Source organism: Hippopotamus amphibius, chromosome 6, assembly GCF_030028045.1.
Source record: "Hippopotamus amphibius kiboko isolate mHipAmp2 chromosome 6, mHipAmp2.hap2, whole genome shotgun sequence".
NCBI classification, from domain to species: domain Eukaryota; kingdom Metazoa; phylum Chordata; class Mammalia; order Artiodactyla; family Hippopotamidae; genus Hippopotamus; species Hippopotamus amphibius.
Window position 1 is genome coordinate 126,841,187 of NC_080191.1, and position 71,106 is coordinate 126,912,292.

At 45.6% G+C, this 71,106-nt stretch overlaps 3 protein-coding genes and 1 non-coding gene across 4 annotated transcripts; 1 reads left to right on the plus strand and 3 right to left on the minus strand.

Annotated features, from left to right (window-relative positions):
• Window positions 1-6,467: 6,467 nt before the first annotated feature.
• On the minus strand, window positions 6,468-25,336 carry LOC130854963 (zinc finger protein GLIS2-like). The gene is given in 9 exon segments (XM_057737794.1): window positions 6,468-6,858; window positions 7,381-7,597; window positions 10,273-10,395; window positions 10,586-10,668; window positions 12,334-12,784; window positions 17,356-17,973; window positions 23,931-24,015; window positions 25,201-25,221; window positions 25,223-25,336. Coding segments are annotated over 9 exon segments (2,103 nt in total).
• A 6,135-nt stretch (window positions 25,337-31,471) lies between these two features.
• On the plus strand, window positions 31,472-35,350 carry ZIC1 (Zic family member 1). The gene is made up of 3 exons (XM_057739504.1): window positions 31,472-32,453; window positions 33,904-34,067; window positions 34,734-35,350. The coding sequence occupies exons 1-3, from the start codon at window positions 31,472-31,474 to the stop codon at window positions 34,929-34,931; spliced, it is 1,344 nt and encodes a 447-aa protein (XP_057595487.1). The 3' UTR covers window positions 34,932-35,350.
• A 24,813-nt stretch (window positions 35,351-60,163) lies between these two features.
• On the minus strand, window positions 60,164-60,622 carry LOC130855748 (60S ribosomal protein L23a-like). Its single transcript, XM_057739710.1, has one exon. It carries the CDS (start codon window positions 60,620-60,622, stop codon window positions 60,164-60,166), a length of 459 nt encoding a protein of 152 aa, XP_057595693.1.
• A 1,424-nt stretch (window positions 60,623-62,046) lies between these two features.
• Window positions 62,047-62,153, minus strand: LOC130856163 (U6 spliceosomal RNA). Its single transcript, XR_009054459.1, has one exon. It is a non-coding gene; the product is annotated as a U6 spliceosomal RNA (small nuclear RNA).
• Between the last annotated feature and the right edge of the window lie 8,953 nt (window positions 62,154-71,106).

The window sequence follows — 71,106 nt, forward strand, 5'->3', positions numbered from 1 at the left end:
GGAAATATAATGAGGGAGGGGATCAATAAAGAGAGGGGGCCAGAGGGGGGAAAAATAATACCTGCTGATGTGTCAACTTCAGTGGGCCATCTTCTAATAACAAATGAAACAATGAAAGGGCTTCATTGTTTCCTATTAAGCGCTCCATCCATGACCCCGTTTATATCTGCACAGCCATGTTTTGAGGACTTGGAATATATGCAAAAACAAACTTTCCCGTGGTGTTATTTTTCATTCTCTCCTTCCCTGCTTGTCAAGCTCTTCTTTTCAAACAGTCAGATGATTTTAAAAAGAAGGCAAAGGAGAAGGGGGGAAAAAAGCCCTGCACCACCATCGCTATCCAAGAAATGATAAATAGCGTCGAATAGCTAATCGCTGGAGGGCGCGTTTACCAATTCATAATCATTTATTCTTGGTGATGTATGGCTCTTACTCTTAAATCTGAAAAGCTTCTATTTGAAGGTGTAAATAGCTTTTTTTCTTTCCTGCAGTAAACCTTCCTGCATTAGCAGTGATTGATCTCATGTACAATTCGTCCCAGAGTGCTATTTTACAGGGGGAACACTAGCTTTTGGAGATTAACTGGGGAGTCTGTTACATATTAATGAAGCCGGGAGATATTCTAACGTTTTGGTAATTTAGTTATTTGTGTCTATAGCTATCGTCGTTATTTTCTTTTAGACCCCTGCGGTTGTTATCCATCGAATTAAAAAGTGGTCCTTAGAATTATTTTTTTTTCCACTGGCAACTAAATGCCATTTAATGTGAAAAACAAATGTTGACTTCTCTCTTGAAGGAAGTGTGTTTCTTGGCAAGACATCAAAGTGTTTTAAACTGTATTAGAGGGTGATGTTAGTTTTCTTACTCGGCAGAGCCTGCGCTGAAGTAAAAACCAACGGGAGGAAAAAGAAGAAAAGAGTCTTGGCTTGCCTCTATCTTAGAAAAAGTATTTGATCTTCTAGAAGAGGGGCAGAAAGTTAAAACTTTAGGGTAAAAGTGTTCCTGGCAAGCGGTTCCCCAAAACATTTGGAAATATAAACTTAATCAATGTTGGGAGTGCAGGTGGGGGAGGAGGAGCAGAGGTCGCTCATTGATTTGCAACTTGATAATTAATATCCCAGCAAATAAGACATCAAAGTCAATAATGCCTGTGTATTCCCGAAGAGAAACTTTTAGTGAATTGCTATTCCAAAGTAAAGCCACGTTAAGCAAAGAAGTTGCTTCACGGCCCCGGATAAAATGGCACTAATTATCTGTTTTCTTGTAGGATTTTTGTGGGGAGGACGGTTTCCTAAAATGCTCTGGCTTCCCTTCCCACAGAAGATCTGGGGGACTGTCTGCGGGTAGGAAGTCTCTCCTGTCAGCCCCCAATTACCCGAGTTCTGTGGAGGACGCAGGACCACCGCCGATTGCGGAAGCAGGGTTGGAGAGCAGAAAAGCGGTCGCGAAATGCTTTGGTTAGTGGAGAGAGCGATCGAATCTGCCTTGTGTAGGAAAATGTGGATCACCCATTTCCACTTCCGGGAACTGCCTGCTGAGTTCAGGAGAGGCCAGGAAGTAGCATAACATCTCTGAGGGGCACGTATGCCCCTGGGTCCTGACCATGTAAATCTTAAAGCCTTGGCCCTTTGGATCGCCTGCCCTGGCCAGGTGCGTCTCCGCTTCCCTCAAAGGGAGTCCCCTCTACATTCCCCTCCCACAGCCCGTTACCACCCTCCTCCCAGAAGCCCTGATCTGAAGCTCTAGATGATTGGGGCCTTCTAGCCCAGCGTTTGCTGTGAGGACAGCTTCAAGACGCAACAACCTTTCCAGAGCCGCGAAACACTGAAGCGTGATGGCGCCAGTTTGCCGGGGCGCGCCCCTTTTGTTTTCGGGGGGCGATTTATGTTCTTTATAAAAATGTGGTTTGGAAAAATAGAAAGGGCCTTGAAAACGTTGTTACAATGAAAAAGGGACAAATTAGAAGACATTTTCCGTGATCAAAGGCGGGAGGGAGAGTGCGCATGGGCATTCACAAAGCTTGACTTATTCACTCCCCTCCTTTGCAAGCCGGGGCAACAAGCGTGTCACCCATTGACAAGGCGCCCTATTCAGACTGCAGGTGCGAAGTGGGCCGGCGCGCCCGGCCACATTATGTCAAGGTTGTTGGAGATTAGTGTTCGGCCTTAATAACTAAAGCGCTTGATTTACATTGGAAAAAAGCCTCCTCAGCCGTGAAAACAAAATCGTTGAACGCGTGATCATTGCGAGGGCGGCTGATATCCTAATACTCGCATTGTTCTCGGCTAGGCCCAGGCGCGTCCTGGCCTCCTCTGGACGGGCAAAGCCTGGGTTGCTGGCCTTGGACCAGGTCTCCAATCGCACACCCTGTCTGGGTCCTGGAAGAAAACGTGATGGGTAGGAGTTTTACAAAGGCCTGAGGAAGACAGAGGGGGAGTGTCCCTAGGCATTCAGATCAGAGCCCCCAATTTTGGCAAAGCCTGGGATCGGAGAATGATGGGGCTTCAGGGCCTCAGGCCCAATGGTCCAGTGTCTTAAGGCCGAAGGGCCTCCAGCATTACTTTGGTGAGACAGCTGAGAGACTTGTCTTGAAGTGTCACAGGCAAGAACAATTTTACTCAAAGGTGATGAGCCTTTGGTAGTGACTGGAGAGCTGAATGACCTTGGAAAGGATTAAGACACACCCACTAATTTGGGCCGACTCCAAGAAGGCCAGAGTGTTCCGGCCAAATCTCTTCCTCAAAGGAAAGCCCATTTCAGAGACATCCAGAACTACTTGCAGCCCCTACCTCGCTTTCTCTGCACTTTCCCTGTTTTATTTTCCAAGAGATGGGGGCTGTGGGGAGGGTCCACTTTGGCCTTGGTCGCCGACTTCCTCCTCTCTCACCCATGAAAAGGGATGCAGAGAACAAGAGATCTGTGGTTGGACCTAAGAACAGCCATTTCAATGTGGATATGTATCTATTCTAACTGCAATATCTTTTGTAAATGTCAAGCTACTTAAGGCAATTTCCATAAGATCTGTACTAGAAGAAAAGGTTGGGTGGGGACAAGGTGAGAAAGCTGTTAACTATTGTCTGGCCCTGAAAAGGTCGTAAGTCAGCGCCTTGGTAGCTGACCTGTCAGGGGAAGGTATAAAGGCTTTATTCATGCAGTCGCTGCAATGTTCTCAGCTCTCACAAAAGTGTTTTTATGATTCAATTCTCTTACCTCTTTTCTTAATTAAAAAGCTGAACCATTAGAATAGCACCTGCATCATGTCCTGACAGTGCCTGCATACTAATTCCAGAGCCTTTACAACCAGTAATTATAACATAAAATCAGAGATTGAATAAAACAGAAGGATTTTGCTCCCAAAGCCCTGCTAATCCCCTTTTAAAGGAGGCTGCTGAAATAATTCAGAACAGTATCCGGAAGTTGGATTACCACTCCTTTTTTTTTTACTTTCTACAATGAAATGATATTTCACACTTAAAGGAAGCTCTGTTTTTTTACAACAGTTTTTTTTTTTTTTTTTGTAAGAAAGTTGGCAGGTTTTCGGAACGATACAAAGCGTTTGACTAAGGATTCCTTGCTTATTAAAGGCAGTGCCAGAAAATGTAGGGGAATTTGTATGGTAAGTTTGAAACACATTTTCTCAGGTGAAAGTGGCTGTAGTGTGACTGAGAACTGTACATGTACATCAGGCAATTCTCCTCACTTCTCTCAAAGGAATAAATAAGCAAATATTTTGGGTCAGATGCCTATATTTCATGACTTAGAAATATGCACATTTCAGGCAAAACAGTTTTCAATGGGTGGGGCTTCCTAGGTGGTGCAGTGGTTAAGAATCCACCTGCCAATGCAGGAGACATGGGTTCTATCCCTGCTCCAGGAAGATCCCACATGCCACACAGCAACTAAGCCCATGTGCCACAACTATTGAGCCCATGTGCTGCAACTACTGAAGCCCATGTGCCTAGAGCCCGTGCTCCACAACAAGAGAAGCCACAGCAGAGGAGCCCGAGCACCACAACGAAGAGTAGCCTCCACTCACCGCAGCTAAAGAAAGCCTGCGCACAGCAAAAAAGACCCAACACAGCCAATAAAATTAATTAATTAATCAATCAATTTTTTAAAAAAGTTAAAAAAAAGATGCTGGGTGTATTTTTTAACACAGTAAATACATTAGTGAGTTCAAAAGCTAGATGCCTCCATTAAACTCTGAGCAAGAACTTGCTGTGGCACAAGCCAAGGACCTTCAGCTGTCTGCAGCTTCTCCCCAGTTCTGGCAAAGAACATTATCCTCATCTGGCTAATCTGATCTTGCATGGGCCAGCCGCCAGTCACAGACAAGAGAAAACTGGGTCATCTTTCTGGTTTTCTGTATGAATCATCTGATAATATTGTAGGTGGGTTTTCCCCCCTTTTTTCACCATTATTCTACAACAGCATGGCACAGCCAAAACCACAGAAATTTATCCAATTTTGGTTTCTTTTCTCTGCAGACATTTCTCAAGGTTGCCCATTTATTACTGAGCTTCAGAACCATGCACAGCCTAGCTTGACTTGTTTTGAATTGATGAATATTCTTGCCCTGTAGTTTGGCTCACACAGAGTCTAAATTGGATCTAAAGAAGCCAAAAATGCAAGACAAGTTTCAAGTTCATCTCCCTGGTCCTACTTACATTTCATCAACTTGCACCCTGAAGTATTTATTTTTCCTTCTCTTTGTTTTTTCTACACAGCTGTTTTGGATGTTTGAAAAGCCACTGGAAGATTCAGAAGGGAACACCAAGACCTCTCTTAGTTGTCTAATGAGTTTCTCTTTTTCTTAAATGATTTTGGGGTCTGCACTTTATAGTGTTCCTAGAAAACTCTCAGGCATTTTCTTCATTGAAGATATATGGCTAAAAAGGCAATGCGGTCCTGATGCCCAAACAGAAGCTGGTGACAAGTAGAACATGTTATTGTGGGATTCTCAGTCACTTGGTGACTAAGATGTTATTAATTTTCCCAGAACAGGGATTCAGTATGAAAAAAACTATGATTATTTTTTAGGAAAAGGTTCTGGTGCCTTCCTAGCAAGAACGTGTTTTTGTGTGACTTTTGCCCTAAACCACTCGTCCTGGGTCACCCACTTTTGCCTCCCACTTTCATATTCCCACCCTTCACACCTGGGTCTTGAAAAGCCCAACACGGGGCTCAGAGAAACCACAGAGACTTAGGGTAAAAATAAATCAACATCTGGACTGGCTGCAGTGTCAGTGTCTTAACCAGTCATGGGGGGGTGACATTAAGACCATCGCATTGCTCCTGCTTCGTTGCGCAGCAAAGTAAACTCGATTCCCTCTCCTTTTTCTCGGGCCTTTTAAAAATAAATGGCATCTCTGCCTCAGTGCCCCACTGCACTGGCATCTGGAACTCTCAGAGAACATACATGTATGCAGTTCCAGGACCCTCCCTCAGCTAGCCCAGGTGCTGCCTGGAGAGGCACACCCTGCCCTGGAGCTTGAGGCCCCTGGCAGTGCCAGACTTTCTAGGAGAGTCTGGAGATCTGAATCAGGGAGGAGCTAGGGGAGGGGTCTGAAAGATGGAGTCTTGTAAGTAATAACAACAACATTAACAAGAAGAACTTAACATGTAAATTCTAAATGGACTATCCTATTTCCTGCTTAAGACAAATTTGTGAAGAGGATGCTTTGATGCAGATGAGGAAACTGAAGAACAGGGAGGTTTCATCCGTCATCCAGGGGCACAGGGCCACAGGTGGACAAGGCTAGCCAGTCTTCCCATCACACCCAAACTTTCCACTTGGTGCTAGTATTCGAAGTAGCGAGATGGAGAGGCCCAGTGGAAATCATTAGCAGCCTAAGGCGCCCCCAAACTGCCTTCGGGATAGGAGGTGGGTAACTTCCACAAAGGACACGAGGTTTCCTCTAGGGTTTGCTAGCCATGAGCCCCAGTGACTTCACCCCTAGGCCAAAGGTCACACCGTTAAACTTTCTGACAAAAATAACTTTTCGAAGGACGCCCGAGCACTCTTAGGGGCAGCGGCGCGCAGGTGCCCCAGCGCTCTTCCCCTGTCCTCTCCTCCTCCCTCGATTCCTCGGCTCCCAACTCAGATTTGGAAGGTTCAAACGCAGGCCTTTCCTTTGAGACCCGCGTCGGGTCCCAAGGGCAGCGGCCATCACGCTTTGCTCTCGGCTCCCGGGGATGGCTGGGCTGCGACTCCCTGGTGCCCCCGCGGCACAGCGCGGTCCGGGACAGGATGGGGAGGCACAGCTGGAGGGGCCGACGTCTCCTCCGGCGGCCGTGCGGAAGCATGGGAGCAAGCGACGAGCCTGGAAGAGCCCTGGCCCGGGATACCCGGGGCCCTGCTCATCCCCACTTGCTACCAGCACAAGGATTGCCGTCGGTGAAAGGGCTTTACTGAGTGTGCTCTCCCACAGAGGCCGGGCTGGGAGACCCAAACATCAGGAGAGGCTCTAACTGGTTCCGGAGCCGGAGGGGACCCTTCCGCGACAGGGACGGGAGGGGGCGCTCATCCCAGGACTAACGGCCAGGGACCTCCTCCCTCGCGGCGCCCACCTACTTGGATGTGTCGCGGCGGTTCCAGTGGTCGTCCCCTCAGGGCCGCTCTTTTCACACCCGCGCGTAGCCCTGGCACATTTGCGCGCCGGGGTTCCTCCCGCTACCTTCTCTGCAGGCCTGCCGCCTGTGCCCCAAGAGCTGGTTCTCCAAGGTATTCTCCAAGGGAACCTAGCATCCAGACCCCAGTAGCCGTCGTCATCCCACTCAGCGCATCCCAAGCCCCAGCCAGGCCCTCGGGACCCAACCTTCTCGCTCTTCAGGAAGGGGCCAAGGCGGATGCGGCGCCTGCGCAGTAGGAGCGAGGGAGTAGGGCAAGCGAGTGCCCGGAGGCTCAGTGACCTCAGGGGAGGGAGGAGGAAGGCTCTGGTGGTTCAGGTGGTTCTGATCCATGTGAAATAATTTCTCCAGTGGCCGGGCCGGATAAGAGAGCTTCTGCATGAAATGCTAAAACTCACCGAAGATCTCAGTCTCCCAATCGGGGCTCAGAGAAGAGTCCTGTGGGCTGTAGCCACACAGTCTTAGGGCTTGGCTCTTCGCAGTTCTCTAAGGAAGTCGAGAGGCCTGAGCATCCACTACTCCCAGAGGTCCAGCTGGGAAGACTCCTGCGGGCAACTGTGCCCGAGGTATTCCATCAGTGCTTAGGGAAGGCTTAGAGCTAGCCCGCTCTCTCTTTTTCTTTATTCCCGCCAGCTACCAGGCATTTCTCTGGGAAGTCAGAGGTGGTTTGTGAGAGAGTCCGCGGTGCCGCGGAAGGCAGACTTTTCCGGAAGACAGGCTTTCCGGAAGACACTGAGAGCATGGTTTTACCTTTTTCCCTTCCGCCATGGAAATCGGTTAATGAGTGTCAGTGTCACTAGGGTGAAATTGGGGCGAGGGGAGTCTTCTCTACGAAGGCTGCTTTGGTGGGTCCCTGTGTTTTCGCTGCCCCGAACAACTATGCTTAGAGTTGTTTCTGTGAAGCCATGAGGGAAGTCAGGGAAGAGGACAGGATGCTGCGGGAGGGCCACGCATCTCTCCCAAGATGCTGAAGCAATAACAGGACACTCGGATTCAGAAGGGGAAGGGGAACATCACATTGTTTATTTCCAAAGAAAATAGCAAAACAGAGCTCCATGTACACAAAAGTCTTCGGAGGGAAAAGGAATCACAGATTTTAATTCATTTTTACATATTTACAGCAAGATTAAACCACAGCTTTCAACTATGTTTTCATTCAACAATCACTTTCAGTCAAATACTTAACAACTTTTTTTTTCTTTCGAGTTAGTTCATAATTTAAGGATGCTAAGGGGACAGATGATAAATCACAAACAGTGTGGGCAGAGAGGGTACCAAATAGTCTACGATTTCAGTCAGGCTTTCTTGCGTGTGTGAATTATGATTACAAAACATTTGCCTGTCTGTATAATTCACATTCATTGCAATCATTACATTTTCCCATAAATTAGCAATATAAACAAACATATGGGGACCTCCAGTAAACAAATAAAAATCAATATAAGAGACAACATTTTGTAGCAACTATAATAACAGCATGGGTTACAGCTTGGGGAAACTTCTTTACAAATCATTTAGTCAGCACACAAGGGGTGGGGAGGCTGAAACATCCTTGTGTATGTAAACCACCTTTAAAACCACATCGGAAGGTTTGGGGAAACCAGGACAGGGTGAAAGTTTCTTTCTTGGGCACAATATGAAATGAAGAACTGCACATGTGGTTGGGGGGAGGGTGTTTGCATGCACTTTGGGGTCATGGACCTTCTGAACTCCAATTGCCAAAATTCTGAAGAAAACAGGAAATTATAAAAATGTCTCTCTTCCTCAAACCACTGTCCTTTCTATTAATGGCAGAAAGGGCTTGCTGATCACTGCTAGTGGGCAGAAACACACAATGGGTCTATTTTTAGCAGAGATTGTCTTTGAAGGAGCAGGAAATATTAACAATTGTTTGGCTGCAGTCTTGGTTCCAAAGATCCGGAGCAAGAATATTGGGAGCTTGAGGGGTCCCCAGGTGACCTGACTTGGACTGATTGAGTGCAGGCCAGTGAACAGAGAAGCAGACACACAGTGTGGCCTTAGGGTATACACCCTCTGCCTGCACTGTCTCTGCATTCTTTCCCTTATGTCCCAGAGCCTGGGTAAAAAGCCCCTCAACATCTGCACACCTCCACAGGCTCTGGACCCAATGTCTCTGCATTACTTTTGTTTCTCCCTTAGCAGGACTTAGCCATAAGTTATCAGTTAGTGTAGTGTGCATGTATTTTAAAAAAAAGTTAGATTTTATCTCTTTAGAAACGGTTTGAAACTAACGGGGCAGAGGGAGTTTGACAGAGAGGAGAACAAATCGCTGACAAAGAACCTTTTACGTTTCATCAGCGTTGTTAGGACGACAAGCAGGAATGTCTCAGATAATAACTCCCACTTCAAAGATTTCTCAGCTCAATGGAAAGCGGACCATCCTTTTTATTCAACCACAAGGACTGGCACTAAAGAAGACTCCACTGTTTGATTTTTTTCCACCGTGTTTATTTTTCCCCTATTCACTGGGGTACTTGGATAAAATAAACAACAAGACAATTAAGGGAACATGGACTTCTAACTTTCCTGCCATCTTCCCTATCCCCTTGGCCTTGGGCTCTTGAGTCTGTGCCCAGGGCCAGCCCAGGCCTGAGGGGTACCATACACCCCATCCTGGGGAGAAACAAGTTTGGAGGTCTGTGAGAAACTTCTGGGATAGAGGCGCAAGATGGGCTGTGCTGGGGGCCACGAAGGCACAGTCTGAGCTCACCAAACTCATCCGGGGTGGCTCCTTTCCTTCCCCCAAATCCCATTCAAATTCAGGCCTCCAACATGCTCAAGATGCAGAGAGGCACTTGGCACAAAACCGAGCTGGGGATGCTCATTTGTTAAACTTCTGAGCTTGCCCTAAAGTTATTTACTTCTGACCCTGGAGCCTCTTTGGGCCGCAGTCAAGATGCACGGAGTCCGGCTCCTCCCTTTCCTGAAAGCGTCCCTGGTGCCAAAGCGCCTCTCCCCCCAACAGTGAGCAAGGTGAACCCCTAAACGCTGGCGAGGCAGGTCCTAAGGAGGAAGTATATACTGTAGAGCATAGTGACAGTATTAAATGGCGTGAAAGCAAAGGTCAGCGCAAATGTATCTTAATAGAGTGTCTGCAGTGAAGTGTGCCGCCTTTGAAGCGGCCGCTCCCCGCGCGCATTTCCATGGCGAGCCTAACGTGGCATGCTGATGCACCGTCAAACTCACACTTTCAACCCCAAAACCCGACTCTTTGAACAACCCGAGCTTGATTAGACCTTTCTCCTTTTCTTTCCCCTCTTACAAACCATTTCCTCGCCTTTAGAAACTCGCCATCAAACCCAAATGCGCCCTCTGATCACCGCAGAAAGCAGAAACAAAGGGGGCTGAGCGGCGATTCAAGCGGCCCTTTTCTTCCCTCACATTATTATCCATTTTTATTATGATCGGGAACAAGTGCCCATTCGCGTGGGTTTTGTTTACCGGAAATTAAATGAAAATGATTTAGTCCGCGTCAAACAAAAATATATACTTGTATACACAAGAAAAAAGGCCTGTTAGACGTAAATATTATGTCCTTAATGAAAAGCCTGGACGGGCTCCAGGCTCGGCCTTTCAGGATTTCAGTGCGACTTGCCCATTGCCATAGAAATCCTAACTTACCATGAAGATGCACCGTGGCGAAGAAACATTGCTTTGTGCGCGGGCCCTTTGATGTTGCAGGCGCGAGATGCGGGCGCTCAGCTGCGCCGGGCGAGATTACCTTGCGAGCAACGCGGTGGACATCTGTAACAAGCAAATGAAAAATTAAAGGCGATTAGTGACCGACTACGCATTTTTATTTTATTTCATTATTTTGGATGGGGGTGGAAGGCAAAATGAGGCCTAGAAATAGAAGAGAAAAAAGGAGCCCTCTTTGGAGAGGGGGAATTTTTTTTAACATCTTCAGAAGAAGGTCCCCAGATGCCCTCTGCACCTTGGCGCTGGGGCGGGTGTTTCTCGATGGGAACGAGTTGTTTGCTGCCGGCCGCCGGCCCAGGGTTAGGAGGCCTCCGGGCCCTATTGTCGTGGGGGCAGGGCAGGAAGGGAATTGCAGATCTCCTTCCACAAGGACGGATTCACTAAGGATGTATTTGGAAGATTCTGGTTTTTATTAGGAGTAATGCAAACAGTCCCTCTCCAGTTAGGGCGTTATGTATCTGATGGAAGTGTGCGGCCACGGGGCAGGAGTGAGAATCTTCTAATGCTGTCTGAAGAGGAAAGAACAGAAGAAAATCCAGCAGTGTGGCACAATCAGGGCTTGTTTGCTGGACTCAGCTTTTTAAATTGAGCTCTTTGGGGGCTACCCTAGGTAGGCGTACCACACCTCTGCTTATCTCCAAATTCTTAGGGGACTGGCATGGGTCTAACCAAAACTTTTTCCCCTTCTTTTTACTCATGACGCCGCCGCCCCCCCCCCCCCAATCTTAGCAAGAATTTTGGAGAAGCACCATCCTTCTTTCAGAGGGTGACAGACTGGGAACCAGGCCTCGATTTTTTTCCCCCTTGGCAACAATTGCATAGACTTTTCCTCTTCCCTGCCCCCAACATCTGGTTCTTCTTCAGGGTATTTGGTACCTAGCATATCAAATACACATTCAATCTAGACCCATTGGGTGTTTGCCTTTAAAACATTTATTACTGCAGTTCATCTCTTGTCCCCCCCCTTTTTAAAAATAAGACCAACATCATGTGATTTTTGACAAAGAGCATCACAGAATTGACTCGATTCATCCAGACACTGTAGCCTAGGCTGGATTCCTTTGCTGTGGAGGCCTGGCCTCAGTGACGTCATTGGCCCACTCTGCACCCCCAATGGCCAAACACCCAAAAGATTCCACAGGCGGCTTCTCAACAAGGGTGGGGTGTAAGGACAGGGTGATTGGTCCGAGGAGGCCTCAGAGCACTGAATCCTAAAGCCACTTTTGTCTGGATTTCCCGTTGTTTGGACTCCTGATCTACCCCCAGTATATAATGCATACAGAGCAGACAGGCAGGCAGACAGACATCTTGGGCCAGTCTATGGGGGAGGGGCATATAATCCCTAGGGAAAATGCTGAACCTCTCCCCCCCCTTCCCTATCATCTCCTTTATAGAAGTGATTGGAAATTTTGGATCTGGGACTTGAATAGCTGGGGGAGGAGGAGTGTAGGGAGGCAAAAGAGGAAGGAAATTGGAGGGAAGATAATGGTTCTTGAATTCCCTGGGCCACCTTCATGCCATAGGAACTTCTGAGGAGTCTCAGACTGGGAGCTGGGAAGGGAGTAGTGGTGGCAATTGGGTCGACCCAGGCCTGGAAGAAAATGATTCCCATTCTGTGAACCACACAAGTACTCTGTGGTCTTACTTTTGCTGCCTGCAGTTGCCAAGACTGCACAGAAACTGTCCTAATATATTTTCTTGTTTACCTTCTGCCTGTCTCTCTCTATTTTCTTTACTCTAACCCTGGTTTCACGCTACCCAGTCATAAGGGCGTCTGTGTGGGTGGGTGGGGGTGCTGGATGTGATTTTAGAATACATATGGGTACCATATTGATATTTTAAGACAATGGACATTATATCAGCATATTCAGTGAGCTCTAACAACTATTAGAGGTGACTCTCCTCCCTTCCTGCCTTCCCCGCTTCCTCCCTCACTTCTCTTCAAGCCTCAATAACCCCGCCTAGACCTGGCAGTGAGTGTACGCGGAAGCAGCAATCACAGCAGCAACCCTGGCACCGAAGGCAGCGGCGGCGGCGGCGGGGCCAGGTGGTGGCGCGGGGCTCGGGGGCGCTGCGGGGGCAGCGGTGACGGGACCCGCGCCCTGACACACGTACCATTCGCTCAGGTCGGCGCCACGCGCCGCCACCGCCGCCGAGGAGGCCCCCGGGGGCTCGCGGCCGAAGTCCGACGAGGGCGACACGAGGGCTGACGGCGTGGCCGAGTCGTAGCCAGAGCTGGGCGGCGGCGGCGAGCGCCCGTGCACCTTCATGTGCTTACGCAGTGAGCTGGGGTGCGTATAGCACTTGTCGCAGCCGCGCACTTTGCACGTGTAGGGCTTGTCACTTGTGTGCACGTGCGAGTGCTTCTTGCGGTCGCTGCTGTTGGCGAAGCGCCGCTCGCAGCCCTCGAACTCGCACCTGAAGGGCTTCTCCCCTGGTGGAGGCAACGCAGAGACATTAGTGCGCGTGGTCTGTGGCCCCGGCTCGGCCTCACTACCTTCCCCCAATTTCTCTGCCATTTCGGGGAAGAGAGAGACACACACAGACACAATCAGAAACCTCTTTCCCCGGCGCCGCAGGCCCGTCACCCCCTTCCCTCGCTCAGAGCGCGCCCCCTGCGCTCCCTCCTGCACGCCTCCACTCCTCCCCATCTCCTGCCTGGGCCTGGGGGGAGGGGACGGAGGAGGAGCGACAAAGACTCCATCTTAGTTGAGTTTCCTTCCTGGAAAATTCTGATCCACTCCGGTTGCTTTCCTCCAAATTTTCTCTACCCGGAGCCAGAAGCACCTTTGCCCGGAGAATAGAGTTGACTGAGGAGCTCGCATCTGCTCAATTTAAAGTTTGCTGTTCCAGCCAAACGTCTCTGCTTTCCACCTCCCCGCCCAGCGGTCTACCCCGCACACATCCCATCCTGTCCCAATTGTTTCCTAAAGTAGGTTTTGTGCAAACGCCAAGGCAATGGAACAGTTTAAGGATGAGCAGCCGATGCACACGGCATGTGCATAACGTGGATTCGTGCTGCAGGGAAAGGTATTCTGAGCAATGATTCACTTCAGACGCGATTTTTACGGGAAATGGAGCCCCCTCCCTCTTCCCCTCCACCCCCTGAGGGCAAACATTTAGCAGCATTCTTCAAATCTTGCCTAAACCGTTCGGGATCCCTCCAGATACGCGCGCCGGCAATAATGTTTTATTACGCTGCTCCAGCGGCCTCCCGGAGACTCTGCCGCGGGCAGCCTGCTCTCCCAGTCCGAGCTGACTGTGAGAGGTCGAGCGGCCTCTCCAGACCACCCACGGCCCACGCTCCGGCCGGCCCAGCCTGAGCCGAGAAACCAGCACAGCAGGTTCTGCCCGGGCCAAGTGGGAACCGAGGCCTCTTCCCCGATCGCACCCTTGGTCGCGGTGGCTTCAGGATGAGCGCAGCTGTTGTAGTCAGGTCAGGCTTGGCTCCGCGGACCGGAGGGCAAGCGGGCAGCCGGGATAGACCCAGGAGGTACTCGGATCCGTGGTGCGATGCCCTATAGAGCCGCGGGAAGGCGCGAGAGCGCGGCAGGGTGGAAATATCGGCCGAGGACCGAGCCCCAATCCGGGAGCTCACCGCCGGCTGGATTCGCGAGCGTGTGGGGGAGGAAAGGACCTCAAGAACCCGGAAGCCCAGGTTCCTCTGGAGCTGCAGATGCTGCGGGAAGGAGAGAAAGAAATGTCCCGGCGCTGTAAACAAATGGATGCTGCCGGGCGCCTTGGGTTGAGGGAGAGGCTACCAAGCGTCTGGCTAAGGAGGAAGAGATGCACGGCTGGAGGACAGTTGCCTTTGTGGTCGCTTCTCCCACTGCTTCCAGGAAAGATGGGTGCTGTAGGGCGGGTTTGAATAAACAAAGCCTCTGCTCCCGAGCCCTGTAGAGGCTTAGGCTGAGCCAGAGGTTTTGCGCACAACCTTCGCCTCCGCGCGGCAGCGGGTTAGAAGCCCAGGGGTGCTGCACTGGGCGGCTGCTGCGTCCTCCCGCTGCAGCAGTGTTGTTAGCACAGTGTAACACTGGACAGTGCTGGCATCTGCCATTTCTCGGCACACCGGTACAATTTTATTTAAAAAACAAAATAGGAGAAAGATGCAGAATAAACTAATGTCCCTATGTGCCCCTCCTTTTTACCCTCCCTGGTCCCTGTTAGCATCTGCAAAACTAAAACTTTTCTTCCTCCCTACCGTCTGTCCTTTCTTTCTAAAATCACTTAAAAGAACCATGTAATTCAGGGCCTGCAAAAGAAAGCAAGATTTGCTAAGACAACAGAGGAGAAATAGAATTTAGGGTTGATTGCCACTCCCAAGTATTCCCCCCACCCCCCACCCCCATGCACACACACTTATCCCATCTTCTACGGGGCCTTGTTGGACATTCACATAAAACAGAAACAATGATTTCGTCCCAGACGAGGTACTGAGGCGAAAAAAGCAGGACACTTTAGGTGATGTGGGCCGCCTGGAAGTTCCAAGGCCCCTGGGAAGCCAGGTGAAGCCGCGCCCCCGCGCCTTCACGGCCTCTCCCCAGCAGCAGGAGGAGCCCCGGACTCCTCGTCTAACTCTGCACACCGCTACCCACCCCACCCCACCCTAAGCAGTCTCCCGCCCTCTCCCTCCCACCAGATCTGGGCGCTGCGCCCTGGGTGGGTGGGTGGGTGGATGGATGTGGAGAAGCAGGGTTGGGCCGGGGCCCCGCAGTCCGCCCCGAGCAGCCTGGGCCTGAGGCTGAGTCCTGAAAGGCCGGGAGTCTCCTCCCAGAGGCTCAGCAGCCGGGAGAGGCCTCCTCCCCTGCCTGGCGCCAGGCCCGCCCGACAAAGTTAGGCAGCGGAGGGGTAGTTCGGCTCACGCCATTTTCTCGCACTTGTGGCTGGGCCGGGCTGTCCGAGCATCTCCGCCCCGGCGTGGTCTTCTCCTCTGCCTCGGATCCCAGCCCTACCTCCCTCTACCGACTGCCTGAGAGAGTGGGGCGAGCCCACAACCCAGGGGGTCCTAGGAAGGGCGGCGGGCGGTGGGCCCGCGTCTCCCTCGCGGCGGCACCATTGTTTCGAGATCGTTTTGACCGCGGCAAAGCGAAAGCTTTCGGAGTGGACTCGGAGCAGCTGCCTGCGAAGCCAGGCCCGGGATTCAGATCCCGGAAAATCGCAACTCCTGAGAAAGATCTCCTATTCGCCGCTTCCGCGACTCGAAATGAAACCCCATTAATATTTGAAAAGGCAATTATTTTCCTGTTGAATCGAGAACTGTCTTCATGAATAATTTGTAGTGAGGTCTATTGCCATTTGAGAAACATTTTGTTGGGTTCCCCCCCCTCTTTTCATTACTTAGGAGGAGGGTTTGAGGGAAATGCCGGAGCAGGAGAGGCTCTGTAGATTTTTTGTTTAAACTCCAGTGATAATGAATCAGGACTGCCAGTGGAAAGGGAAAGGATGCACTTAGAATTCTGTTCTGGATAGAAGCGAACCTGAGCCAGCTCCGACGCACTGAACTTGCTTCTCTGCTGTAGGTCGATTGCACTGAGAATTTAACCATTTTCTGCTTCACGGACTTCAAACAGTAGGCCGGCAAAGAGCAGTAAAAGTTTGTTTGTTTAAAACCCCCCTGTCATTAAAAATGAGTTCCTACTCTGGCTCAGGACTCCGTGTCTACCTTCGTGGTGCGGGCCGCCAGCTCAATGAATAGCGAGTCTGAGGGCGGCGATCTGGGTCTCACATCTCTCCTTCCCCTGGATAAAAATCGGAGGGCGGGAGGGGTTAGGGGACAAATTCTTGCAAGAGGTTGGGGGGGGGGTGATCCTGGAAACAGCTCCGAAAAACCGTACATTTCCTGAAATAAAGTAGGAGACTTAAAGTAGACTTTGATCTGGCCTCCGAGTGTGCCAATGTCCTGGCCAGGGAACTTCCCCAAGATTGCAGGGTTTGAGGGGAGAAGGTGGGATTTAGCAAGCTTCTTTCCTGGGTAGTAGGAGCCTGGGGGAGTTCTTTGACTCATAATTGCTGAAGTTTCCACCAAGAATAGAGGTGAGTAAGGCACAGTGCCAGGGAGTAGAAGTGGGGCACCAAGCTGGAACTTATTTCATCGTGTCTCCTATATCTGTCCCCTTCTCCCACCCCCAAAATGGAGGAGGGGAGATGTTGACTTCTTAAACTTTGAGGAATCCAGGGCAAGAAAACCCTAGCTGAGGAGAGTTCAGACATCGGGCTGCTAAACTAATTAATGTAACTTCACAGGCTGTTCTGGGAAGTGTGAAAACTTTCTCCTTGCAATTGCATTAATTAGAGATGCTTCTGGCCAGAGGAGTTCAACTTTGCAGGCTCTTGAGTGGGCTTCTTTTCTTTCTGTTAACTAGAACTAACAGATGTGGTTGACACATGTCCCCATTTCACTTAACAGCTCAGTAAATGACATTTAAGGCGGATGGGTCTCCTTGGGTCTTTGCTAAAGCAAAAGCAAGGGTTTGTGAAACGTCCCAAGTGTGGGTAACCAAGGCTCCAAAACAGGGGCAAAGTTAGCCCATGAGACCCTCAAATCCTAAAGAAGGCACCAATGGCTTGGTGAGCTCTCAGTTCAGGTGGCAGTCAGGTTGTCAGGCTGACCATTGAAAGAGTGCTCCCCACACAATTCCAAAGGGACTGGGGAAAAATTAAGTTGTTCCTAGGTCTTTACAACTTTGGGGAACAGTGCCCCTTAAAATACCTTAAAATCAAACTCGTTAAGCAGGGACCGCACATTTGCACACACAGAAACCCAAGCACCCCCACCCCACTCCAGAACAGAAATCTCACACTATCCTTCCCACACACAGCCTCAGGAAAGTGCTGTGATTCTAATAGAAAGGCATAATTAATATTTTATGAACTTGGCTCATGGAAACACCAAAATATCCCCCCTCTCTCCCAGGTGGAACTTGAGGAGATTCAGCTCCGAGGGCCAGAAGAGGCCCCCTGCTTCCCCAGAGGGTCCGCACAAGACAGACAGTGCCGAATACTGACCTGTGTGAGTTCTTTTGTGTATTTTGAGATTTTCTGATCTAGCAAAGACTTTCCCACACCCCGGGAAAGGACAGGGGAAGGGCTTCTCGCCCGTGTGCACGCGGATGTGATTTACAAGTTTGTATTTGGCTTTAAAGGGCTTGCCCTGTCGCGGACACTCCTCCCAGAAGCAGATGTGGTTGGCCTGCTCAGGGCCTCCGACGTGCTCCACGGTGACGTGCGTGACCAGCTCGTGCATGGTGCTGAAAGTTTTGGAGCAGAGGCGCGGGGGTGCGGAGCCGTCGGCCGCCAGCCACTTGCAGATGAGCTCCTGTTTGATGGGCTGGCGCATGTAGCGGAAAAAGGCGCCGGGACCATGGGGTGCGGCGAGGTTCATGGTCAGGTTCATGCCCCCGTAGCTGTGCAGGGCTGCGGCAGCTGCCAGAGCGTCGCTGCGGGCCACAGGTCCCGGCGGGAAGGGTTCGGGCCGCGCGTACATGTCTCCGGGGAGCCCCAGACGCAGGAGTCCATTCAAAGTGCCGCTAGGGGAGGCCTGGGGAGGCTGCTCGTGAAGGCCCGGGAACGCCGAGGGGCTGGAGGCGGCAGCGAGCTGGGGGCCATGGTGTCCGGAGCTGCTACCTGTTGTTGAGACAAATAGCGCGAGTGAGAACGGGCGGCGTGGGCTGAGCGTTCTACCCGGCCCCAGGGGGCAGGCCCAGCCCAGCTACACCACGGCCTCTGCGGTCAACGCCGGGACCCAGAGCTAGACTGCGGCGGCAGCGACCCGGGTGGACAACGCGAGGTCAAGCGCCTCCACCGCTGTCCGGCTGGGCGGCTGTTCGGTAGAGCCCCCTGTCGCTTCGTGAGCAGGAGAGTGATGGTGGCGGCGGGATAGGTGGAAGGGGCAGTGGGGTGAGAAATGCTGAATTTGCGGGCTGCTGGGGGCCCCTGGGCTCTGCTCCAAAGGGGTCCGACCGGCGCACTGAGCGCGCTTTGGCAGCCAACTCCTCGGGGTGCTCGGGGCCTCGGCGCCCTGCAGGGGAGTGGAGGTGGGGGAAGTGGCGATGTTGTAGGTGGTGGTGGTGGTGCCCAAGCGCCCCGGCCATATATACGAATTTCAGCGCCCAGCTCGACTGGGAGAGGGAGGCCTGCTGCATCCCGGCCGGGGCTCCCGGGAGCTCCTTAGGTCGGGGCGCTCACGCCACCGTCACCTGACAGCGGGGAGGGGAAAGAACAACCACAGACAACTTCTGCGAAGTTCCCCCTCCCCCCCCCCCAAGTTTTGGGTTGTGACTTTTTTTCTCTCCCTCTCTATCAGTCTTTAATGCCTACTTGAAATCCCGTACACTACAGAGGCAGCAGCGGGGCGCGTGAGGAAGTGAATAGAGATTCGGGGCCGTGGCCCGGGCCCGCCGAGAGGAACAATCGCCTAGGTCGCCCATTGGCCCGCGTCCCGGTCCGACGTCAGCGATGACAGGTCCCTCAGCACGGGGATACACACACACACACACACACACACACACACACACACACACACACACACACGAGTCACAACTGCTCCCGCTCCCCTCCCCACCCCCCAGCTCGCGCTTCTACTGCTCATGCGCTCTGACCCGGGCACGGATTCTTTTCTCTACGCGGGAGCCCCCTCCCCCTTCTTTCCCGAAAGCTGGGCAGATCTGCTCTGCCTCGCTGCTCTTGGAAGTGAGCGGGGCTGGGTTATGCCTCCCCTTTGGGGAGGGGGCGTTGCGCTGCACGTAACGTCCTCCGGGCAGACCCCAGCCCTGCGGTGGCCGATGGGCAGCACCTGGCGCGCGGGGACAGCGGCCTGCTTCGGCAGTTTGTCCCTGGAGTCGGGAGGAGGCGAGGGCCGGGATCCAGGGAGGAAAGGCGGCTGCAGACTAGGAGGCCGGGAGCCAGGGAGCTCCTAGGCTAACAGCCCTTGCGCCTAATTTTGTGTTCTCGCTTTCTCCGAATTTTCTCGTGTCGCTCAGCTCTCTCGCTCTTGCTTTCTCTAGCTCTCGCTCTCGGTTCCACGAAACCCCTGACCACACTTCGCCTAAGATTCTTACTTGGATCCTTTCTTCTCCCCTCGCCCCCTCTTCTCCCCACTCCATTCTTCCCACTTAGCCTTGCCGGCTCGTCCTCCCGGGTGCCTGGAGCGCTCAGAGACGGACGGACCCAAGAATCTGGCCCTGAACCGAGGCCCAGGAGTGGGCCGGAGACGGTGATGACCTGGGAGAGGCTGGTTTCGAACGCACACCGCCCTCCCGAGAGGATTCCTCCTCTCCGCTGCAAATCTCACTGACCCGCGTGCCCATAAGCCCAAGAAATAAAGGCGAGGGGAGCGCAGCGAGGAGGAGTGGGTCCTCACCCCCAGGTCTCTATCGCATTGTCAGTTTGCGGTCCTGAGCTCTGCACCTTGCCGCCAGACGGAGCCTTTGGGAAAGGGGACTTAAGAATCACTTCCACTTTGAACACCCTTCGGCCACTTGTTGCCTGCGGCCGGAGTCTGTCTCTCTACTCGCTTGCTAGAGCCGAGGCCACGTTTCCCCGCCCAGGCTGTGAGAACGACCGCGGGCCACGGCCTCCTCTCGCTGGACGCCCTCCCTGGCTGCGGGTTCCGCCGTCTTGGGGTGGGGGTCGGCCGGGGGAAGAAACCTTCAGTTCTGGCCCAGCGGAGTGTGGCATAAACAGGGGGGAGTGCCCTTTGTTTGTGCCGACCGGCTAGGGCCGGCTGCACCGCCCGGCGATTTAAAGGGCTGCTGGCCCTCAAGCCTACGTTGCACTCTGTAGCCGAAAATGCCAGCCTAAGTTCTCTCGGGTCTCCCCGGCGGCCATAGAAAGCGCCCTCAAAGCAGTGAAAGACTTGGGTTTTTAAGAGAAGTTTTAAGGACTGAGTAAAATACCCTGATCCCCCAGCAGAGGTGAGAAGTTTGGAGAGATTACAAGGAAATCTGATGGAGTTGATTGAGCAGCCCCAGCCATCCCCAGCACCAAGGACTATTCTTAAACATTTCCTGGTCAGTAAATAAGGGTTTCTTTTAAATTTTTAAAAATAATTAACTTATTTATAATGGTTGGCAGCTTCTTTAAGACTTTCCTCATTTAATGCATTGTTCCTGGCTCAGGGCTGCAATTTAGTGAGGGATTAACTTCCACAAAAATCTCCCTGAGCTTTGACAAGTCCAGGTCATTCTGCTCCTCTGGCCGGAAGAGCTTAAGCAAGCTGCCAATAGATGCTGCGTTAGCATAAAAAAAAAAAAAAAAAGTTGAAGGAGAGCATTTGACAACCAAACCCCTTCTGCTCTGGAAACCAAGAGCTTCCACAGCAGTATTGAGACTAGACTTGGAGAATGTGTCTCCTTTCCCAGCTTTCACCCTCTCCCACACTCTTGCTTTCTGGGATTTATCCCCTCTGCCCACAGGTGCCTCCTCTCTTTTCCTGCCCTGTTTTCCCTTCCTCAAAGTGCTGGTTTCAAGGCTTCCCACCATGCAGGTGTCTTTTGGATGATACAGTTGTCTAGGCAAACCCACGAAAGATTCTGAAAACAACAAAAACCAAAACCAAAAACCAAACCAGTGTGTTCCTCTTTGGGACCCCTTGCCCAGCATTTTCTCTTAACCATTCATCAACACAGAAATTAGTCAGCTCCTCCTGTAGCATGCAGGTCTAAGTGCAGGGGCACTGCTTCAGTAGTCCAGCAATTAAAATATTTTCTTTCCCATCCGAAAGTAGGCAATCTCCAACCACTGTTCTGGATGTTTGTCAAACTAACCATCTACTTTGGCTTCCATTAAAACTCTAATATGTACAAAAACAAATCACTTAATATATACACTGTGACCACACCTGCATCAAAAGCTTTGAATAACAGTATAGAACAGAAGTATTCAAGATGTTTTAGGTTGTGGACCCTTTTGCAAACCTGGTGAAGCTAGTGAACTTTAATAATCCTGTGCTTGTTTGCCCACATTCATAATAGAAGAAAGCTATGACATTCCATTAGAAGGTGGTGAAAATAAAGATGCATTTTCCCATCCAAATTTGTGGGACCCCTCCCCTCCTGAATTCTAACCACTGACTTCATAGACTCCAAGGATAAGAAGTAGAGGTTTTATATACACGTAGACTGTTACCATACTATGCAGTCTCTCTTGATAAGTTTACCCTTGAAAAACTTTGAACATGTGTATGGCTCTTTGTGCCAACAGTGAAAGAGCAGATACATCTGATTCAGCCAAATTCACCGATAGTAACCCAGCCCCATGGAGCTTCTTCCCAGATGCAGCCTTCTCTTGAAGCACTGAAAACATCTGGACCCATCCTGGGTAGATGCTTCTTGAATAGTCAGGGGTCAGTCGACCTAAGGTCGCTAAGGTTGCCTAATCTTTGCAAGTGCCTTGGAGCCATGTGGTTCACACCTTGGTTGGCTAAACACAGCAATGGGACCACACATTCTTCCAGAGAGACATTTCTCCAGGGACAGAGATAGGGAGGAAAAAAGTCATTTTACTCACTAATATTTATTAACAGGGAACTTTGGGTGATTATATAAGGGTCTTCAAGGAGTATCTCTGAAATAACCCCCAAAGCAGTTTCCAGCTAATCACAGATGATAGGTGAGGCACTGATGCCAGGGAGGCATATTTTAGTTTTCAGGGCCGTTCCTTGGAGTCTTCCAGTGCCCAGGTAGCAAGGATTCCAGGTTTCATTGGGCAGGCTGAGTAGTGGTGTCCCTCAGTGATGCTCAGAATTTTTCTTTCAGAAAGTTAGCTCACTACACTTACCCCCAATAGCAAATGCTTGGCTGAAGCATTCTATTCCTCACCATGCTGGGAGTTATAACATTATTGAGCCCACATTTCTGCTTGACTTCAGGGAAAAGAAAAAAGACATTCTGCAGCTCAGAGATCTTCAGCAGAGTTTCAAGAAGCACTGGGGGTTTTGGAGCTAGTTCCACCACCAGACTCCAAACATCCCTCCAGACCTCACAATCATGCCCTAAGCAACTTTGTTTACCCCAGCTATGACAAAGTAACATCACAAACTAAAGTGATTTTCTAGTTCTGCTGTACAGAAATGTGATATTTGGTGGCCCTACCATCTGCCATAGCTCCTCACATCACTGACTTAAGTGGGGGAATGTCTAACTTCTCTTCCCTGGAAAGAAAAAAATGGGGGAGATTTCAGATAAAGAGCTGGGATATTTTTCTATTTTGATCTTTCCAACAATGCTAAATGATGATTATCTGTTGCAGCTTATGCCCAGAGCCAGGATCCCAGAAGCAGAGGGCCACTGCACAGACCCTGGCCAAGAACAAACCTTGTTGCCTGCATATTCTGCATCTAGGTCTGCAGTCACTTGTTCAATCCTTTCTTCCCTGTTTCTGGCCAGAGTACCACCCAAAACAAGGGGGCAAATCCCTTCCTAGGCTATTCATAGACAGAATTCAAGATTCCTACAGTGAGAGTTTGTCTCTTGCCTTACTGAGGGAAAAATAACAACTTAAGCCCCGGGAGCCTTCTGTAGGTCCATGTCCACCTCAGACAGAGGAGACGGGAATCTATCAGGATTTTGAAGATAAAGGAAGATATTCTTCCCCTCTTCTGTGGAAGTAAGAGCTTTCATCATCATTAATGGAAGTACATATGAAAGAAAATATGCTTGGATAACATGCTTGGATACAATTTAATTTCCAAGCAAGCCGTTTTTTGACAAATGATTAGGAAACATGGTTAAAGGATCTTCCAGAACAGCACTGAGGAATTAAAACAATGGAATTTACATAATAACCACATGTCTCTAGAGACTTTGCCATCAAATCATCACAAAATAATAAAAGAGAATCATTTCCTAAGTTGTCCATTTAACTTTTGTTAAGAAGGTTGCTTTTCCTGCCAGCAAGGGAATACCTTGGAGGCAACCGTCAGCTGGTGATGTAGTTGAAATGAGGGAAACTGGATGCCTGAAAGGGGAGACACCCAACTCTAAATCATATGCTTATTCTAAATGGAATATTAAATTAAATTCTTCACAATGAAGGTATTCCTGACAGCGGCTGTCAGTCACTCCCTGTTCAGACGCCACATTGTGGGAACATCGTGGCTGCCACATTGCAGAAGGCTGGTGTCCCTGGTAAAGATGATGCATATCATGTAAACCCCATCACCAAGATCAAAGTATGCTCCTTTCATGGAAGCCAATACATGTCAAACCTCATTCCAATCAAATCATCCGGAAATGAATTCAAGATGAATATGTCATAGAATAATGTGACAGTGGAACTGCAGAAGGTCAGGGGTGGTTGTTCCAATGAGAGAGTCGTCAAATATTAATTCTAGAACATCCAGATGAGTAGACATTGAGGAGGATTAGCCGGCTGCTGGTGGGACGTTGTGTCGCTGATTTGTGTGCAAATGCATCAAACACCAAGGTGTTGTTCTAAGTTTCATTGGAACTCAAGAAACACCCCCAAAGTCACAACCAACATAACCAAAAGACCAAAAAAAAACAAAAAACAAAAACAAAAATAACTTCCTACTTAAAAAATAACTTCAGCAAACCAATATTCAGAAGAGGATATTAACTTACTTGACTCTTTCAGGGCGTTTCGGTAAAGCCGTATTCGTTTCCTCATCACCAAAGAAGTCTTGTATCTCATTTTCTGACTTTGAGCCTATTTGGGAAGAAAAGAGAGACAGTCATTAGTTAAACTATTTCCTACATGTTTGCATGGCAAGACCATGTGGCCTGAATGTATCAGTGAAAGAAAGTGTTGGTCTGAAGAGCTTTTCAGTGTTTCTTTGACTATTTTCAAATTTGGAAGTGAGAGAAGAGAATTCTGCTGGAAACTACCCATATTTACTGCAAAATAATATCCTTGGTGATAAAAAATATTAAAAATCATCATTTCCCACCTAGATTTTTATCTGTAACTCATTTGTGCATCTCCCTTATAGGTAGAGTTAAGCACCCTTTCAGTCATTCAGTGTTTAAACATCTCTCACTTCAGAATTTAAATTTCTTTATCTGAGAAGCCGCCATCATTTTCTTTAAGTTTATTAATTAATTTAATTTAGTGAGAAGGAGGGCTGGGTGTCCTCTGGGAGGTTAAAGATTGAGTTGTATGTGTTAGAACTGATAGGAGAGGAATTTCTTTGCAGGTGTGTAGCTCCTGCTGTGCTCAAGGTGGTGTGGAATCCCTAACCCTCACATGGCCTCCACCCCCTCACCCATTTGGAAGCCATCACTGTTGGGTTTTGAAAGTTAATATAAAATTCATCAGACTGGGGGTGGGGAGGAGATCACTCCTATCAATTTGTCCCGGCTGTCCGCATTTCTTAGTTAGGAAGCTCAGAAATAACCCACTCCTACCCCCAAAATATTTGCATTCCTTATCAGATTCACTTTGTGGGTAGAGTTACCCAGCCTTTGGCCACCTTAAAACCTTAAACCCATCCTGGGGACCTCTGCATCTGTCAGGCAAAACTGAAAGCAGTGGAGCAGCCAAACAGAGGCGATTCACCCAGCCCCAACCCTCAATTTGGCCTAGAAAGACAAACAGTCATTGAAAAGGTCTCAGGCTGGACAAACACAGCAAGCTCTCTGTCAATGAGGACGTCTGCCTGTCTTGACACTCCAGCCCACAGAAAAAGCGGTTGTTTAACTTGTTGAACCACAGGCCAAATCCAAGTGGGGCTCTGCTATCTCAAAGACTTTCCAGTTCTCTATGCTCAAAGATCTCTTTCTCTCTCCCTCAACCCCCAACCCAGGCTTGAACTAGCTTAGGTATTTTCACCTTTGCCTCTTCCTTCTTTCCTACGTCCAAGCCTGAGGGGTGGGGATAGGGGTTTAGACTCACCTTTTTCCAGAGGGTTTTATTTATTTTCAAGTCTTTCTAACCAAAAAGCATCTGTCCCCAAAGGTAATAAGCTCCTTCCCGCACAAATCAGAAAAGAAAGCAAGCCCAACTTTGCATTCCTACAGAAGGGCGGCATGCTGGGCATCCTTGCTCTAAAATTTCCTCATGGCAGGATGTCTGGCACAGGAAAAGTCCTGGTTGGTTGGAAATAATAGAATTTACTTTTTTGCTTCAGAGGGAAATGGGTGTGAGTTTCCCTAGAGAACTCTGTCCACCCACAATGCTGCCCAAGCGCTTCCTTTAAGAGGCCTGGGTCACTTCTACCCCCAGGTCCTGGCTGTCTTTTGTGCATTATAAACCTGCAGGCATGCAAACAAATGTTTCAGAAGCTGGACTTCAGGCAGGCAACTGGGACCGACCTTAAGCTGCTCCTGTAGCAGCTCCATCACCAGCCTGTGCACGGAACCTGGGTAAATATCTTCTTCTTTGGTTCAAACTCTGACCCCACTTAGAAAGCCAGTCATCTCAATGAAGGAGGGGTGAGAGAATCTAGGAGCAGTCCCTGGGCCCCTGGACCAGAGATCTTTGCCAACCCAGGTATATAAAAGCCCCCGAAATGCTTGGCTTGCTTTTCCCCCAAATGATTGCTCCTGACTTGTCTCCTCACACCAGCCCTGGGCACTGAATCACCAGTCAGGAGCACAACCTGGAGACTTATTGGAATCTGTCTTCCTTCCCTTGAGACAAGAGAAGGGTGCCAATGAGCTTCAGTAATTGATCATGCTGGGGGAGAGCCAAGAAAGTGGGCCAGTGGGTACAAGCAAAAGGCATCATTTTTCTTTTGGGGGACCCCTAAGGGTGCATGTCGTGTGGTCTCCCTAGCAGGCCCAAGGTCAGAGGTCGTCTTCAGCCTGCTTCCCAAGCCAGCGACTTTAGTCCCCGAGCCTTCCCCGCTACTCCACACTGATTAACCCGCAGGCGCGTCGGCAAAGGCATGCCCGGCTCACGGCCACAGCTCGGTCGGCGGGGCGGGTGCAGAGCAGGGCCCCTGCAGGCTGCCTTGGAGCTTCCCGGCTAAAGCAAAAACGGCTCCCGGCCTCTGCCAGTGGCCTGCTGTCGCCAGCTGCACCCGGCACCTCCCTGGCTCCCCTCCATCGGGCCCTCCATCGAGCCCTCAAGCACCAGGAAGTTGGGCTGCGAGGCTGGCTTGTACGACGGCCTTTTCTCATTCTTCTGTTCCCTAGAGGGAAAAGCTCGGGTTCCTCCAGCTGGAGGCTAAAGACTGGGCGACCTCCGTGTGCCCAGAATAGAATCTGCGTTAGCGCGTTGCTTGAAGGACCAGCCTGGACATTTAACCGTCCCTTTCAACCGCCCCCCGCCCCCAACTTGCCAGCGGCTAGACAGAGGAAGGGAACCTGGTGCCTCTTCGAGGGTCGCTCTGAGGCCAATGCTGTCGGAAAAGGGGTAGAAATATGACCTTGCAATTCAAAGGGAGTTTCCTGCAGAGGTGCAGGCCAAGTTGCAGCCCCTCCAACGCTCCTTCTCCATTCTTGAGACCTCGATGACTCCCAGCTGTCCTCATGGACCATTCATCAACCCCAAACTTTCCTGTTAAACCTTTGGGGCAGTTCTAGCTTTCTTTCACAGCCTAACACTGTTCCCTCCCGACTTGTCCCTAATTTCCAGGGCCTCTAGGTGTCTAGGATAGTGACCAGAATCCCAGGTAGCTGCGGCCTTCTCTCTTGAGTGCTAGTCGTAGCCCTCGTTCGCAACCGGGAGAAAGAAAGCCAAGTCCCAAACCCACAGCCGGCCGCGCGTAGAGAGGATCCCAGCGGTCAGCGTCCTGAGGCAGGACCAGACTGTACCAGGGTGAGGCTGCGGGCCCCGCAGCTGACCCAGCCGGATCCTCCCCTGCCCCCCACCCCCCACCCCGTCAGGCTGGGGCGGAGAAGCTCCATCATCTTGCTGCCAGCCGGTCTAACTTGGCTCCTTGGACCCTGGAGACGGGAAGCCAAGCCCTTCCCTGCCATCCTCGCGGGGACAGGACGGAGAAGCTGCCTGCAGGAGCCCCCTCCTGCACGGGCCGGCTCACTTGGGGCGAGGGAAGCTCTGGGTCACGACTCCCCTTCTTGTGCCAACGGTGGGGCACCCGGGCGATGTACAGAGAGGGGAGGGAACGCAGGCAGGCCACAAGCTGCCCTTGGTCCGTGTGCTAGTGGGAGCCCCATTCGTCCCCCTTGCACACCCCCCTCTGAGAAGAAGGGATGGACTCATCCCCAGTGCAGCCTCTCGGCGGAAGGGCCCCCTCCTCCCCTCAGTATCAGTGGGGTGGGGCCTGTACCCACGGTTGGGGGGCTGCTGAGGGAGGGGATGGGGGAAAAATCTAGCTGGGCCTCTTACCCCAGTGGGGTTTGGGTGCCAATGACCGCGATGAGGGTGCTTCCTACCCCGCTGCTGCGGGTACAGGTCCGGTCTGTCTGCCCCCCGGACACACGCACTTACCCCGCTCCACCTGTTGCCGGGATCGCCTCATTTCTGCACATCACTTTGGGGTGGCTGAGGGGGGACCACAAAACCCTCCAAGCCTCTCTTTTGTGGTTCCAGCGAGGCGGTCATCTTTCATTTCTCCTTTTCCAGCTTTCGGGAAGCAGTTAGGGAATGTATGATGAAGCAGAAATGAGCCGTCAGGATGATATTTTAATGGCTTATATGTCACGTTGGTGCATGTGGCTTTGAACTGGAGCCGCTTGCGTTTCCTGCAGAGAGCGCCGCAAATCCCACTTGATAACTTCTACAAACCACAACTTTTTTTTTTTTTTTCTCACATTCACTCTTACTCTGTATATTTGGACGCGTTTCCTAAAAATACCCTCTTGTCAACGTCCCCCTTGGATATTCCACGGACTGGAGAGGAGAGGACTGAGTTTTCTTTTTTGAAGAATTATTTTCCCTCTCCCCCTCCCAACTGCCACCCTGCCCCCCTCAGGTCCCCTCCCTTGTTTTTTCTGAAAGGCAGGCGAGGTGGGTTCAATATTTGTTCTCCCTGGTGAAGGCAGTACAGCCTCTAGAGAAAACTTCTTCTTGCAGATAAGATTTTTACAACTGCAGTGGAGGCAGGATCCAAATTCCCCTTGTATGGAGCAGAAAAGACTCTGAGTGGCTCTGATACATCTTTTTTTTTTTTTTAAACAAAGTGTATATATATATATATTTTAAACCACTCCTCAAGCCCCAGCCCTTTGCCTCCATTCCCCATCTTGGTTCCACTCAAAGTTGGCAGGGAATTCGGGGGCTGCTGCACTCAGACTTGTTGCTGGGGAGCAAACATTTGATTTTTTTTTTCTTTCTCAAATTTCTACTTCCCAGCACAACAAGCGCAAATGCTGGGCCAGGTCCCTTCAGACACCAGGAAAACATCCCAGCTAACAGAAGTACAGTTTTGAGAAGGGAGAGCCCAGGGAAAGGGCAGCTCAGCTCGCCAAACCCAAGCGAGAATCTAGTTGATGAAAAGACAGAAAACCAGAAAGGAGGAGAGGCCGACGCTGACCCTGCCTTCCTCCAGCCTGTGAAGCCCGAGCAGGCGTCTGGGCAAAAAATAATCATTTTCATTTTCCTCTCGCCCAGGCACTGGTGAGTTTCCTAACGGGGCCGCCTGTGAAAGGATGAGTTGAGGTCTCTTTGTCTGAGAAAAGAGTTTAGGGCTCTGATTCAGCTGCAAAGAAGCCAAATGAAGTTAGAAACAAAGGGCAAATTGAAGGATTCCGACTCTTGGCTTTTTGTGTTTTCCTTACTAGAAAATAATTAGACCTAATGAATATGCAGACGCTTCAGCTAAACCCTCGGCCGGGGTTACTGGGTTTTAAACAGAGCTGCGGAGAAATGCAACCTTCATCCCCCAACCCCCCGCATCTGCATGCATTTTTTGAAATGCATAAATGTTGCTCGCCTTAATTGATTGAGTCACAGGGATTTTTTTCCCCTGCTTTTAAGTGCCATACTACTCTACCTTTCAACAATCATTTTAATATATAGTCAATGGCTCTTTGTGGACGGGACAAAAAGCAACTACGCGCAGTTGTTGAATAGACTTTGCGCTGGGCAAAGACAGGTTAATCGAGGGCCGCATCGCGAAAACAAGCGAGTGTTGTATGTTTGCACTGAATCCAAATGTCTGCATTTTCCTAACTAAATCAAAGGGAGTGTTATTTCTTTTTCTGCTCACTCATCTGAAGGTAAGTAAATTTTCTCTGGCGATCAAAAGCCTGGTCGGCAACAAAGACCGCGCCCGCTTTTTCCACCGTCCTGGTGTGGCGAGTTGCGGAATTTCAATAACTGTGACGAGGGTGACTGATTTGTGAACTAGAAAAGGTTTGAATGTCACAAAATTTACATTGGTCCTATCTATCGGAGATTTAAATACCAAAAAAGTATTCGGGGATTTCTAGGGAGCTTTGGGCAGTCCTGAAGAACAATGGCGCGTTGGGAAATTTACAGTTTTACCTGAATGAAAGGGGCCCGGGCTGGGAACAGGAGTGCAGAGGGAGGGGTTAGCGGGGGCGAACAAGGGAGACTAGGGAAAAGGGAGAAAAGAAAAGAATAATACAGGAAAGGAAAAAAGAAAAATTGGCAACAGTGTTTTCAATTTGCTAAAAAATAAAATAAAATAAAATAAAATAAAATAAAAACCAAAAAACCCTCAACCTGGAAAGTTAGAGCTCTCATCCACCTGTGCTTATTTTTTGGGGGAAGGAGGGAGCAGGAAGTCTGATTAATTTGAAAACAGTGAGAAAATCGAGGCAACCGGTTATCCTGAGAAATCACATTTCTTGTAAAGAGAAAGTGGAGTGCCTGTGTGCTCCCGAGATCTTAAATTATAAACAGGAGGGGGACGAAGCAAGAGGGAAGCGAACTTCAAAAGGAGCAAATAACAAAAGACTCCTCTGCTGCCCTTCAAGGCGGGGACAGGGGGAAAGAAAGAAAAGAAAGTTGCTGAATCGGGACATTCTGGAAGTGCCTTAGCTGTGTTTACCAGCCCCATCCCCGCCTCCTGTTCTCGGAGACTCCCGAAGTCGCTAATCGCTCAGCTAAGAGCAGGTTGGAAGACGAACAAGACAGAGAAAGAGAGAAAGAGAAATGGAGAGGGAGAGGAATACGGATAAAGAGAGAGAGAGAGAATGTATATGACTGCGAAAAGGAAAAGAAATTGTGGCAAAAAATTTTTTTCCACGAGAAGAGGGAAAAAATTTGGCTTAAAAAAAAAGTTGCTACTCCTGGCAGCCCTGTTTGTCAAAAGGGGATGTCAAGCGCTTTACAATACCTGGGATTGATGAGGCGGGCGGGCCAATGAACGGCGCGCGGCGCCTCGGCGCGCCCTCCGTTGGCGCGGCGGCTGCGGGCGGGGGGAGTGCGGGCACACCAATGGGCGCTCGCGTCAGCAGCACGTGATGCCTCCCCCTGCTCCCATTCATCAAGGGGGGGACGGTGTCGTCCTTTCAATTCATTTATCTGCAGGAATGATTGCTGCTATCAGTCTCGCGCTCACCGCCCGGCTGAGGAGGTGAAAGTTTCTCCCCAGGAAGATAAACCGCAAAAGACAATATTGTGCATGATTTGCGCCTTTTCTTTGGCTTTTTCTTTCTTACTTTTTTTCTCCCCCTCCCTTTTTTTTTTTTTTTTTTTTTCAAAAAGCAGACGGGGAAAAAGGAGAGTGAAGGAGCGAGGAGGCGAGCCTGAGAGAAAGGAGAGAGAGAGAGAGAGAAAAGAAAGGGCGAGGGGCTAGTGGAGAAGTGAGGAGGGGCGTACGGCGTGAGGCGGAGAGAGGGCGAGCAGTCGCGGCTCCGGCGCTCACATTCCTCTATGCTACAAATCCGGGAGGAAGTTTTTTTTGGGGGGCTGAGATGCTCCATGCCTTTCCCTGGGCAGCCTTGACGCGGGGTCCTCTCGGCAGAGACTGAGCGGTGAGAAAGTGCGAGCCGGGCCGGCGGGGTCTGCTCGGCGGGCGCCGGAGCCCGCCTTGCTCGCGGCCCGCAGCCGTCAGGCTTCCCCGCGCTTGGCCAGGCGGGCGCCCCGGCGCGCCACGCCGCTGCCTGCGGGCTAGGGCTTCGCGAGGTGGGTCGACTCCTCCTCCCTCCTCTTCTTCTTCCTCCTCTTCCTCCGCCTCCCGTTCCTCCTCCTCCTCCTCCACTACCTCCTCCTCCTCCTAATTTTCACTCCTCGGCGGGCGAGGGTGGGGGGGGGCGGGGGAGGCCGGGGCTCGCCCCGAGCAGCCACGATGCTCCTGGACGCCGGCCCCCAGTACCCCGCGATCGGCGTGACCACCTTTGGCGCGTCCCGCCACCACTCGGCGGGCGACGTGGCCGAGCGCGACGTGGGCCTGGGCATCAACCCGTTCGCCGACGGCATGGGTGCCTTCAAGCTCAACCCCAGCTCGCACGAGCTGGCCTCCGCGGGCCAGACGGCCTTCACATCTCAGGCTCCCGGCTACGCGGCTGCGGCGGCCCTGGGACATCACCACCACCCGGGCCACGTCGGCTCCTATTCGAGCGCAGCCTTCAACTCCACGCGGGACTTTCTGTTCCGCAACCGGGGCTTTGGCGACGCGGCGGCTGCAGCCAGCGCGCAGCACAGTCTGTTCGCTGCTTCGGCCGGGGGCTTCGGGGGCCCACACGGCCACACGGACGCCGCGGGCCACCTCCTCTTCCCCGGCCTTCACGAGCAGGCGGCGGGCCATGCATCGCCCAACGTGGTCAACGGGCAGATGAGGCTTGGCTTCTCAGGGGACATGTACCCACGGCCCGAGCAGTACGGCCAGGTGACCAGCCCGCGTTCAGAGCACTATGCCGCGCCGCAGCTGCACGGCTACGGGCCCATGAACGTGAACATGGCCGCGCATCACGGTGCCGGCGCCTTCTTCCGCTACATGCGCCAACCCATCAAACAGGAGCTCATCTGCAAGTGGATCGAGCCCGAGCAGCTGGCCAACCCCAAAAAGTCGTGCAACAAAACTTTCAGCACCATGCACGAGCTGGTCACGCACGTCACCGTGGAGCACGTCGGCGGACCCGAGCAGAGTAACCACATCTGCTTTTGGGAGGAGTGTCCGCGCGAGGGCAAGCCCTTCAAAGCCAAATACAAACTGGTCAACCACATCCGCGTGCACACGGGCGAGAAGCCCTTCCCCTGCCCCTTCCCTGGCTGCGGCAAGGTCTTCGCGCGTTCTGAGAACTTAAAGATCCACAAAAGGACGCACACAGGTACGGAAACGGCTGTCCTTGACACCCCTCGTTCCCCATCCCCGGCCTGGGACCAGAAATCCAAAAGTCAGCGGCGGGGGCGCACAAACCCGGCCCCGGTTGGGTCTGTAAGTCAGATTCCAGTAGGCAGACAGCGAAAGTGTGCGCTGGTTTTTAGTTTAAAGCTTGAAATTCTAATAAAGTATAGAGAGGGTAGGATTAGAAAGATCTAGACATATAGATTTTTGAATGAGAACTAAAAAAGGCCCTGAATGCTGAGAGACAAACCCGGCTTTGCGGAGCCCTTGGTGCGAGCGAAGCCGGGAGAGGTGGCTGGCTCCCGGCGGCGGCGGAGGCTCCAGCCGCTCCAGCCGCAGGCAAATCTAAACGTTTGCATCCGGTGAACATCCCCTCTCTACGCGCCTTAGTGAGGATTTGCCGAAGGAAGGAACTGAGGAAATTGGAGGAGATCGGATGAAAAGGCATAGAAAAAAAAGAGACAGGAAAGAAGGGGTGGTAGTGGTGAAAGCAAGTAAGTCGGGCCGGAGGAGGCTTTTGGAGGTTTATGCATATTTAAAGAGCCCCGATTTTAACAGTGACTTGTTTGTGAGCAGGCTTGAGGAGTCTGGAGAGTCGGCACAAGGCGGAGAAGTCCTTTTTGTTAATTAGATTCTATGAGGAGGTTTTTAAAACAGCAGATACCCAGAGTTGGCCTTTAAAAATTGAGACCGGTGGGGAGCAGTTAAAGGAAAAGTTCGCGGCGAGCTCAACGCTTGTAGTCTGGGTTGGGCAGGCCATTCTGGGCCTCTTGAGCCAGCAAGGCCGGGAATCCGGTCTGCTCCCCTGTCCTGGTTTGCCCGGGTGATTTCTGAGAACCGCATTTGGAACTTGCCGTTTAATACCGGAGTCAGGGAAGAACTTGCGGCGCCGAGCTCTCGGCCCAGATTAGCCTATAAAATGTGTGTATAGTGGGGTGGGGTGGGGTGGGGTGGGGTGGGGGTGGGGGCGGCGACGAGGGGGGTACGGAGCGTCGGGGAGGGGGTAAGGGGAGGAGAGAAGAGCAAAACAACGGGAGTATCGGCCCCGAATGTGAAAATTAGAAACTGCGAGCTAGGTAGAAGCTGCCCGAAGTCGTCTGTATAGCCCCGGGCCTAAAAGTCAGCGGCCAGACCTGCTGCTACTCTGGGATCTAAAAAACCACTACCACCACCATCACCACTAATAATAATAATAATAATAATAATAATAATAATAATAATAATAATAATATCTGGATCTAATTGGATTGAGTTAAAATAGTTCAGATGTTTATAATTCCAATGCAGCTATATGACTTTATTAAAGATCCACGTTTTGAGTTGTAAAGTGCTAACCTTGGGCCTTTAAAATTTTTTCCATTTGTTTACATGTTAAAAATGAGCCGCGGGGTTTGTTCTAATCAGACCTCTCACTTTCTCGCCTTTCGTACCAGGAGAGAAGCCCTTCAAGTGCGAGTTCGAGGGCTGCGACCGACGCTTTGCCAATAGCAGCGACCGCAAGAAGCACATGCACGTGCACACGAGCGACAAGCCCTATCTTTGCAAGATGTGCGACAAGTCTTACACGCACCCCAGCTCCTTGCGCAAACACATGAAGGTAATCGTCGCGCTCTCGCCGCCCGCCTTGGAGCCAAGAGCCGGCTCAGCTCTTCGGCCAGGGTCGGGCGGCGAGTGGCAGCCGGGCGGTGGCAGGAGCCGGCAGAGACGGAAAGGCAACGATTCCTTTCTGCTGACTGGGGCTGGGGAGAGAGGGCCGGGGCTGGAAAAGGGGATGGGGGCACCCAAGGCCGTTCTAAATTTACAGTTTAATAATAAAAGTCCAAAGAAGTGAGCACTCGAGCAGAGGCCGCGACTGATGGGGAGCCAGGACAGTGCCAGCGGAATCATGTTGCCAAAGCTGTGGCTGTGGCGGCTTGGCTGGCAGCGCTGGGCAGTCAGCTGGGGTCTTGCACGCGGGCCTGAGCGCCTACTCACCTAACCCTGAGCAAGCAAAGCTCAGCGGCTGCCGTGGGGACCATCTCGGGCTCTGGCCTCACATCCAGCCTCCCCCTTCCCACATCTATTTTCTTTTGTGAGTCCCAGGGGCACTGTCCCTCCCCGGAGCGCCGCCTCTGCAGAGCCCAAGTCCCACGAGTCTGGCCTGCCTGGAGTTCAAGGGGATCTAGGGCTCCGGGGGGAGGCAGCGCACGGCGGCCTTCACCCGCCCTAGGCGGCCGCCGCGGCGGCTCTTTATCTCCGTAAAAACGCGACTTTATTCCCGCAGGTCCACGAATCCTCCTCGCAGGGCTCGCAACCTTCTCCGGCCGCCAGCTCGGGCTATGAGTCCTCCACGCCGCCCACCATCGTGTCTCCTTCCACAGACAACCCAACCACCAGCTCCCTGTCGCCCTCCTCCTCCGCGGTCCACCACACAGCTGGCCACAGCGCGCTCTCTTCCAATTTTAACGAATGGTACGTTTAAAAACAGAAACAAAACACCGAACAAAACCCTATTTAAGAGACTGAGCACACACACATATATAAAATATTACTGAAAGAACCGTGAGCATCAAAACAGCCCCCCACCCCCTAATCCTATTTTTTCTAAACCTGCCAGTAGACCCAGGACCGAGTAAGAGAGAGAAAGCACCAAACCTTTACATTTTTTTTTTTCTTTTCTTATTTTGGCAAAGGCTTGGTAGCCAAGGGGCGGGAGGAGGGGGTCGAGGAGAAGGCGGCCGCCTGACCAAATGCCGCCAACCCGGAGGAGCCAGTTTCTCCTGGGAATCGGAACAGGCTCTCTGGGATTCGGCTTTTTTTCTCCTTTGCATTCTTGTAAATACAGAATTATTAGCTTAAAACTGTACTGTTGGATTCTGTATATAGTTATATCTCGGTTGGAACGGGCGGGTGGGATCGTGGCGTTGTGGTCTTTGCATTGGGGGAGGGGGGAGGGGCCGGGCGGGAGGGGGGAGGGGGAGGGGGAGGGGTGGGCGGCCGAAAGCCAACTGTTTGTACTGAATGGCAAGAATGTTCTAGTAAATGTGTACCAAAATGTGAATTACTTTGTACGATTACAGTCTCCACGTCGACCTAACAGAAATATTATTGGTATTAATGTGCTTTTTTTTGTATAAAGTGCAAACATTTTGTCCCAAAGTCTAAGTACTTTAGTGCAGTAAAATGTTGTTTCACGTCCTGTCAAGAATTCGTATAGTACGAGCCTGGATCTGCGTGTCAAACTGTTCCATTTGTTTATGTAAAGTGATATTAAAAAATATAAACTATAACTGTCCGTTGCTTTTGGCAAAAGATACAACCACATATGTATATAATTCCTAGTTTCCATATTTATCCGCATGTAAAGGGCCGGTTTATTCATGTTACAGCTATTCAATATTTATGGCTAGAAGAACTCGTATGTACACTTTAGTTTCCAGAACTGTTTGGTAACCTTTCGTACGTTATTAAAGATTCTTAAATCTCAGTGATTGTGGTAGGAATTTCTTCTTCACTCCCAGCAACCTGCTGCCTCTTCTGCCAGCCTTAGTGGGTCCCGGGAAAAGCTCACCAGCCTTCCCTTTCTGTCATCGCAGGTCGTATAAACGTGATAAATGAACGCTACCCTGCTGGCTCTCCGAGAGGGTGTAATTAGTATTTATATCAAAATTTATGAAACAAATTTTCGGCCGCAGTATAATTTAAATGACCTTTGCAGACGTAGAATAACAACCATAAAAATAACAGAAATAGATTGCACAGGCGACATCAATATTAATGTAGGCGAATTGTCAGAAGCTCAGGGGCTTGCTCTGCAGCTTTGCAAATGAACTTGCAGCGGAGGGCTCCGCTGTCCCCCAAATTAAATTCCCCGAGCTGAAACCAAGTTGCAGATTTACAATATCATATTTTAAATTGCTGTCTTCAATTAAACCATTTATGGCCATAACTAATTTTCAGGATGTCGATGCATGCTTTTCCAGGCCTTCCTCCTTTGTACAAAAGTAAACGTCCATAAAGCGTTTTACTTATATTTCTTCAAACGTGATGCTAATTTAAATTAATTACTTCCTATGATATGTTATTATTCCTATAATTTTGCCACTGTTATTAGTTTTCTCAAAAATATATCTAGGGAAGAGAATTATTTTATGTAATTTGATTATCTTTCTCTTTTATTTATTTCTCATTTAGTTAAGAAATTCGTTCCATTGGCTGGCGTTGATACAGTAAATTTGTAAATGAGGAGACAATATAAAAAATCTAAATTACTTGTGCTTAATGACTGTAGCAGAACGCCTTTTCTCTAAATCAGATTGTCTTTCTTGCAGTTTAGTTTGATAGATTTGCAAGCTATGCTGCTCCCTCGAAGTTAGCTGCGCTGGTAGGGACTCGAGCTTCTTTGTCTCTGGTTGTAGCTTGCATGGTCGCCCCATTAAGCAGACAGCATAGCCGCAGATCACAAATCAGGGCCTTGGCTATAGCTGCAAGGGTGTGGATGTGTCAGAGCAGGAAGCAGAAACTGACCTCACTGTAGGCAAGGAGGAACCCAGACTTGCATCTTTAACATACTATGTGTGTTCAGGAAGCCACGAGCGATATTGACTCTGAGAAGGAAAGCAAGAGGAAAAAACCCTCAAGAGTATGAGAACCCCTTAAGATACTCACATCTGTTTCAATGTGTACCATTGACCAATTGCAAAATCAAAATGTTAAATTCTCTTAAGTTTTTTGACTTCTTTCATTGCTTGCTATTTGTATTTATCACTTTTAGTTAACAAAGTTTTATTGGGTAAGGAGGGGATTTGCTACACTTTCTGTAGCACATCAAAAACTAGAGATGGTGGTGTTTAACTTTTAAAAAATTGTTATTGTGAGCTACAAGAGTAAATATCAACCTGTCGTGAAAAGAGCGCCACCTTGCAAGGTTTGGTGAGATTTAAGGAAGTTGAATACCTAAGCAGGAATTGCTGCTGGTTCCAAAAATTTGTGAGACCAAAAGCTGGCCTCGGTTGGCTTTGGAGGTTTAAAATTAACTAACAGCACAGTAGTTGAAGTGACTCCAGACATTAGGCCCCAAAATTAATAAACATAGAAAGAGGAATAAAAATAGCTCATCTCTCTAGGAAAGAAAGGTAAACACCTCAATTAATAATCCTTCCCCTTTCCGTTAGAGATCACAATGTCTGAGTGCCTGATATAAGCACGGTAATGGTAATAATCACAACAGCAACAGCAGTACTTTGGTAACTCTGTTGGTGCATTGAGAAAGACAGTCAATGAGTGCATTTTTTCTTTGACCATTGCTGAAAGCAGTTTCCTTCAAATTTGGAAATATAAATGTCTTATTGTTATGTGTCTGATGCCTTTTTAAACTTTAATGACATGGTATAATAATTAAATATCATACTATGATGTATGATTTACATAGGACACTGTAAAGATAAATTTTAGGGATAAATTTACTTTAAAACTACTTCATATTAAAAAATTTTTTAGACATCGAAGGCCAAATAATTTTTAAAGAAAAACCATTTGAGGAGTACTGTGTGTGTGTTTGTGAATAATCTCACTCATCAGAAAGGAACTTTTATAGTTGAAGCCAATATTTATGCCAGTCCCCCTTATGCATTCTCTTCTCCAACACTCATCACAAAGAAAAAGTCATTAATGATATAGGTTGCCTAAAATAATGCTTCAAACTTAAATGTAGTCTATTATTTTGCTGGTACCTTTAATGTCTGCTTCTTGAGATGTATTCTTCATACTTTTCTTCATGGGCTATTAGGCTTTGAAATACATGAATGTGAACAGCGAAATATATTGTTAGACCCTATTTAGCAGGAGCTGAAGATGCTGCAAATGGCAGGTTTCTGTGTAGCTGTGGATTTTGATTTAGGCAGAAAGCTGCCCTGGTTCATATTTTGACTACATTGTATCCTCTTACTATCAAATGATTAGAACAGCTAACAAGTTATTAAAAAGTTATATTGTGTCAACAAAAAATGCCTGAGTATAAGCAATCATATTTGAGAAATGAAGAAAAATGAGTTGTGGTATGTGTGTGTGTACATTTCTAGAGTAAGCATGTAAATATACAAGCACCATTTATATGGGGGCTAAGTAATTTTCAAACATTTCAGATCCTTTGTTTTCTTCTTCAAAAGCTACCCCCAACTGCTTTAAGCATTTGCAGCTGATGATTTTGATTTTTTAAAGTCAAGCATTCAAGTTAACCTTTAAGAAGCAAACCACCTCTAAAAGAAAGATGTAACCTTTCAATTGCCCCATATGCTTATTCTTTTTTTTTCCTTTTTTTTTTTTTTTTTTTTGCTTTAGCTGACAATGAAAATAGCACTAACCTTCTTTGCTGATGGATCTGGCATTTAGATGTTTTTATTTGTTGATAGTGAAGTTTTCTCATAACTTTTAAAGGGCTGGCAACAGAACTACATTCCCCAAATACCTTACCCAGCCCTGAAACCTTGCTGATGTTTCCTTTTAGAGGTCAAGTTGTAATCAGTGTCCTGGACTCCTTGTGGAATCAGTGCTGGGGGAGTTGTTACCTGAGCATACTGCTTTCCAGGAAGCAGCTTGGGGAAGACCCTGGTCCTTAAAGAGCAGCATCAATTCATGATGGGCTGGGGAGTAACTATATGTGGTCTGGCAAACTCAAAATGAAGGCACTGAGCTTGTGCCTTTGATTATTTGTAAACCAGATATGAATTCAGCAGATTCGCAACTCACACTTCTTTCTTTTTTTCCAACTCAAAATACTAATTACAAATTTATCTTCTCTCTAGGTACAGAGCTCTTGCTTGCTCCTAGCATCGTGTAGTTCTTAGAATTATGTGTTCACATTAGGAAAACAAAATGTTTTCTTTATAAAATTTGCCACAGTTGATATCACTCTCTGGTTTTAGAATTCTTGAAAATATAGTGGCAATGGAAAGATTTATTTCATCGATGCCAGGCAAGCAACTAATGGTTCATATTACTCAGGATGCTGGTTTTTTCTTTTTTCTTTCCAGCTTTTTACCACCCTATTCACCATCAGTAATATGTACCCATTTAAACTGGTTAGATATAGAATGTAAGATTTTATGGGGGTAACTATACAGCAATCTCTCTCTCTTTTTTTTTGTTTTTTTCAAACGATAATCACTAGTTTGGGGCAAGAAATAAGAAAAAAATGTTAATAACTTCCTATAGCATGTCACATTTGAGCCTCTTCCTCAAAGTTTATTGCAAATATAATAGCATAATATACACAAAATATGGGTAGTGTTTTCCCTTAATCAGTGCAAGGCAGGTTCACTCCAGAGTGTCTCACCAAGCAAGAGGAAACACGATCAGGCCAAACCAGGGGCTATTTTTACCACACAAGCTGAATTCTGGCATTAGTTCCTAACGTTTATTTCCACTTTAGAGCAAGGAGCTAAAACAGTATGAAGTTTCCAATTGATGCTATACTGGAGGTGGGTTTTTCAAGAATAAGAAACTGAATTTAGCTATCTAGTATGGAAATGACCTTGCTTGTCAGTGATACTAGAGACTTACCATTGTCTGTCAGTTGTCCACAAAATTTTGGATGCCTCTGATATTGTGGGTCATCTTTGTAAGTATATGCAGAAGAATTCACAGGCTGTGAAACTTACACAGTGATATTCTCACCTAAAAGATACACAAGAATCAACTCTTAAGCGTGGATATAAACAGATGGGAATTGTCTTAACAAAAAACAGACCAATCGAAGGCTAGCGACCTTAGCAAACTCAAAAAAAAATTATGATTATTTTGCATCTATCTTTTGTGTGATAATCCCCATTAAGCTACAGAAAATATAAGGAGAAAAAGAAGGTGAGAGAAGTTCACATCCTAACTCCTTTAAATTTTTTTTTGTTTATCCGGGAAAATCCTAGCCTCTGGCAAAGAAAACTGAAAGTTGTGGAGGAAGGTAAAACCACGAAAAAGGATAGGGGTGGGTGAGTCTGTGCGTCAAGGGAGATTTTTGTCCTGGAGAATTTCTTGAAAATATATACACACAGGCTTTGGAGGTGAGTTTGTGGTGGTGGGGTGGAACAGCAAGACTTCCCCACAGCACCTCCACAGAAGGCCTGGCGGTCTGCGTTTGAGGGCCCCCTTACGCCACCCTGCAGCCCGGCGGGGCGCTTTCTAAGGCTGCCGCAGGCTGGGGCTGGGGCTGGGAGAGCTGTGCGCATGCGCGGCCCGCGGCCCGAGGTTCCACGTGCTGATGAATATGCATGAGGAGCCCCCCGCCCACGCGGGCCGCTGGGGCAGCAGCTCTGAGGCTCTGGCCTGCAAAAGCCTGCTGGCCGGACTGCCAAAATTGTGCGGCGAGGAAGCTGCACGTGTTTGTTTTGAAACCGCGCTGTTTTAAGCGAGTTCGCAAAGCCAGGCAGACAGCCTCGGCTCCGGCCATCGTGCGAGCCCGGCAATCTCCCTTTCCTTAAGGGCTGCCCCAGTGGACCACGAGCCATGCCCACTTAGGAGCCGTCCTCCTCCTGTCCCCTTCCAGGGAGCTGGCACCCTAGCTGTTCTTATAGCTCCTTGGAGAAGACGTCCCCTCCAGTCATCTGGCCCCCCTCCAGTCACAGACCCTACGCCTGCGGTGGGGTGCAGGGCACTAAGGGTTTTCCTATCACCCACTCTCTTTGCTCTGATCCAGGCTTGAGTGTCCGCCTGTCTTTGTCTGTTTGTCCCCCCCCCCCCCCCCCCCCCGTTTTCCTTTCTCTCTCCGGGTTCCTATTCCTGTCTCTGGCTGTCCCCTAGCCCCACCCACTCATCTAGGGGACTATCAGACCTTGCTTGAACTACTGCTCTAGGGTTTTCACTCGACCCTTCCCAAATAATTTGTCAACTCACGCATGATTAAGAGCTGGTATAGTGCTGTTAAGCTCAGACGTGCTTACATGGTGCAAAAGTGACAACTGGTTGAGGAACTGACCTGGCCACAGGATCTGAAAGTGTAGGGTTTGGTGAGAGAAACCCAGAGTTCAGGCGCTGAGCTATTGCTTTCCTCTTCTGGTGACAGTCTTGGGGTTCTGCATGTTGCATAATATTTTGTGGCCAATGTACCGACATTTCCAGAGAGAGTGCCTAACCTGTCTGGTGCAGTGACCAACACTTGTAAACAAAGGGGAGGGGTAGTGGTGAGTCCCTGGGTTACTCTATCCTCACACCAGTGTCTATAGAGTTATGCCTTTGGGTCTTTTGGTCAAAAATCCTAAGTCCCATGATATCAGAAAATGGTTGCCAGACAGTTTCCAATCCTCCTCTGGATTTTACTTTCAGCTGGAAGACAGATCCATTGCATGCGGGCCCATCCCTCTCGCTTCCCTCACTGCCAGCAGGAAAGGGCTTTTGTCACTGCCCGGTTCACACTGCAGCTAACCCAGGGCCAGCTTCACTCCTGCCAGTTCTGAGGTGCAGGGGCCATTGCATCATTTCACCTGACAGCCACCATTCACCAAGTCTTCAGCTTTGAAACTGGAGGTGCGGCAGAGGGGTTTTGGAATTGTTCCTGCTAGGAAAAGGCCTGTCCTCCCACCCAGCCTCCGAGTCTCGAAGGTCAATAACATAGGGGTGGCCCGAGAGGAGCTGCCGGGACCTGGGCCCAAGGAGGCCTGGCTGAAGCCAATCTGCCTGGGACACTCGGTGGAAAGGGGCTGGCGCACCAGACTTCTCTTGTCTGAGGTCCCGGAGGACAGAGCACCCGGCGTCTAGTTAGGGGCGAAGAGTCCCTCGATCCACCGAATACCCGCTGCAAGGGCCACCCCACAGGAAACCCGTTCCCGAATTGGGTCCTTTTGTGTTTTAATATGTTGGGGGTGGGGGGCGCGATCTAGACTCTACGAACTCCACGCTAATTATGAAGACCTGTGCGGGTCTCTCTCTGAGCAGAAAGCTCAAACCCTGCGTGGGTTCCTGCGTTCTTGCCCCAAAGGCCAAGCCCCAAAGAACCCTTTGCATCTGGCGGGGGGCTAGAGGGAAAGGACGGGCAGGGGCGGGAGCGGGCCGGGGTCTGCAATCCAGCGGCCCGGCGCAGCGGACTTGCCCGGTTTCCCGCTTGGCCGCCAGCGTCGGGGCCGGGGCCGCGGTTGCCCTCTCCGGGCCAGAGAGTGGGGACGCCCCTTCCCCGCCCCCAGCGCCCCCAGCGCCCCCGGGGTCGGCGCCAGAGTCCCGGAGGCCCGGAGGCTCTGACTTGAGGCGATGAGGCGGGCTCTGGGGCCTCCCCAGGCCAGGCCGGGTTTGATCTGCGGAGGCGACGGCGGGGGGGCGCGGGCCAGGGCGAAGGAACGAGGGACCCCAAACCGGACAGGCGTTTTCCTCCCCTCCCTCCCGCACCAGTCGCGCCTCAGTCCCTGCCCAAATTACCCGTCTCCGGTAGGACTGACGGTCTGCCCGGCCTCACTCGGCTGCCAACCTTGCCCGAACTCTAGACCCCAGCCCCGGTAAGTTGCGTTCTTTCCCCCACCCCACCCCGCCCCGCCACGCCACGCCACCTTCCCGGCGGACTCGGCCCGCGGCTGCGTGCGCGCGAGTGGCCCGAGGCGCGCGCCGAGAACTTGGGCTGATACGGAGCAGCCGCGCCGGCCCGGCCTCTGCGGCTGGTGTGTGTGAACGCCGAGCCCTCCAAGGTAGTTAGAGGTGTCGCGGGGCTCCCCATTGAGGAGGGAGCGAAGAGGGCCCAGCCTCGCTCTCCTGGATCCTGTTTGTCCCTGTGGACACCCACTAGAGCTGTCTTTTAAGAATAACCTTTCTACTGGTCTCTAAAGAGTGTGTGTGTGTGTGTGTGTGTGTGTGTGTGTGTGTGTGTTGGGGGAGGGGAGCAGGGGAGGAGAATTGCCCCTTCCGCTAAGCAGTTTCTAATCCCTAAGGTCCCCAACAAAGTTTACTCCTGGTTTCCATTTGAATGCTGTGAAGTTATGATTACTACCATTTTACGTGAAGTTTTCTGAGTCACAGCTTCTCACATATACGTGCCTCTTGAGGGCATTTCGACAATTACCTTGTCCACTAACTCCCCTCCCTTCCCACTGGAAAAAAAATAAACTTAATGTTTCAGTAGTTGCCTTAGGACACGTCGTTTACAAGTCACTAATGTGAGGGAAGAAGGGAAGAAAGAAAAACAACCTCGGCATTTCTCGTTGGGACTCCGCTTGCTCTATTATTGAAATGTGAAAGATGGATTTTTGGGGGGGGGGGAGGGGGAGCCAGGGCTCTGGAAGAGTGCTTTTGAACCGCGCTGCCCTGTAGCACGGGGCTGACCTTTGGCTGACACGGCCACGGAGCGGGCCGTTCGTTAACGAGGATTTGATACATTAGACATTCGAGCTGGGCGTGTAAACCCACACTCTGAATCCAGATTTCGCTCAAATTAGTGTACGAGGAAATGATCTTTTTAAGTCCTGAGGCTTAACCAAGTGTCAGGAGGGCCGATTGCTGCCTGAAAAGGACAGCGAAGGACACTGGGTAAAAGGCACATTCCTAATGCTCCTTAAAAAAACAAACAATAAAACCCCCAAATCTTCTTTGAATAATTCCTGAAATCCTCCAAGTCGCTACTTTTAAGTAATGCTTATAAATAAGCTAATCATCTCGTTCTAGTGAATTCTGTTATATTAAATCCTAACACGAGGCAAAGCTGTGAAGACAGTGTCACAGTTATGGATATATATAGATACACACACACATATATATACACATATACATTATATATATACATATATGTATATGTATTATATATTTATTTCTTTTACTCGCTGGAGATGCTAGAATGTGACAATTTATATTCGCCAGGCAATGGGGCATATAGGGAGGGGAGAGTCACAAATTTTAAAGCCGTTTAAAAGTTGACGCGTCTCTATTTAATTTGGTTCGACTTGTGTCCAGACTTCGAAGCCCAGGAAGGGAAGGCAGGCTGGCCGCAGGAACCCCGGCCTGGTGCGCGGCTGTGAACCTGCAGCTCCCCAGCCTCACGGATGAGGCTGGAGCTGGGGACTTGGCTGCCGGCAGTGGCATGGGAGGCCAATTGGAGGGTGCGGCGGCCCTCGTGGTATTTACTGACTTGGAAAAGGTGTCATTTTATTTAAGTTGGCAATAGAGCGCCAACTTAAAAAAAAAAAAAAAGCATCCCCAGAAAATGTTTTTCTTCTCTTTCTCCCAATAGCTGGGCCTGCGAAGGGCTCTAAATTGGAGAGGGGGAGAAATTTGCTCCTGCGGGAGTTCCTAGCCACTCTTAGGGTGGAAGGGGGAGGACGAAGAGAAATCGTGTTCTTGCTCTGTGCCCCGCAGCCCTGCAACGGCCGATGTCCTAAAGCTACTGTCCAAGGGGAGGATCGCAGCGACAGAAGCAGTTTTCTGCACCTGAGTGTTGGCTTCCGTCGCTGGGTTTTTTGCTGGTGCTGCACAGGGGCGGTTCCTGGGAACAAAATTTATTCCAGGCGAAAACGTACGCGAAGCAGTGTTCAGCCTCAAATCTTTGCTCGGGGAGTCTCTGCCTCCACTCCCCTCTGTCCTCTTAGTGTGGATAAAAATATGGCAGATTAAGCGAGAAAGACACCTACTCTCATGAGCAAAAAAAATAAAAGATAGTTTAAAAACAAGGATTCTAGGGGAAAGAAGTGATTCTCCCAGACCTACGACGAAGAAATCCAGACAGGGCCCACGAGGGCTACAGGATTCGTTCCATACCGAGTTACGTGGACCTAGTCCCACGTACAGGCTGACGGCTTGCCAATCTCGGGTCCCCGACCTTTAGGACAAGGGCAGCTGAGCGGGTGGAACACTTTTCAGGACAGAGGCCCTGGCCCCCTTTGGAAAAAATCACACCTCTCCAGAACCCTGAGAACGCCCTAGGCTTGGGAGTGTTGCCAAAGCTGGTCTAAGGATGAAGAGGAGAGTTGGGGGAAGAGGGAAAGGTAGCGAGAGGAAGGAGAGGCAAGATTGTGGCCGGTCAACTGCGAGATCGAGTTCATTTTCCCCCAGTGGCGGGTCCCAGCATCCTCCTTCCCCAGCTTTGGAGCACCAGCGAGCGGTGCTTGGGGGAGAAACTCCCCGGATCACCAACTTCCAAGCTGTGTCAAGTTTGAGGTAGAAACGGCGGGTGTATTTCATTTTAAGCTTCACTTTTGGAGTCAGTGGAAACAATCGAACGTTGACATCTATAAAGAGTGAAGGAAGGAAGCGCCAGCCGTTTGCGGACTTGCTCGGAGTTTCTTTGGCCCTCTGGTTTAGACCGCCCACCCACGTCCAGCCCCGGGGGTCTCCGCCCGGGTTGGGGCCTCCACGCGCGGTCTGGAGTCTGGGTGCCCGGAAGCCGCGGACGCTGCGGTTCTGACTTGCGGCGGGACTTTCTGGTGGGCGCGGGGGCAGCCCCTTTCGCCCCTTCTGGGGTTTCCTCCTGCCCTGCCTCGGGCTCCCTCCCCGCAGCCCCCACTGCCCGGGGCCAGGCCACCCGGGGGCTGCCCTGGACCTGACGCAGGCAGCGCGGTCGCTGACGTCAGGGGCTCCGGGTGGCCCGAATCCCGGCCGCCAGGCGCCCCGCGCCGGCATCATTATTTATCGGGCACCAAATGTTGCGAAGAAAGCTCAAGCTTTTCAGAAGAGAGCTCATTTTGGGATTTACATATATATACATGTATATATATATATACACTTCGGTGTGGGGAGCGGGAAAAGAAGAGAAAAAAAAAGTGGAGTAAAAAACAGTGATACGCTTTCTCAAAGCACAATTAGTAACTTCGCATCCACCAGACAAGGTCCGCCCCCTGGGTGCACACTTCCCTAGGTGTGGGCTCCTCACTTTGTACCTGGTTTGGGATATTTTTGGTGGAAGCGCCAATATTTGCTCCTGAGGGACTCTCATCGACAACTTCCCTGTAGATTCAAGCTTGAGAAGTTTAATCATCTCCAGCACCCAAGGGGGCGAGATAGGGGTGCGCACTGCGTCCTAAAGCTGGATCTAGGATGTTCATATCACCCTTTCTATTTGGTTAGCTCCTTAGCCAGAGATCTGATATTATTATTGTTGTTGTTGAGTAAAAAGAGGTGGGGAAACCCCACGTAAACCAATAGGGCCAAGATAAATGAACAGTGCAATTCGGTGTTAGCAACGAAACCTTTCATTTGTAGCATCAAAAGCAGCTTTCCTTTTTTCTTTTGTTTTAAAAGGAATTAGACATATAATCTCTAGCTCAAAATAGAATTTTAATTGGCAATAACTTTTTCAAAATCACACCAGTTCTTGGTTCTAGCTCTAATACATGTATAAAAACCCTTTCTCTGAGGATCGCTGCCGAGTAAACATAGGGCACAGCAGGGCCATTGGGAGGCGAATTCTCTCTTGGGCTCTTCCCTGCAAAGGAAAAAAAAAAATCCTGCAATATGATAAATTCCACAGGTGATGGCGAAGTGATTTTCTGAAGAAAAGAAAGTGAAATTGGAATTAAACTAAAGACCCATCCAAATTAAGACAGTTTTTAATGTAAGTGGAAACATTACAATAATCCACAAATTCAAACATCTTAAATATTATCTTATTTGCCATAAATAATTTCCTTGAAATTACCTAGTTGAATTAGCCATTTGGAAGATGATGAATATCAAAATAAAGCACATATATCACTGCATACAGTCAGTAAATAGCAGCTCCCACAAATATAAAATTATCTTCATACATATGAATACAGGATGTATTTGATAGTACCCATAGAGTCAGAACACAAAACCTCTCTAGTTATATCTATAGGAGGTAGAAATATCCTGAAAATTACTTTAAATGGCAGGATATTTGTTTAGAGTTTCACAGACAGAAAAAGAATGGGCTGAACTTTAATTTTTCTTCTGAAACTTTTAGAGCCCTGTAGGCAGCTTTTGATTCAGAACTGTGATGGTGACTATTTTATTCTGAAATCAGTAACTTATTTTTAACCAATAATTATATGATAAACATTTAACAAGTATGTACTGATTTCTCAGAAGTGGGAGATAACTGTTTTGTAAAATAGGAAAAATTGAACTCATTCTTAAACAAAGCGTAAATACATTTGTAGTATTGAAATCTTTATGGAGAATTTTAAAAAGCTTAAAATGTCATATTAGTACATGTACAAAATTCCACAAACACACACCAATAAAAACTTCCAGGAACTGTGTGTTAGAAGTATTTAAAAAGAGATACCTGTGCACAAAAAGGAAAATAAAAAGGAATCTCAGGGTAAATAAAAACAAAGGTCCACGGTCCAACCTTGTTTTTATTAATTATTATTATCTGTTTTTATGGCTTGTAATACCCAGACTTTTGTTTAAAATTCTAAAAATGTGTATTAACTCATTAAAAAATATTTGAATTTGAGGACAACAGTTAATCAGCATTCAACAACTTGGGTGCTGTTTCTATTTTACATATTAATACTTTTATATACTACAAGTATTTCCAGAGAGCTCTGCTCTTTTTGGTACAGTACGCTGAAATTTATGGATCTAAGATATTTCCCAGACTATGTATATTATACTCTGGCTGAGAAAAACCTTTAGATATTCATTAGATTAAAAAAGTCAGCTAATATAGTTCCCAAATCAATAAATATTTACAGATTTAAGGCAATAATTGAATTGAAGTGCCAGATTTCAAGGTCATTATGTGTGTATGTGTATCTTCACGTAATTTGTACGATTTGGACAGTATTCTATGGGGGTTCTGTGATTTTTGGTGCTGCCTCAGTCATGATTTCACTTGCTGACCTGGTAAAGTCACTTGACTCTTAGCTTTTTCACTTATGAAATCAATGCTCTAGATAAGATACCCACTAAATTTTTATATAGTTCTGAAACCAATGGCCTTGCTTACTCCTAGTTATGGATTGACATTTTAAAAACTTTTAAAGGTAGAATTTTATTCGTGAAAAAATTAAATCAGGGAAATCTACTTAACTGATTTGGTTATAATTGCAATCGACTAGCAATTCCTATTCTAAAACCTCTGCGTTAAGGTTGTGTGTGTGTGTGTGTGTGTGTGTGTGTGTGTGTGTGTGTGTGTTGTTTTAGAAATATGCATTCTATTAAACAAGGGGGAGATACAGAAAACCTATCTTTCTCTCTTTCTTAACTTGAAAAGGAAAAAACATACATTCCTAATGTTTTGTTTATATGAATTACAAAGAATATTTTCATAAACCTGGGGCAGAGGGTACTTAGGAGATGGAAACATTATTAAATTCAGTTGTCTAAGGGCATGCATTTGGGAATTGTGAACTTTAAGTTCTGGTCACATGCAAATATATGTAAAATATGTTTCCTATATGTATGAATTCAGTGAATTTACAAATCCCACTATGTAAAATAACAAAAATAAGAGGAAAACACAGTTCTCCTGCACACTCTTTTGGCTGGATCAGTTTGAAGAGCTAAATATATTGCGTATCTTATTCAATCTACAGGTTTTGCAACTGTTGTTTGTTACTTACCTATCAGCTGACTGCACTTGACTAGACCAATTAATTGATTAATTAATTAAACCAACAAAAACATTAAAGACAAGTATGGTCGCTGTTATTGAGACTATGGCATTTCCAAAAATTTCCAAATGCTTTCTTCCTTCCAGGAATATAATAGGAGAGGCACACAGAATTAAACAGAATGTAAGGTAAAATATATTTGTCATAAACAACATTTGATTGGGCAATGTTTGATTTTTTGATCACTTGCTGATTTACAAAATCAGAACAAAATACCGCATCACAAACTTTTCCTTCTCTCTCCTTCATAGTCTCCTTTCCTCCATTTCCTCCCCTTACCTCCTTCCTTTTCTCTTCCCCTCTCTCTGGCTCTGAAACCTAAGGCAATATGACATTTTCAAAAGACCTTTCTCGGGGTGGTGGCAAGTGGGTTTGTGAGCTTGCTGCTTGAATCCTTTCCAGGCCTTTGTCTTTTGGGGGCAGTTTTGTCCGAGGGCCCATCTGTAGCCAGCTAGCCTGGGCTCCCATGGATGAGCTTAAGCTCTGTGAATGCTGGGCCTTAGGGTCGGGTAGACCTTTTCAGCTACCAGGGTGTCCATTTTTATGGTTGAAGTGGTCGGACCAAGCAGAGACCAAGTTCTGACAAACTCCAGGCAAATATTTGAAAAGAGGACACTGATTGGTTGCCAGGACATTTGCACTTTGCAGAATTGTGCAGGATTTCTTTCTTTTCTAATATTTGATCTAAATACAGATTCCCTTGTCACTAACAAAAAAAGCCTTTTTCTTGTTTTTCTGATGGTTCATTTATTCATTTTTATTTTTTAAAAAAATATTCACTACAAAAATTTCAGCATACTAGTTTTTTCAAGAATTTTCAATCTGTTCTGAAATGTTAAGCTGTTGAGCCATGTTTTTCCTCTCCCTGAGGCTGTCTTGATTCTCTGGCAGTATTTTCCAAGGAAATTTTACATCCTCCTTATAATACTTCATAGTCACCCATGAAACCAAGGAATAATTAATTTTCTCCCAAACGGGTTGCTTTCAGGTGGTTAGAAGCTTTAAGTAGGACTAACCTGTAACTAGTCAAAGAAGTAGAAATAACTGGTCAGTTTATATATTATTCAGATTCCTCTTTTTTCTCCTTTGTTGCCATTTTTTGGGTCCATTGGAAAGTGGCACAACCCAGACCAGTCTGATTAGTACTTGCTGGCTGTTTGGGTGAGTTGATTCTGGCAGGAGGGTTGCAAAGTGTGTTTGAGGACTTTGTTTTCTCATTTTCATGTGATTCCTATCCTTTTTATAAAATAAAATTTTTGTTCTGAACAATTGCTAATATATACAAAAGTAAAGAGAATAATGCGATAAATCTCCATCATCCAACATCAACATTTATCGACTCATAGCCAATTTAATTTTGTCTATACTTCCATCCACTATTGTCCCCCAAGACTATTTTGAAGCACATTCTAAACATTATATTATTTAATATTTAAATATTTATTATTTAACTAGTATATAGTTAATGCTTGCTACCAAGCAGAGTGGCTTTTTCAAAGCAACTAGTGTGTTTTTCTGAAACACTGCCTGGTTTGAGCTTTTAGGTTGCTGTTCTTGATCCTTTTAAGTTTTGCTTCCAATAGCAGAGCCTTTATTAGACACTGGAATCAGGGAGCCCTGTAGTTCTCAAGAGGAAAAGAATAATTCAGTTGATTATCATCATAATCAATGAAGATGGAAGCTTCAAGTGGGAAATCTTACAATTCCCAGAGTCTAGTAGTCATAGTGGAATCAGAATAATTTACTCAAAAGTTTCTGAGTTTGGGAAAATGTGATGACTATAAATTTCTTTTATAAAAAAATATGAACTTGTACTGGTATGAAGAAACTATCGTACCTGAAAACTATCACCTATATGCATTGGATTTCAGTTTCATACTACCCAAGGGAATCCCCTGATTATCAATTCAATAATAAATATGAATTCATGCACTGTGATTTAAGTGTAATGTTTTCTTATCTCATTAAATTGTATGAAGCCATATGTTGTGGTTAATTTTTAAAAAGAGAGTGCTGATCCCTTAGAGATCTATGCCAAGCTATTTATGGATGAAATAATATGATGTCTAGAATTTACTTCAAATAAACTTGGGTGGGGGGTGGTGAGTGAGTGTAAGAAGAAGCAAGATTTTTATTGCTGGGTGATGGGTACTTGGGGGGTTCATGATAATATTCTACTTCTGTAAATAATTAAATTTTTTCTTAATAAAATAGTTTAAAAAAAAAAAAGAAAAGACAAAAAAGCCAGGAAAAATCCCACTAAATTGTCTACCTATCCATGCATCTATCAGCAGAGAAGTCAAAAGTTAGAATGAAAATGTTTGGAATTTAAAATTAGAAAAGTGGAAGTTTATTTCCTTCATCTACCTATGTGTATACTTGGAAAAGCCAATGAACCTGTTTCAGTTTGAGTTTTCACATGTATAAAAATACTCTACCTGGTTTAAATAAATGCCAGTATTTTTCCAGATATCCCTATATGTTAGATATCAATTCCTAACACCTTGCAAGCAAAAATGTTGCTTAATAATTTAAACTTGCAGTTAGTTGAATGTTTGCCATCTAATTGTTCTGAGATCTATGGAAAGATCTAGTTGTTACTTTCTGCTTGTAGTTGTTTTGTGCATTGATTATGATAGAACCTTTCTCAGTATGTGGGGAAAATAATGATTGCTATAGATTTTAAAATGAGATTATTGCTAGAGCATAACACTGGGCCATCCACTTTCCTGGTGGGAGACGTGGACTCTTGAAGTTCAGAGTTAACCCCTACCTCATTGTTTCTTCCTTTATAACACCTCTACCCTTCAGACTTCATTTCTGGGCCATTCCTGCTGGAGGTATAAAACATATTGGCATCCTCAGCTGTAATTCATTATGGAACTTGGAGTTGAATCATGATTTTCAGACTTGGGTTTTCATAACAGGCCTCTATCTTTAGATTATGTTGCTCTCCCTCATTGTCTAGCCAAGTCTGGGTTATTAGGGGTGAGAACAAGTAAACCCTTCAAAGTGGCAAACTTATCTTCCTCCCAACCTGATCTTCCCATAGATTGGGATTCTACATGTGCTGGCTATGCCAGATTTTCCTGCCTGGGACTCATATCTCCCCTAGGGTACAGAACAGTCCTAGATCTTACCTTAAGACTAGAACATTTGAAGCATTCTAGTCCTTTCTTTCCTGGGGCTATATCCTGGTCCATACATCTCCAGTAGCAGTGGTTCTTCTGACAGCACTCAGAAATGGTGGCTTTTCTTATCCCTGTGCTATGCCTGCTGTTACAGATTTCTGGTACCAGACCATATCTGAACATGCCAGGCTTTGGAAGCCATGCATTGAACTGACTGACCTTCCTTGGTCCAACCTTTGCAGTCAAGTAAGTGTTTCCCAGAGGGCTTGCATCAGAATCACCTGGGGGATGTTTGTAAAAATTCGTATTCCTGGCCTTTACTCCAGGTCTAATGAATCAGAATGTCTGGGTTACGGTGGTCATCAGGAATGTGCATTTTATTTTATTTTCTATTTTTTTGGCTGTGTCACGTGGCGTGTGGGATCTTAGTTCCCTGATCAGGAATTGAACTTGTGCCCTCTGCAGAGAAAGCATGGAGTCTTAAATGCTGGACTGCCAGGGAATTCCCAGGAATGTGTATTTTAATTAAATGAAGTTTAAAAATCACTAACGATAGCCCTAAACTTTGCCTTCAGATTTGGGCTTTTCTCTGAGCCCAAGTTTTCTTTTCTTTCTCTGGTTTCCATTGGTATGATTTTAAATTGGTATGATTTTAAAGTGCCTGATTCCTGCACTTTCTAGTTTCTGGACATTAGTAGAAATACAGAAAAACAACAAAAAGAACACTGGACTGGTTCTTAGCAAGCAAGGCTGGTTGTCTCAAACATACTACTCGTGTTACCACCAATCCCCTTATTGCAATTCACTGCCTTCTTCTTGACCTAGCATTACAGGAAGAATAAGTGCATGATGTTAGTAATAATAACGCACATGAAAGCACCTTTTAAAAAGTTTAAAAGCACTATATAAGCGCAATGTATTATTTAACGAACAGTTAATGAACTCATAGTCTATTGGGGGGCACTGTACAGCTTGCCCCCTGAACATAGTACGAAGAAAATGAAGGACATATTTTCTGCCCAAGGGAAGCCTGTAATGAGAATAACAGGCACACATAATGTTATAGGAAAACAGGCGGAAAGCAACATAATCTGATTCATATCCCAAATATCTCTTTAGAAGATACTGGATAACCACGTGTTTATGTACCAATCATTGCATCTGCTGAAGTATCTGTGCATTTATGTAGTCATCTCTATCAAACGCCTGCCATTCGTCATATCTATATTTTTCTGTTTTTAAAGTGAATGTGAGGCAGTTAGAAGGTAAGTTCCGTGAGGGCAAGCATTTTTCTCTGTTTCCTTTACTGATGCGTTTTTACTACACAAACGGTGTCAGCTACGTAACGTATGTTTCAACAAATGTTTGTTGTCTGGCCAACTGTCTTAATGGTTGACTAAATGAAGTTAATCAGAAAAGATTTCTAAAAGGTGATGAGTGTAAGGGAGATTTCACAGGTGCCCATAGATTGGTAGGAAATGGTTGTAGGGGGAGGACTGTGGGACTGTAAGATAGAATTGTCTTGAGGTGGGGGGTGTGTGTGAATGTCTCCACATTTGACAGTTTCAGTCTGCCTCCTATGGGCCAATTCAGTTACCCACAACTTGGGGTGCTTGTAATTGTGATTTTCTGGCTCTGAGGAGGAACAACTCCCCCTCCCCTCCCCTCCTCCCGTTTTACATCTGAGACTGTTAGGAAGTGGAACTTAATTCTGTTTGGGGATGTAGGCACGGGAAGGTGCTTTTGGGAATTGGAAATTTTCTTCCTTTAGGAATTTTGTCTATTTGCCTACACAAATACATTGGATGGTGGCATACATTTGGCAAGTTTGACTAGCTGTGGTTTCATCGTAGCAATGTCTCCTTTGCAATTTCAGTTTCCAATCCATATGAGGAAAGAGAGAAAGATTTCCTCTTGGAAACTAATAAGGAGGCTATTCAAAGTTGAACCAGCTACTGATCATATGCCAATTGTACCCAATCAGGATTCCAAATGCATCTGGAAATATAATTTGGCAATCTCTTGATCTACATTCTGTGTGAAACTTTAATTGTTAAAAATGACTTCCACATACAGCAATTTAGTTTGTTGTTTGTATCCCATTGCTGAAGAACAGTGATGCCATGTGTGGGCCATATATTTTAAAACTGCACTTTTCAACCGTTCACTCACTTAATATTTATTGAGTGCCTCCTAAGTGCCAGGCCCGCTTCTAGATTCTGGAGACAAGGTGATAAATGAGTCAAAGTTCCTCGTGGAAATGACATTCAAGTGGGAAGACAGGTAACGATAATAAACATGGAAAGAACACATTAAAAGGGAGCTTCAGACAATCTTAAGGGCTGTGTTAAACTCAAATAGGGTAATGGGTCAGAGAAGACCTTGAGGGGTGGAGAGGCTAGTGTAATCAGTGACCTTTCTGAGGAGTCAGCATTTGAGCTGAAAGCCAAATGATGTGCAAGAATTAGTCATGAGAAGAATAAGGGGTAGGGGATTCTGGCTGTGGAAAGACCATATAAAGGCCCTGGGGCAGGAACTAGCATGATGTGTCCATTAAACCATTCATTTATCCTCTCCACAAGTATTTGCTTAGTGCCTATTTTGTGCCAGGTACAACATACTCTTAAGTACTAGGGAAATGGTGATGAACAAAACAGACACTTTGGGTTCCAGTTCTCATAGAACTATGTTCTAGTGGAAAAGAAAGGCAGAACAAAAACAAACAAGAAAAGTATTGTGTGATAATAAATGAATTAATACTAAGTGAGAAGGAATAATATGATACAGACATTTTTGGTGGGGCCAGAGAATGCCTTTCTGAGTAAATGACCTGTACATTGGTAGAGTGGCAATACAAAGTTCATGTCTGTGTCACATACTCCCTTTGGATATTTCAAGTGATGGACTGGTACCCAGTGATACAGGCTAAGCATAATGTGACACCTGTAGATTTACCTGTAACCCCAGCACTTTCTCTTCCACTGATGAATGCATTTGGGAATGCAAGAAACTACAACTGTTTGAGTTTATAAGAAAGGGAAATAATTTGTAAATTTATGTACTTTATTAGTAGTAGCAAATTACATACAACTCTCCTCACCAAGGATTTGGGATATTTAGGCTCAAACCAGCTGTTTTTAATTGATGAGAATGTGTGGCAGAATTAAGGAGCTTTTGCTGAATAAATATTAAATAGCTTTAATAGTGATGAAACAAAATTAAATAATGAGAGTATGTAAATTAATGTGGATATAAGCAATCCTGCAAAGGCAAGAATCAGCCTTGGTTTTATTTTTTATTTTATTTTATTTCTTATTATTTATTTATTATTTATATTTGGCTGCGTTGGGTCTTCGTTGCTGTGCGTGGGCTTTTTCTAGTTGTGGCGAGCAGGGGCTGCTCTTTGTTTTGGTGCATGGGTTTCTCATTGCAGTGGCTTCTCTTGCTGCAGAGCACGGGCTCTAGGCGCACGGGCTTCAGTAGTTGTGGCTCATGGGTGCTAGAACGCAGGCTCAGTAGTTGTGGCGCATGGGCAGCCTTGGTTTTAGTCTTCAAAAGCAGTGGATTAAGCATTGAGAACATTTTTTTTTTTGTATTTTATAATTTTTTTCAAATATTGAGATATTGTCTTAGTTTATACCATGGAAAATGTATTGGATATGTAAGTTAAGAGTCTAACATTGCAAGGAATCCAATTCTGTTTAAAGTAGTTCATGTTAAAGGGTGTTTACTGATAGGAAAGAGCGTGAGTAAGGAAACAGAGCTTACATTCTGCATGTGGATGGCACTGAAAAGTAGGAGGCCACATGCATCTCTGTCTCTACACATCTGCTCCATCTATTCTCCTGTTGCTCCCCTCTTATAAGCTTTCTTTCCTTACTTATCTTTTTTCTGTCTCTCCAAAAATTCACTTTACATATGGTATTGGTTGATAATGGTCTCAAATTCTACATGGTCTATAGTTCCAGTCCTCACAGTCCTCTGAGTGACAATCTCTCTAAGACCCTATTCCAAATTTTTGGAAGAGGTGATCTGATTTTTTTCCACCTTGAATTAGATATGTACTCTGGTCCAATCAGCTGTAGCTGGAGTAGGGGAGCAGCAGATAGGGGCTACATAGTATGTACCCGTGATATATAGGGTAATTATTAACAATCAATTTCCCTTACATGAAAAGGTTAATGACTATATCACATTTAAAAACTTGAAACAGGGCTTCCTAGGTGGTGCAGTGGTTAAGAATTCACCTGCCAAAGCAGGGGACACAGGTTTGATCCCTGCTCCAGGAAGATCCCACATGCCACGGAGCAACTAAGCCCGTGCGCCGCAACTATTGAGCCTGTGCTTTAGAGCCCGTGAGCCACAACTATTGAGCCCATGTACTGCAACTACCGAAGCCCACCGTCTAGAGCCCGTGCTCCACAACAAGAGAATCCACGGCAATGAGGAGCCCGCGCACCACAACGAAGAGTAGCCCCCACTCACTGCAACTAAAAGAAAGCCCGTGCCCAGCAAAAAAGACCCAACACAGCCAATTAAATAAATAAATAAATTTATAAAAAAAAAATAAAAACTTGAAAGAATCCTTACAAGGGTAAAATATCAATACCATATCGATAGACTTTCCACCCACACCAGTCATGAGCCCATTCACCCTCACCCTACTCACTACTCTCCCTAGAGCTAAACTAGATTTGGAAATATACACATATACACACATTCACAGAAAATATGTAATATTATATAAATTAATCTCTCTATTTAACAAATATTAACTGAATAATTGGGGATATTGACTAAAATGAATAAAAATCCTTGCCCTCATGGAGCTTACCTTCAAGGCAATGTAGACAGAGAGAAAACTAAATAAATAAATGTGTTATATGGTATTTGAAAAGATCGTAAGTACTGTGCAAAAAAATAAATCCTGAAGATAAATAGGAAACAGAGTGGTCACAGAACAGCTCTAACTGAAGGTGACATTTGAGCCAATACTTATAATAGGCCATCTACAGAAAGGACATTCTAAGTAGAGAGAACAGCAAGTGACCTGCATGTTCAAAGAACATAAAGAAGTTCTGTGAGTCTGAAGCAGAATGAATGAGGAGAGATTAGAAGCAATTGAGAAATGCTGGGAGCTGGGCAAGGAGTTGGTTGACTGATTATTCAGGTTCTTGCTTAACAAGTTTAAGGCCTTTGGCTTTTATTCTATGTGAAGTGGAAGACACTGTAAGGTATTGAGCAGAGAAGTTTGATCTGACATATTTTAAGTGGATCACTATGGTTTCTGTGTTAAAACCAGACTGGAGGAGGCCGGCAGCGGTTGGATATTAGGAGGCTGTTGCTATGATCCAGGTAAGAGCTCATAGTGACTTTGACAAAGAAGTACGTGGCAGAAAAAGTGGTCAGTAGTCAAGATTGTGGATTGATTCTGAAAGTAGAGCCAACAGAGGTTTCTTCTGGATTAGATGTCCAGGTGAGAGAAAGATAGAAGTCAGGGTTGACAACAAGTTTCTGAACTTGAATAACTGGAGTGGAGTTTTCGCTAACTGAGATACAGAAGACTGTGGAAGGGGAAGGTTTTTAGTATGTGTGTGTGTTTGAGGGAAAATCAGGAACTTTGTTTTGGGAATGTTAAATGAAAGATGCCTTTAGACATTTGGGTGGAGTGGTCGAGCAGGCAGTTGAATTTGAGTCATCAGCATAGAGACAGTATTTGAAGCCTTGAGACTGAATGAGACCACCAAGAAATGAATTTAATGGTAGAAAAGAAGAGGTTTAAAACCCATTTTAGGCATCCCAATATTTAGAAGTCTTAGAGATTTGCAAGAATTAGCAAAGGAGACCAAGAAACAGTGAGAAAGGAGGAAATGCAGGAGAGGGTGGTGTCCAGGAACCCAAGTGAGAGAAATGTTTCAAGAAGGAAGGAATGATCAGCTGTGTCAAATATTGATTAGACACCAAGTCAGATCAGCGAAGCGATCATTTGATTCAGTAACATAGAGGCTATTCGACATAAACAGTTGGGATTGTGATGGTGGAGATAAAGATCTCTTTGGAGTGGGTTTGAAAGAGACAATAGGAAGAAAGGAATTGGAGACAGTATATAGGATAAATAAAATGGTAACATATGTATTCAGCAAATTTTTCACAGGGCAATATGTATTATTCTTTACAGCTCTATCTCACTTCTCTTAATCATTCCATAGTTTTCAATTATATGAATGACCACAAAGTATTCAAGATGGTTCTCTAAACAGGCCCTAACTCTCTGTTTTAGTAGCAAGAATGTCAATCATCCCTACCCTAACACACTAATACAGATGAAATGTTAAGTGTAAAAACAAGGATAGTGGGAGAGGCCAAAGCATTTTGAATAGTGTGTGTGGGGACGAGAGTGGACAGCAGCCTGGCTGCAGTGGGTATTTCAAAAGGAAACCAGTAGAAAATAAAGGTGCCTAAACTGGTCTCTGACAACTCCTCCTTGAATTTGGACCAACACTACACAGGCAAACACAGATCTATGCCTCACAAGAGATACCCTTTCAGGCCATAGATACTTCTGCCAGTAATATATTTTTTTCAAAGCATGTAAGTTCCCATAATTTGGTTATGAAACCAACTATAGCTCTCCATTTCCTTTGTGCTAAAGAGTGCAAATTTTTTTCAGGTGTTATTTGGGTACCAATCTCCGGGATGAACATCCATGCTTTCTGATGCTATTCTCTCTACTCTCAAAACAACTCATCCTATTTTGGAATGCTTTCTAGCTAGGAACCTCTTTTAATTCCAAACTCTCTCTTATGAAGACAGGAGCTTCTTTCCCCAACCTCCCACATTGCACAGCTGTTTATGGGGCTTGTAATTAATGAAGATTTGCTAACAATCACACACCCAATGATGTCCCGGGCTTGTTGAAAAAAGCAGGGTAGGCAGCAGTCATTGGGCTGGGCCTTCAACTGTTCATTTTGCCAATGGGCTGTAGATTGGCTATTATATATTTTAGTAAGAGAATTGCGGGAAGCCCTACTTGTATAGTTCAAACTACATTACTTGGGAAATATGAAATGATCCGAAATGTAGAAAAACTAAAGAGGAGTTTCCTGAATAGAATTAGCTTGTTGTGGTGGTAGTGGTTAGGCCTATTTAAAGAGCAGTAATACTATATTCCCTACGAATCTTCAGAAATTTCCCCATTTATTATCTGAGTTGGTTGGTATTTATTTTCAGTTGTTTATAGAATGACAGCCTCTGCAGCCCACCTCACTCTCATTGTTCTGATGATGAGAACTTGGTCTAGTATGAAGGCTGAAAAGTCAAGTGTCTGTAGGAGTCAAAGGAGGAACCAAGCAAAGCAGCCCAGCATTAGAAATCACTGGAGGGAGATGAGGCCTGGGGTGGATGAGTGAGAGAATGCTCTGCTCCAGTCAGCTGCCATGTGAGAATGTCTGCCTGCTCTTCATACTCCTCAAGGGTTTCAAGAAAAGCTAGGAATCTGGATTTTAGCATGACATCTTTCAGCTTGGCAATGTTGGCAACAAACTCAAAGTTTTAAGAAAAGCACTCTGTAACCCAATACATTGCAGGCCAAAGCAAACACATCTGCAGCCTGGATCCAGCCCCAGGCCATCAGTTTTTGACTTTTGATCCAGATGGATCAGTGGTTATGGCAATGATCTGGGACTGGTTCTTTTCAGACTTAAAAACAACTGGTTGCTAATGATCTAAATGTTCTCAATGACAAGTTGTTCTCTCCGTTTCCTGTTTTTGTAACAAATCTTAAATCACATTAGCCAGATATTTGAAACCTGCTGGTTAGAAGCAGAGTGACCATACATCCAGGACTGCCCAGCACAATGCTGGCTCAGGTCTGTAGCAGTTATAATTATTAACACTGTTCCTTCTCATTCCTGACATGTCCCAGTTTGGACAATAAATTACATAGACACTTTAATTGAGTCTCTTTCATCTCTGCTCTCTTACTTTATTTTTTATTTATTTATTTTTTTATAGGGAAAACTTTTATGCCATCTAGACTCAGTTTAGATGATGCCAGTTTTGCTGGCAACATCCAAAGTGTCGTAGTCAGGAGCCAGTCGAACATATGCCTTCTTCTCTCCATCAGGCCTGACCTGAGTGTTGGCCACATCAATGACATAGAGCTTCTTCAGAGCCTGTTTGATTTGGTGCTTGCTGGCCCTGACATCCACAATGAACATCAGTGTGTTGTCGTCTATTTTCTTCATAGCTGACTGGGTGGGGAGGGTGAACTTGACAATGGCATAGTGGTCAAGCTTGTTCCTCCTAGGGGCGTTCTTCCAAGGATATTTGGGCTGCCTCCTGAGCCGCAGTGTTTTGGGCCGTCGGAAGGTGGATGACGTCTGGATCTTTCTTTTGTGGCTGTGGACGCCTTTCAACACTTCTTTCTTGGCCTTCAAAGCCTCTGTTTTGGCTTCGGCTTTGGGAGGGGCAGGGGCTTCCTTCTTTGCCTTTGGCGCCATCTTCGTGAAAAGGGGTCATTTATTTTTAAATTTGTTTCTTTTTGAAAAAGCTATCATGGAGAATTTAAAATATTAAAAAAAACTGATAAATGTCATAAACCTCTATGCAGCCATCATCCAGTTTCAGATTATCAACTAATCACCAAACAGGTTTCTTCTGTACCCTCAGCCACTCCCCAACTCCTGTATTATTTTGAAGGAGATCCCAGATTCCATATTATTTTATACATAATTTTTATGCTCTTTGAATCAATATTATCTAAGTACCAACCTACCACTAAACATTTACATTGTAACCCATTATGTTTCAAATTGTTCTTATTTCCCCCAATATCTTGACTTTTTGTAGCCTCTATCTCTTCCCACTGTCTGCCCTGAGTATGTCATTTTGTTCCAGAGTCCTAGTATTGAGACCCTTCATCAGTATTTCTCAAGAACTTTTCAAGAGTCATTGAATATTTGTTGCTGCTGAGGGAGATATCCAATATTTGTATCTAAAAACAAGTTATCGTTATATTTATTATTAGAAATAGAAGATAATGTTTTGAACTTTGTTTTTTCTAGTCTGTCAACTGCATCCACCTTTTCAAACATTGATTTATCCATTGCCCCTTGAATGATTTTTGGTGAATTGATCTCATTGCCTTGTTACACAATTGGAAGACTGTTGCCAGATTCCAGTTCTCCAAAGAACTCTGCTGTCTATTGTGGACTAATCCTGGGGTCTAATTTCAAGGTTCATTTGACATTTTGGTGGAAAATGTGTATTCTGATAACTATGTCCTTTCAAAAACTTTGTGAGCTGCAAATGATTGGAGAGAGAGAGTAGGGTAGCCATGACGGTTAAACTTTGATAAATTTATTGACTCAATACTTTTTATGTTAGAATTTTCTTCATAGTTAAAATTTTTTAGACTAATGCCTATAAATGTACATTATATAATACATATATATATAATTTGATAATACAAATAATTGATTCCTCAAATAAGCTAGTTTTGTTAGTTTATATTTTATCTATTTGGGAAACTTGAATAAAAAGGATATATGTATAAATACAGCTGATTCACTTTGGTGTACCTCAAAAGCTGGTACAAGAGTGTAAAGCAATTATATTCCGGTAAAGAGCTTGAAAAAAAAAAAAGCATTACACTTTTACTCCCTTTTGATTTCCTGTGTATTGTATTTATATTTTCTATGATTTTTTTCAATAACTTATATTAAGATTTTCTCTTTGAGTATTACATTGTTTTTCCTTTTCTTCATCAGTTGGTAATCCCCATCTGCATTCTTTCCCATTATTCAATCTTCGCATAGATCCAGCCTCAACATTTTCTAAATGTATATACTACGCATGGATTAATAATGAGGACTAGGCTTAAGCCATTTAAAACTCGGCCAAATGATTAAACGTATTTTTTTTTTTAAATACAGAACGCTTCATGAATTTGCGTGTCATCCTTGTGCAGGGGCCATGCGAATCTTCTCTGTATCGTTCCAATTTTAGCATATGTGTTGCCGAAATGAGCACAGATTAAATGTATTTTTAAGGAGTATATACCTTTCACACTAGACTGAAAGTTCCTGGACACCAGAATCTCAACCTTTTATATCTGTATCAATGTATCAACATGAAGTTTTCATTTCTTTTGTGCAAATATTTGAGTGGAATTGTTGGTTAATACGGTAAGTATAGGTTTTACTCTGTATACGTTAAAAAATATACCTTTTTAATTTCTCACCTGGTGAGACATAGAGTTGCTCTACATTCTCGTATAGCACATAATTATTTTTATTTTCTCATTTAATATAATTTTGCAATGTTTTTTGGTCTTAATAGTTAATCTTTATATTTTGATTATATATACAAATATTTAATTGAAAAAAAGCTGTTAGGTAAAATACTATTCTTTTTCTAGTTATTGATATAAGTATCCACAGTCTTACTCTATCTACAATTTTTTCTTGTTAAGACTGGCCCTGGGTAAAATTTGGAAACAAGCAAAGATTTTGCTTTAACTCTCCTCGTGTCCATCTCTGCTTCCTGCACCTCATCATTCCAATGTGGCCTGTCATTACAAGCCATACCTCTACCTCAGTTGTTTATCACTTTGGGATAAAAGTTTTTTATACTTTGGAATCCTGATTTTGTATTTAATGTGCTAATGCTTTTAGTGGTAGAGATATTCAGTGAAATATATAAATGTTCCTTAATCATGTGTTGTTTGAAGACTTATCCCTTCTATAAAGTTACCTCTGACAGTACATTTGGTCATTTCCAAATTTTCTCTGACTTTTGCAGGTGTCTCATTCCTATCCTGCAAGGAGCGCATGAAAGGACAAAGCATCGTGAGTGCTTGTGTGTGTGTGTGTGTGTGTGTGTGTGTGTGTACCAACACATGTTTTATTGCTCTGGAAAGAAGATATATCCTTCTCCAGTGTCGTGTGTAGGATGACTTGGAGCGGAGTTTTCTACTTTTCAAACTTTTATAAATTCTCTAGTCCTTACATTCCTGTTCTTTGCCTGCTTGGGCAGATAAAGTGTAAGCTTGAAGGGTTATGCTGCCAGAATGACCTTTCATTCCCCCAGGTGGCTTGAATCAGATACTGCTTTCCTCAAACACTCAATCACAATTCTTAGTCACAGACTAGGTCACAGCCAAGCAGTCAGCCTCAGGGGATGGTCATGTTCAAGTTCAGCTCATTAGTATCAACCCGGGCTAATGTCTTTTGTTTCTGTTCTCATAGTTCTGTTAGGAAAGTGCAGCATTTAGGCTGCTTTGAAAAATTTAATCCCCCCTTCCCAAGTTTTTGACTGTGGAACAGCTAGAGAGGGATGGGCTTGGGAATCAAACAGACCCACGTGTGTGTATATATTTCCTCCCTCCCCCCTTCCCTCCCTTTCTCCCTTCCTCTCTTCCTTCCTCTCTTCCTTCCTTCCTTCCTTCTTTTCTTTCTTGTTTATTTTTTCATTTGTTTGTTTATTATTGAAAAAGAGATAAAAGAGCATGATACAATTTCAAAAGAAATTTAAGAGCATGTATTGGAAAGTAAGCAGTCCCTCTGTCTCAAATCTCTAAACTTCTTTCCCAAAGGCAGCTACACTTAGCATTTTTTTATGTGTCCCTCCATAAAATTTCTGTTCATAATCAAACACATATTTGTATTTATACCCTTTAATTTATATCCTGTGAGAAAGCTCAGATATATCTGGCTTATTTTCACTTGAAATGTGTCTTGAATATTGTTTCAGAACAGCATCTACAGATCTACCTCATTCCTTCTAAAGACCATGTTTGTCTACATAGTGTTCTATTATATTATACATACTTTATTGAAACAATCCCCTGTGGAGAGAACTTAAGGTATTTCCAGTTAAAAAATTCTTTTTTGTTATTAAGCATGATACTACAGTGAGTATTCATAGAGATATATAGAGATATATGAGGATAATTATTGGAGACATTCCTGAAGTAGATTGCAATGTCTAACATTTGAATTTTAATAGTTACTGCCAAATTGTCCTTCAGTGAAGTTGCATCAACTTATTCTCCTACTAACAATATTTGAAAATGCTTGGGTTCAGACTATTTACTATCAACTTTTCCAACTTTGCCTACAAATTCATTTTTCTTCAATAAATAAGAAGCACTCTCTCTTCCTTTCTCCATTCTCCTACCACCTTTAATTTGCTTATTTGTAATCACAGAATACGATATTGAAGGTTATAACTTATTAGAGTTAAGCATAAATTCCAAATGTTGACTATGCAGTCTTTCCTTAAAAGGAAGAAAGAGATGTTTCTCTGGGCCTACTTTTAATTTCCATACTTCAATCCCTCTTTGCTTTAACTCTGCCCACATGCTGGTATGTGGCAGTGTTAATTGGGCACTCTGCTTTTTGAATCTCATGTAGAATGTACATCCAACTCATTTACCACAAAATTAAAAAAAAAATGAAGAGAGTGAACACAGCCATTAGAGTTGTTGTGAATAATTTGAGTTAAATGTAAATGCAGAAAAAAAATAGGAAAACTACTGTTAAGTACACCTTGCCCTTCTCGATGGAATACAATACAGATTTACAATGTTAATTATTTCCACCATCTATCTATTTAAAACCGTGAGATTGAAATATGAATATGTCACGTATTTAAATACTAATTTACTTAAAAAAATCTGTACTTTATTAAAATATCATTATGCATATTTTAAAGTTAAAACTCTGTGCTATGTAGATGTAGAGGTAAAATTCCCATTTATTGTCCACTGAATGTGAGGGAAATTGGATTTGTCAGGAAGCTGATTGATATCTCGAAGTGTTTTGTTTTCAGTGACTGGCACTGCCGAGTTACAACCATCTATCATCCAACAGGTAATTAGTCAGATTTCTCATCATGAGCCTTCAATCCTGCTGTTTTATTATTGAAATACCACAAACCAGTAGGCAATTTGAATGCAGATAAAGTTCTCTGTCATGGTCTTAAGGACAAAGACAACATTTTGCAATTCAGCAGTAGTGAGTTTGAATGAAAGTCACCGAAATGTAAGTTTGGGTCTTATAAGAAAATAAACATAATAAAAAATTTACTTTGATACCCTATTTGTCCTCTAAAGTGACAATGAGAAACTGGCTATTTACAAAGCCACTTAATGTTCTAATATGAACTTACTTTATTATAACATCTTATAAGTAGAAAGTTAATTGGAAGAACATTGACAGCATAAAAAATGAAGTTAGATAAAATAAAGGAACTAGGCCCTGAATAGCTTTCATCCATTTTCTAAAATATTTTGAGGTGGGGGATAAAAATAATCTGTAATTAATAGTAGCTAATCATATGAAAAGTTTCATCCTTTTCAAATATTTTTTATAAGGAAGTTTAGAAACTAAAATAACTGGAAACTCTAAAGATGACTTATTTGATCACTCTCACATGTGCTTTATACTAAACAAGCTTGTTTCTGAAATTGGTGCAAAGACATTTTTGGGGCCTTCTATGGTTTATAGCTTTCAGTAATTGATTCACATTATTGGTATCCCAACAAAATTGGTAACTTTATAGCATTGAATATTCGAAATTGTTTATTATCTTTCAGATAATGGATCTCAAAATACTTCAACTTTTCAAAAAGTCACAGACACCATAGTCATTACTTTATTATTATTATTATTATTATTTTAAGCTCTTTATTGGAATATAATTGCTTTACACTCTTGTAACAGCTTTTGAGGTACACCAAAGTGAATCATCTGTATTTATACATATATCCCCATATGTCATTACTTCTTAATGAGGTGGATATATAATGTCTCTTCTTTCAAACATTTTGTGTGGAAATGAATATAAGTATATGCTTTCTCAGACCTTGGTTAAATAATAATTTCCTTTACTACACAAAGTAATGTACATGCAGCACATACACATTAAAATTAATTAGATGAGCAACGTTTTAATTCAATTAGTTAGTCACATTTTCTGATAAATAATAGATTTTACCAGAGAGAAGATTTTTTACATAATTGACTTTGATTTTAAAATATAAACTGAACTTTAGTTTTGTATGCAGATTAAACACATACTTTACATAGTATATAATGTGAGCATTCAACAATTCCTATGCAATATGTAGAATATACTATCACATATTATCGAGTTGCTTAGACTTGTTTAAAATATGGCACTATAATTTTTCTTGCATTATCTTTATTAAAAATACAGCAAGGTACACACATACCTTTGTGTTTCCTTAATATAAGCATAAGCTTTGGTTCTACCATGAATACTTCATAAAAACTTTTCATATGAAAACAAATACCAACTTATTATAAACCATGATTTCTTTCAGTATCTTAATGCAGTGTAAAAATATAGTCTTGTAGGTGTTATAACATGAGAATAAAAAGTTGAGTAATTATCAAGTTAAATAAGCAATCTTGTTAGATAAATACAATATTACATACACTGCTGCTCAGTATAGATCTGTATTATTACACAAAATGCAAAGTTACTAACTAGTTCCTGGAGAATTTTGCTTGGATAATGTTTATGCAACACTGAATAAACACAAATTGAAAACTTAAGTCAAACTTCTAGGTTCTTACAGGCATCAAAATGGAGCAAATACACCCAGTTGGGGGAAGAATATCTAGTTAGGATTCTAATAAATGCAAATACCTGGCAGTAAGAGCATGCCTGATGGTTCCTGGAATAGCAAGGAGGCTGGGTAACTGGAGGAGAGTGAGCAAGGAAAGACTAATGGGAGATGAGGTCAGAAGTGGGGTGATTTTGTAGGCAGGGCTTGTAGCTGTTATGAGGACTTTGGGTTTGCCTCTGAACGAGGGGGAGCCACTGCAGGGTTTCAAGTAGAAGCGTGACATGGTCTGCTGTATGTTTTAATAGGATCTTGCTGCTGCTGTGTGGAAAACAGACTGAAAGGGCAAAGATGGAAGCAGGAAAATCGGTTTGGAGGCTATTGTAATAATCCAGATGAGAGTGCTTGTAGCCGTGACCAGTGCTGGGGTGGTTGATGTGGTAAGAGTTTTGCTGCTGAAAGTATGTATTTGGAAGATAGGGCAACCAGAATTTCCTAACAGATAGGATATGGGATGAGAGTGACAGAAAGCAGTCCGAGAGGATTCTGAGAGGATCAGCAAGGAGAATAGAAGGAGTGGCTGGGTTGGGGAGAAGTCAGGAGGACAGGTTTTGACACAGTAGTGCTGAGATGTGTATTAGACATCCTATTAGGGATGCAAAGTAGGCATAAGTGTTTGGAGTTTGATGGTAAGGTCCAACTCGGAGACCTACATTTGAGAGCTGTTAGTGTGTGAATGGTATTTAAGGTCATGAGATGGAGAAGATCCCCAGGAATTCCAGAATTTGGAATAATGTTCAAAAATTAAGAAGAATAAGGGAGATAATGGGATCTGATACTAATAAGCCAACACATACAGAGTTTATGCCATGTATATGCCAAGTGTGCCGTATGGGGTTTATGCCACTGTTCTAAAGGATTTGCATTTAAACCTTACAAAATCCTGAGAGAGGTAATAGTATTATCCCCACCTTCCAGATGGGAAAACTGAAGCAGGAAAGGAGATTAAGTAACTTGCCTGAGTCACACGGGTGATAAAGGGGCAGAGTTGGTGTTTGACCCTAGGCCGTCTGTTTTTAACCAGAGATAGATGAAAATAAGTTGCAGAGTAACGTGATTAGCATGATATAAAGGCCTCAAACACAGTCACTTATTTCTGCATATGAACATGTATGAAAATAACTGCAAAGGAAAGATCTGGATGTATGTATGTCAAACAGGAATTAAAGGTCCGGGGTAGCTCAAGGAGATTTTAAATTCATTAGTAGTAATAGTTACATCCTTTGGAAAATGCAGAACCACTCTGGTGAATGCTTCAGTTTCTTAGTACCAAAATAATGTTTATTCCTACCTTCTTTATCACTCTTGAACCTAAGTAGATTCTTACTTGAAAAGTCTTCTTGGACATAAGTTAGAAAAATAATACTTCAGGATAGTGATTTAGATCAGACACTGTTAGATCAATATATACTACACTTTTAATACAGTTTTAGTACAGGAAAATTGCATCAAAACAAAATTTGTCCTGGGTGGGCTTTAGCCTATATAAGGTAATGTGGCATCACTTGCTATCTACTCATTAATATGGATTCGTAATACTTGCCTAATGTATAAAGAATGTACACAAATTGAGTTTTGGATTTTACTCCAATATGCTCTATTATGCTAGTATTTTACATATCTTGTGAAGGGAGATACTAATTCAATCAAAAGATACTCTACTGCTTAAAAAACTGCCCATGCAAATATCTTTGATTATTAATTCATTGAATCATAAATAAAATATAAGTTAAATTAATTTTGGCTTTGCATTCGGTTTCATCTTAAGGCCACATTCTGCCCTTTTGCATACCAGCTGATGTCCCTGGAAAAGGTTTGCAGCTGTTTCCATATCCAGTGCTATAATGACTCACCTGCCAGACCTGTGCTGTGCTCCTTGTGAAAGCCCCATGGCAGGATATTGATTTCTTTAAAGGCTATTAACATCCTCAGTGATGGGGGTGTAAAAGATAAAGCAGAGGGAGATGGGAAGAAGAAACTTAGAAACATTCAGATAAGTCTTCAAAATGGGAATACATTGAAAAGTTAATCTGCTAGTTATCTGACCCCTACACCTTTGTAGAATGCAAACCTGATCTGAAAAATCGCTTTGTAGCGAAGTTTCTATGAAATTTGTTATCTTCTGCTTCACACTAGAACTACTAGGCCCTGTTTCTCACTACATTTTCCTTCTAGTGAGACTTTTTGTAGTAAAATATCCTTATATTTGGAAAAGAAAGTGGTTAGAACTTGTTTCAGCAGATGGACATGATGCTGTACGGTTATCTCTCATTTCTAAACCAACTAATTAGGTAAACACTTATTTAATGTGGATGCTAAGCACTATACCTGATGCTGGGTATACAAAGGTGAATAAGTCCAGATCCTACCATGAAGGCAATCTGGGCTGAGAGAGGAGAAACACAAGATATATGGCCACATATTAAAATATGATAAATACTATCTCAGCATATGAACTGAGAAAAAAGATCTCTAAAGGTAGTGATGACTAATTCTCCTTTGGGTGGGGAGCACAGCCGGAAGGTTTCAAAAAGGAGCTGATTTGAGCTAAGCTTTGAGTCCATCAAGATTTGAAGCATGAGGGTGATCAGAGCTGTATATGAATGCTACAGATGTAGCCATCTGTGTAGGAAAGATGGCTGTGATTGTTGTGTTGAGGAGGAATGAAACAGTTGAGAGATTAAAGCGTATAGCTATTGTAATGCTACAGTTAAGAGACAACATAGGGCTGGATTTCAGCAGTGTAGAGGGAGGCAGGCATGAGTAGGAGATTTTGGAGGTACATCTCATGGAACACGGTGAAGAGCTGATGGTGGTGGTTGAAGAGGGAGGGAAGGTGCAGAAGGGAGAATCAAGATTTAGTCTCAAGAACCTAGTACAGATTACCAGAAGGAGAGAGGAGCTACTGAAGGGAGAGATTATAGGTTCAGTTTTGTGTAAGTAAGACTTTGGGTTTTTAGCAGATTATTCAAGTGGAAATGGCATGCAGGAGGTTCAGCAGATGGGTCTGGAGCTCAGGTGGGAAGGGCTAGTTCTGGAATTGTGTGTATTAGGACTTATCAGTGTACAGGTGATAGCTGAAACCTCTTTGGCTCATGTTCCCCAGAAAGTAGCTCTTTTTGATTCCTTCTCTAAGCCTTGTTTTCTCAGGCTCCATTACTCATGTCTAGTAAATATCTTCTCATCAGTAAAAAAGGAACAGTAATAGCACCTGCACTGTGAATTTTTGATGAGAAGATTGATAAGACAGAGCATATAAAGCATCGTGCCTGAAACCTAGTAAGTGCTCAATCCATGTTAGTGATTATTGTGCTTGTTAGTTTTATTTGCTTAATAGCAGAGAGAGTAGAGGACTGGGGATGGTGAGCGTGTTGCACTCCTACAAGACATGTAGAGAGGATGGGCATAAGGGAAATGGGAAAATCATGAGGGGAAGCTTTTTTTTTAAGAGATGGAGAAAATGTTATATTTATGTTTATGTAGATGAGGGGAGATATTAAGATACAAAAAAGAGATGGAAAAAATCTTGGAGCTAGGGTCAGGCAGCTTAGTGGACATGTTCCTAGACTCTCACCTGGGGTCTAGCATTCATGGTTGGGGGCTTGAAGGTTTAGAAACAGCTTCAGTGGGAAATGAGAAAAGAGACTGTCCTGGGGGTCTTCTTTGGTTTACTAGTCTTTAAGGTCCTATTTTTTTTTTTTAAGAACTTTTTTATTGAGATACAGTTAACATACAATAAACTGCGTATGTTTAGAGTGTACTATTTGGTATCCCAATCTCCCACTCCATTCCCCGCCCCAACCCTCCCTGCTTTCCCCACTTGGTGTCCATATGTTTGTTCTCTACATCTGGGTCTCTATTTCTGCCTTGCAAACCGGTTGATCTGTACCATTTTTCTATAGTCCACATATATGTATTAATATACGATGTTTGTTTTCTCTTTCTGATTCACTTCACTCTGCATGACAGTCTCTAGGTCCATCTATGTCTCTACAAATGTCCCAGTTTCTTTCTTTTTTTTTATACTGCAAAAGTCCCAGTTTCATTGCTTTTTACAGCTGAGTAATATTCCATTGTATATATGTACCACATCTTTATCCATTCATCTGTTGATGGACATTTAGGTTGCTTCCATGTCCTGGCTATTGTAAATAGTGCTGCAATGAACATTGGAGTGTATGTGTCTTTTTGAATTATGGTGTTCTCTGGGTATATGCGCAGCAGTGGAATTGCTGGGTCATATGGTAGTTCTATTTTTAGTTTTGCAAGGAACCTCCATACTGTTCTCCATAGTGACTGTATCAATTTACATTCCCACCAGCAGTGCAA

Bases quoted from the DNA above. Each gene is read 5' to 3' on its own strand.
- ZIC1 (XM_057739504.1), top strand. From the start codon at position 31,472: ATGCTCCTGGACGCCGGCCCCCAGTACCCCGCGATCGGCGTGACCACC. The intron at 32,454-33,903 runs GTACGGAAACGG...CTTTCGTACCAG, and splicing joins CCACAAAAGGACGCACACAG to GAGAGAAGCCCTTCAAGTGC. The intron at 34,068-34,733 runs GTAATCGTCGCG...TTATTCCCGCAG, and splicing joins CCTTGCGCAAACACATGAAG to GTCCACGAATCCTCCTCGCA.
- LOC130855748 (XM_057739710.1), bottom strand. From the start codon at position 60,622: ATGGCGCCAAAGGCAAAGAAGGAAGCCCCTGCCCCTCCCAAAGCCGAA.